At 39.0% G+C, this 51,770-nt stretch overlaps 1 protein-coding gene across 1 annotated transcript; it reads left to right on the top strand.

Moving 5' to 3' along the window:
* Positions 1–5,249: 5,249 nt before the first annotated feature.
* Positions 5,250–51,343, top strand: LOC140234045 (protein FAM135A-like). The gene is made up of 17 exons (XM_072314127.1): positions 5,250–5,390; positions 14,688–14,767; positions 29,825–29,967; positions 34,304–34,374; positions 35,174–35,347; positions 35,877–36,009; positions 37,198–37,351; positions 38,516–38,565; positions 39,612–39,767; positions 42,648–42,882; positions 43,737–45,402; positions 46,050–46,323; positions 46,750–46,847; positions 47,446–47,597; positions 48,293–48,403; positions 49,136–49,252; positions 51,138–51,343. The coding sequence occupies exons 1-17, from the start codon at positions 5,314–5,316 to the stop codon at positions 51,341–51,343; spliced, it is 3,897 nt and encodes a 1,298-aa protein (XP_072170228.1). The 5' UTR covers positions 5,250–5,313.
* The last annotated feature ends 427 nt before the right edge of the window (positions 51,344–51,770 follow it).

The following is a 51,770-nucleotide window of genomic DNA, read 5'->3' as shown; positions in this document are numbered from 1 at the left end:
ATAGATCGAGATGGAGTATATGTGATCGAATAATAGGAGCTGTCTCAGGGCACAAATAAGAATCAGGTTGATATCGACGGTGGAGCATGCACTACAGATAAAGATTGAGTGAAGGTGACAATACTGAATAAGAGAAAAGGTATCTAAAGCAATGGTGATGGGGTGACAAAATGAATTTTACTTAAAGGGATCGTATAGTTTTGGCCGGCACCTGGATAAGGTTTCTTACATTTTTGGTGAGATTAGAAACCTAGGCCTATATGAAATGTGAAAGAGCATGTAATTCCAAGAATGGATTCAACCTTTATTCGATGGAAATGGCTGAGATAGCGCGATCGTAATAAAAGGTGGGACCAAGACTTTTATTAGTTAGCACTTTGTTTTAGCTTGTTTTTGGATGTCTCGGCCATTCCAAAATCGATTTTCCTCAAATAAACTTCGAATTCCTCCTAGAATGATTATGCTCTGTGTTATTTCACAAGTGGTTTCTTGGTATCTCATAGTCGCACTAACGCCCAATCCTCATCTCCACCAATAATGATACCATCCCTTTAACTGAAGGCCGGTACTGAAAAGCAAACTAATGCAAGAGGTTTGGACAGATGCAACAAAAGGAGAGTACAGACAAACAAGATAATACAGCAAAGTAAACAACAACAAAATAATGGTTGTAATAAACTTTAATAATCACTGAAGTATCTACAGGGAAAATGCGCACTAGTTCACATGATTAATATTCAGGGGCTGATTCAGAAATTCCGTAAAGGGGAGGGGACAAAAATATTTCTGTGCCACAAAAGTTCCGGGTTTTAATCACCTGATAAGCAAAAAATAAAAAAATAAATGAAAATAAAACTTTGGAAAAAAAAAAAGGCTCCTGGGCCGTTTTTTCGTGCCACTTCCGGCTTTCATTTGCTGACAAGCGCAAGCGCCCCCTATCATTTTCTTTTCTTTTTATCTATTTTGTTTTAAGAAAATTAAAGGGGGAATATACCCCCGATCCGCTACTGTTTGTGCATTTACTGTTATATATTTCTCTTTACTAATAATGATCATTTAATTCAGGTCTATTTTCTCCCCTTTTCTATAAATCTCCGACCACCAGATACCAGTGATGATGTCAACTCGTATGTGAACTCTGTTTCATATGGTTGATGATGTTTGAAAAACACACATTAGAATAATTATTAAAAAAAAAAAAAAAAAGGATATTTGCATGGAGAAAAAAAAAAGCGTGGGAATTCGACGGAATTGATTGTGGAGTGCCTCAAGGCTCAGTGTTAGGCCCACTATTATTTCTTATCTATATCAATGATATCATCAGTGCTACATCATTGTTTACTTACTCACTGTTTGCTGATGATACAAGTCTTCTGTCCTCCCACAAGGATGCGTACAGTTTAATATCTTCAGCAAATGAAGAACTTAACAAACTTTATCGTTGGTTTTGTTGTAATAAATTGTCACTTAATCTTCAGAAGACACAATGTGTTATTTTCAGAACAAGGAATAAGAGGATACCTGTAAACACCCCTTCTCTCATTATTGGTGGACATCAGGTAGCTACAAGCGAAAATGTATTATTCCTTGGTATTACTATCAATGAATTTCTGTCATGGAAGCAACACATACTAAATGTATGTTCCAAAGCTTCTCGGGGTGTTGGTGTGATGCATAAGCTAAAATTTATTGTTCCTAAAAGTGTCTTGACTACACTGTATAATAGCATCATAATGCCTCACTTGATGTATTGTAATGTTGCCTGGGGTAATACTTATAACAGCCATCTTCATAAATTGTTTATTGTACAAAAGAGAGCTATCAGGCTAATAACAAGCTCACACTTTACTAGGCCAAGTGCCCCCCAGTTCTTACAGCTGTGTTGTTTACCTCTAAACGAGTTAGTGTGTTTTAACTCATTGGCATTCATGTACAAGCTTCACATGTCCAGTTCTCCCTCCTTATTTCTAGATTTGTTCGTCAAAAACTCAGTTGTTCATTCCCATAATACACGACAGAAAAACCTTCTGCATCTACCTCGTGTAGCTACCAGTATTGCCCTAAATTCTTTTTATGTGTCTTGCATAAAAGAATGGAACATGTTGCCCTCAGATGTTAAAGATAGTACCACTTTTTCCAGATTTAAAGTGTTGGCTCGGAAGTATTTGCTTCATCGATATTCTCAGTCTCATTGATGCTGCTCCTTTTAAATTCTACATACATGACTTCATCGCATCGCTTTCCATTTGAGTAATATAGTCTAATGCCAATTATGTTTTGCTTTAAAATTCCATAGGTAGAGTGTGTGTGTGTGTGTGTGTGTGTGTGTGAGGGATTGAGGAATTCCACTAGAATTATTCTATGGCTTTAATGTTTGTATATAGTAGTGAGTTATTATATTACATGTCTTAACTTGCCTTTCCAGGGGTTCTTATTATACAAGCTTGCTTTTCTAAGACCCCTCCACTTTACATCTATATGCATCTACATGCATTGTCAATTTATATTCAATTCTGCAAATTGTTTTAATCACATATTCAACAATGTATTCCTTGTTACATATTATTGTTCTTATGTAATTTTTGTATTGTGGAAACTTTTAATAAACTTGAACTTGAACTTGAACTTGAACCGCGGAGTTGAACTGGCCAATCTTTGGGCGAAACTAGCATTGGACGAGCTAAAATCTATTGAGCTTTCTTGGCCGCACGTCCGCTTTACCGGCTGGAGAGTGCGTGTACTGGAGTATGTAGCGAGCGAACTTCAATGGATTGGTGATCGTGATTGTGATAACTGCATGCCAGCTAGCTAGCATAGCTAGCACATACGACTGTACCTGTAACGGTACAGTAGGTAGTACGTGCGTACTATGTGCATTCAATAACGTATGTATGTACATGTACTCGGATCCCGACGTGACATCGTCGATCGCATACAAGTAGGGCCTACCGGTATACCTCATCACGAGAATTGTGAGCTGCCACTAATTTGCCAGTTGATTCTACTGCTTGTTGGATTCGGAATTCGGATACATATGATGTTGGTCTTGGACCAACACACACACATGAACAATCTGCCGATATTTAGGGGCTAAACTTGTGTGCAAAATTCAATTGTTGTTCCTTCGTCGGTGATCCATGGTTTCACACTTCGGCCCGAAGTTCGGGGAAGCCTTTCCGATTACGTACAGTACCACACTGCACACAGCCTAGTATTGGTAAGTCAGTGTTTACGTTCACTCGTACCCGGCCCGGTTTGTACATTGATGCATGCACTCTAACGTTAGAGCAAGGAGGTTTAAGAGATGGAGTTCCAACTGGCTGTAATTATTCAAATAGTTGTCACTTTTCTATTGATGTACAAATTCCACAGGTGCATCTGTGCCTTTGCTTTAGTGGCGGGGTTTGATGCCGCCGTCTTGCTGAGCAATCTGAAGAGGCATAATCGTGATATAGTCCCCACCGCTGCGTGTCCGTACTAAATACAACCCTACCTAACCCTTAACCGCAGCAGCGACCCCATACGGACAGATACGTACCGTAAAGGGTACAGCGCCCCGCGACGGGGTTACCTAACCCTATTGACCGATTCTGTGACGCGCTATGTGTATTTTTGGCATGGGCAGCGCCATTACTGCGGTGTCTCAGCCGACCCCCCCCCCCCCTTCTCTCTCCCCACCCCTCTCACGCGCGCAGAATGAAAAAATGGTTGCTTTAGCCAATGGGCGTCTCGTACTGAGTGCGCGAATGCTTGCTTAGTGCGCGAACCTTTGTTACAAGTGCGCAATAAACATGTTGCCCGTGGGGTGGGGGAGAGCAGGGGGGGTCGGCTGAGACACCGCAATTTGAGCTCATGGCTGCGCCCAGTGCCATAAAATGTCTGCTGCCCTCAACGAACCCGAATCGGTCAATACCCTAACCCTAGTCCGCGGGTGCACGCGCACTGCGGTAGGGCCTATGGTGGGGACTATATCAGAGCTGTATCATGTGAAAGCGTTTAAAACTGTACCCTCCTGGAAAGCCGGTTTTATCGCTTTTCCACTTGATTCCTCCAAATAAAACTGATATGGAATAATCTTCGAGTAGGCCTATAATTATATAGTGTATTAATAGATATATCAGATTAGTGGCCGGGCACGGCCAGTCGAGTAATTTTCATTTTCATTTCGTCATTTTTTGCGCAATTTCTGTTCGCGCATCTTCGTGTCTTTACCAGTATATACCAGTATATTACCACCTATCTTTTATAAGTAGGGATGGCGAAAAGTAATTACCATCACAAAGACATATTTTCGTTAGAAAGTGGCTGATGATTATGCAATGAGACATGAGTCAATTGTCTTCCTATCTGCGCGGCAGATCCAGTTTCCCACATGCCTCAAATACTTTCGAGTGGCGGCATCAAACGTGACTTCAAAGGAAATATGACAGTTGTGACTCCATTCTCTTGAACCTCCTTGGTTAGAGCGTCTTCAAGATCCTGCTTAGCTCGGGACATCGCCTAGCCTGTGGCTGTCGTACCGCTATAGACTACGCTAGTATAAATTTATATACTGCCTCCTATGTAGGCCCTACATTATTTGTACGGAAGTCCAGTCCGTGCCTTAGTTTGAAATACAACTTACATTAATATCTACTAAGGTAGATAGTCTACAACTGTACAAGGTGAGGAAGAGGCCCGTGTCTTCTTCTTCCTTCTCCTCCTCCTCCTCCTCCTCCTCTCCCTACTCTTCCCCCTCCTCTTCCTCCTCCTCTTCCTCCTCCTCTTCCCCCTCCTCTTCCTCCTCCTCTTCCTCCTCCTCTTCCCCCTCCTCCTCCTCCTCCTCCCTCTTCCTCCTCCTCCTCCTCCCTCCTCCTCCTCCTCCTCCTCTTACTCTTCCTCTTCTTCTTCTTCCATTAAAGTATAGAAAACCCCTCTTGCTTGGCAGACAGATGAAGGCCTAACCTATGTAGATCTAGGTTTCTAGTGGTTCTAACCATTGGAGAGGTCGAGAATCTACATATTGTATTGTAGTCGTATTTTCCCTTGGCTTTGTTGGAATGTAAGGTTAAATGAAGTTGTAGGCCATAGGTAACTTATAACATAGTTAATACTGTATTCTGATATTATTAGTGGCTCTGTATCCTTTTATATTTTCTCATTCAGGAACATGGTCTTCAGTTGGCAGTGATGGCATGCTGATCGAGTACCTGCAGAAATGTGTTTTTTTGGCCAATCCCAGTGAAAAAAAAAAAAAAAATTGCAACGCAAACATGGAATAACAATCCACTAAGAGGACTTCTTCTGTAGCAGGGAAACGGCAAGAACAGCAGAATGTTGGACTTACAGGCAACCATAGAATTCTCTGTGGAACTGGAACGCTTTCACAACATAGACCTGTTCCAGAGAGGGTGAGCTATGATAAACAAACCTTCAGTTCCACATGTCCACATTCTTGTACTGGGACTAATAACTGGTTGTAGATCTACATAGTGCTGACAGTTTGAAACCTGCTCTATAACCTCTGTTTTGAAAAAAAAAAAAAAAATGTTTCATGACAGGGCTGCTGCCAACACTGGAAACTAGTTGAGAGTGAGACTCCCATAGGGCAATGCTATAATTTAGGAGTCAAAATGAGTGAGATCAATAGCAATGCATGCAAATGAAATAAAGTTTTAAGAGTGAGAAAGGACCAAAATGCGTGAGTCTCACGCTCAATGCGTGAGAGTTGGCAGCCCTGTCATGATGAATAAAGCATGAGATTCAGCCAGGAAACATCAATTGGCTATCTTATGAAAATAAAATGACAAAAGAAGCAAAAGCAACATCATGTAGACTACTACATAAAGCCATTCTCTGTTTTCAAAAGCAGTAAAACTAATGTGGACATGTTGGACTAGCATTTAATTTATCTTTCCCACTTTGTTTTCATTGTGAACAATGAAGTGCACATTTACATTGTGTAATTCAACACCTATTTCAATGGCTCTCAAGCTTTTCTTGTGTGTGAATGTCATGACAGTTATAGCTTTGTTGTTAGTCGTATAAATTTAGTTGCAACTTGTACGGTGTACAAAATAAATTCCACACAACATACCTTGTACTTTGTCTTCATGTGGCCAACTACAGTGCACTCCCATGATGATGAAGTCCTCAGGAACAGCAGTTTTCTTTCATCGTAACAAAATACAAGTAACTGAACAAATACAGCAAATAAAGAAAACACACAAACCATGCATGTATTTAGTGTATTGAATACACGACATAGAAGTCTATAATGCTGGAAAGCAATGCCAAATGGCATGCTAGTACATTGTGTAGAACATCGAATCTCACGATTTTCATCTTAATCATCAAAGAGAGAGCATACAGTGTATTAACATTAGCTGTTTGTATTTTCAGGCCTAGTTTCAAAACACATTCTATACTCTGTATAAAAAGTCATAGTTTAGGATTTAACTATAGTTTGTCATTCCGAAGGTTCCTAGGGTTATAAAAATTTCATTATTCTGAAGACTGGTTACTCTAAAGGCTCATTCAATGTACAAAGTTCAATTATACCTAGGATTCGTTAATCCAAAAGGTTTGTTGACTGAAAATGAAATGGGGATTGTTATTCCGCAGCTTTGTTCTTCCAAAAAATTCATTCCCAAAATTCATAATTCTGAAAGTTAGAAAGTTCATTGTTCCAAACGTTTGTAAGTTTGAAAATTAAAAAAAAAAAAGGTTTGTTATTCTGAAGGTTTCTAAATAATCCAATAATGAAAAAAAAAAGTTTTTTATCCCAAAGGTTCATTTATCTGAAGACGATATAAGGATTGTAATGTTCAGTTCTGTTTAGTGAACTCACCTTTTTTCATACTTTTTGTCTTTTGGATTAACAACCATTATGGTGTATCATATTACGACTATTAAAACTTCAGAATGATGATGATTCCTATCATTGTTGGAGTAGTGAACTTTCAGAAATATTGAGATGCCATGAATGTTCATAACAATGAACCTCATTTCATTATACAGTAGATTGTATCGACAAAAGTTCTCAGTAAAAGTGCATAACACAGGCAGGGGATACAAAGCAATTTCTGTATACCAGCAGCCATATGTCACTAAATGTGAAGCATTCGCCTATCATGCAGAACACTATGTTCTCCTACATTTATGTGTTTGGTTTTTTTTTTTGCAAGCAATCTGCATAATTTCATTATTTATGGAGGACATTTCTTTTGTTTTTCTTTGTCAGTGGTGCTCGGAAATGACTTCACAATAAAAAAAAATTCTCTCTAACCTTGAATATTCATTATAAAGCAAATTTTGTACCATACATGTAGACACGTGTCAGTGAAGATAATTTTGGGACCTGAATTTGTGGTTAAAACGGGAGTGCAATGTACTGTAAAAGTGGATATTTTTGTGTGACTAATTTTTCGTGCTTGGCTGGGTGAGAAGAGTTTCGCGTGTTTTTAATTCCGCGGAATCAAGACATCAACCACTAGAACATCGATGGCATGAAAAAATATTCGTGTGCTTTTATTTTCGTGCTAGTTTTTGGTTTCGCAAAATGCGTGAAAATTTTAACACCGCGAAAATGTACACTTTTTAATACAGTATTATGTTGCCTATGAGGAGGAGGTACACATTGCATTTTGATATCAAGGTGCCATCCCGAAGGGGCATTCCAGACAATTTTTTTACACATCATGTATTGGAAAGTATATAAATTGTTAGTGCCATACTGTAGTTTTGTGGAATTCATTGTGCCCCTATTAATATTAAAGCAGATTTACAAACCAATACTCTGAAAAACCCCAATTACAGTTATAGTGCACTGAACAAGGATGATGACATTACAGCACGGAGACCATGTGTACACTTGAGAGGCTTACAGTACGGTACTGTTTTGTAGCACTGTACTGGTAATCCACCTCAAGATTTTCTACTTGCTTTTGTATAATAACAAGTTCATTGTGTAGAGTTTGTATGCATGCTTTCTTCTTTAGTTCTGCTTCTGTACCCAATCATGCATAAATGTAAAGCTACATACTGCATGTCATCATCCTTGTTCATTGTGATTTGTTATCAGTTTAGAAAACATTCTTACAAATTGTATTCCTCATCCCAAGCACTTTAAATCCTGAATGTCTGTACAAGTATACCAGGGATATCCAATGTATACACTCATTAAATTCAAATTAAAAAATCTAAAAGTCATCTGGCATGTTAGCTATTCAACACTACACAGTAAAAGTAGGGTACATAACCTTGGTACTGAGTACCGGTACCATCAAGTGTAATTACAGGTGTACGTAAAATACAAGCCTGTGTGGGTGTCTTGCAATACACTGTAGATAAATTCCTGATGCTACCAAAGTGTTTTAAAAGTTCTTGCTCCTGTATAAAGAAAACAGACAAAAAAAAAAAGCAATCAAATGAATTTAACCATCTATCAGATTTGAGTCTGAAGTCCTAAAGAAATCAATGCATACCATCCTGCCAATATGTTGTCTATGCACGTACAAGTAGTAGACTGTGAGATAAATCAATTAATGAAATACATTGTAGATAGATGGATATAAATAGAAAGTGGATAGAATGATTGATTGCTCGATAAATTGATTTGGATATATGCTACCCACTGAGTGGGAATTGGATTTCCTCTATTGCCACGGTAACCCTGAAACAGCCAAAAGATTCTGTTGTGGTTGGGGAAAAGGAGAGATTTTAAGGGGAAGCAACTTATTTGTTGAAGAGGTGATCCTAAGGGACACTTCAGCCTTTTTTTTTTTCATTCATTTCAGCTTGACTTCTTGGTAGAGAAAACTGTGACACAGATTGTACAACACTACTTTCTGTTCAGTTTAGAGTTCATCTTTATTTTATTTGCTGTACATTGTTTGTCACTGCAGCCAGTAAGAAAAAAGATTCTAAGATACTGTACATGTAAACAAACTGAAGTTTGGTTGTAAGATCTGCTACCTAAGTTGTTACTTTATACATGGTGAAGCTATGGCAAATTGTTGTTGAAAATTGATGCTGGATATTATTTATTATAAAATGCATCAAAAAGCCTAAATGTTTTGATGCCCAGTATACATCTTCAGTATTGCTCATAAACAGTAGTGTTGGAATGTGGGTCCCACTGGGTAGGGACCTAAGTGTAAATCATTCAGTTCGGCATTTATGAGCACAGTGATGCAGTGTAGTTGTTCATAACATCATGTACTATATTGACAGCATACATGACAAACTTTTCTGTTCTAAAGTTTTTGTAATGCATTTGAACACTTCACATATCATATGTAGCTCAGTGAGCAAAGATAACAATTTTTTGATATTTTAATACAATGTATTCCCCACAATTTTTAAGTTGTATCTTTTTAAAACATGGACTTTTGTCAGCTGAAACGTCTTTGATTAAGTTGAACAATTAATTCTTCAGCCTCTGTTGCAGATTCTTTTCTCGTGATGGCACAGAAAAATTCGACCTTTAGTAATACTTGTACAAAATGTTTGCTGACAATGATTATACTTAATGGCCCGAATTCACGAAGGTGGTATAAATGAAACCATGGTTTAAACCATGGACAAAAACCATGGAGCGCCAAGTGTCGCATGGAACATTTCGTTACGAAATCAGTCATTTCATCGATGAAATTATTATTTTGTAACGAAATGATAACATTTTGTAACTAAATGAACATTTCGTCCATGAAATGATAATTTCGTTAATGAAACGGTCATTTTGTCGACGAAATGACCAATTTCGTAACGAAATATTCCGTGCGACACTTGGCGCTCCATGGTTTTTGTCCATGGTTTAAACCATGGTTTTATTTGTACCACCTTCGTGAATTCGGGCCATTGTGTACAAATTGTATTGTGCATGCTGTGTTCCCTATCACACAGAACAATGAACCTTAATTATGATTACACTGCTGCAATTGCAGTGTATTCATTATTCCCCTGTGTAATGAGCAATACCTGTCAAAGTAGACAGTTGTTGCCATTTTCTCCATTTCATCAGCATCATTAGGCGTCTGAAACAGATGATTCTGTCCAGCCTATAGGCAGTAAATACACAGTTCCAGGAAGTACTTTTGCTTTCAACAAAGCCACACATAAAAATCAGAGCATTTGAGTGACATCAACAAATAGGGGGAAAAACAACAAAACTTACAAATCTGTTTGAATACATGCCTAAAATTCATTAAATCTGGTATTGAAAAAGTGTATTATATTATTCCTATTGAGAGAGAGGGAGAAAAAAAAAAGACTGTTGCTGGCATCACATTGTACCATGGGTACACTGTGTACATGGTGTATCGTCAAATGTATTTACTTTTTGTGTGTTTTGTTGTTGAAATGGTGGGAGTTACACTACAATGTATCTCACTATAGGGGCAAGCATCAGCTAAATATTTGTTTTCTTCTTTTTGTAAAATATATTAGTCTACCGTGAATATACAAATTGTAATCCCCACAGTTGTAGTGACCCTATGCCTGTTGTGGCCACTTTGATATCCCCACGTAAATGCATGTCACCTGTTTTTATGCAGTTCTAATACAATAAGGTGGGCAATATTTTGCTGTGATTTTTCAACAGTTGCAAACTTCAGGGTGAACTTTTCTGTTTGTATTAAAAAGTTACATGTGCACAATACTTTCTTTTGTTTCACACAACAACTTGTCTATGGGGAGGGGGGGGGGGGGATAACCAATTTGCTTCCATAGAGTAAAAGAAACTAAAAACAGTTCGTTTCTGCACTCATTCATTTCTGAGCACAACAGGTACAACTTCTGTAGTTTCTGTACAGTAAAAATGGAAATTTTCGTGGTGTAGAATTTTCATGCATTTCGCACAACCAGAAGCTGGTGCGAAAATAAAAGCACACAAATACCTTTGCATGCCAAATGTTCCACTTTTTAATGTCATGATTAGAACAGGATTAAAAACATGCGAAATTCATCTTACCCGGCCAAGCACGAAAAATTACTCGTGTAAAAATATCCACTTTTATAGTAAATTCTGAATCTTCTGCTGTGTTTGAATGGAAGATATGCATGCATGTTTGTAATGTGTTATAGACTTGATGAAATTAGATTAAACATAAATCAGCTACAGTAGTCAATAGTGATCATATGTCTTTAAAGGCAACAACATCAGTTGATATTCATACAATGCCTTTTCCACTTTGAAAACACAAAGTGCATTTTATGTTTTCCTTGAGTGGTCACTATGTGCAGGTTTGGCTGACTGATGTTATACAGCATGCAGAGATGTCATGAACTGTTTACTTTTTTTGCAGCATTTTGTACCTTTGCTTTTTTTTCTTTTCTCTTCTTTTTTTTTTCGGGGGGGGGGGGGCGAGGGGGCAAGGGTGCCAAAAATACTGCAGGTTTAGTTGAAAGTACTGTTTTCCTAAATTGTACTACATTGTTGTATGCATGTATAATGCTTGAAAGGTAAAATCACTGGTTTTCTGCCAAACATGCCTTTTGCAGCCCTAAAAAGAACATACCACACTACTGTTATGATGCAAGGTTGGCATCCCCTAACATGCCCACCCTTTGCTGTATAGGGAAATTGATGCCTTTACAGACATTTCTAAAAAGAAAAATCATATTTTTTTCTTTGCATCAAATGGAATATCGTTGAAAATTGACTTCTGCACAGACAATCCAGGCATATAAATAGCAAGATACATTTGTACCCCTGATAGGATTTGTATAGTCAAGGTCACAATCTGTGGGCTGCCACAGTAGTTGTTTTCATCTTTATTACAAACTATGCAAATGTGCTCTATTTACTCCTGATGAAGTACAAGTGTAGCATGTACAAGTACTGTACAATAAATGTCGGCTACATGGTTTTGACAACCGGCATCACTTGAACCTGTATGTATTCCAAGCATTGAGACATTCACATTATTATGTTTGATTGTCTGTTTACAGTTAGTAGCTCATGTTTACTTGTTACATTTGTTTGCCACTTCATATGTATACAAGTTTGGCTACATTTGTCCGCAATTTAAAGACTAAATTACGGTTGAGTTCCAATGAGGGTTGCTACTGCTACTTATTGTACAAAGTGTACACTGTATATTTGGATGGCATTCCTCCCAGTGGTACCAGAGGCCAAGCAGATTTATGATATGAACTACAATGTAGCAGCCTGATCATACTGTTGATCTGTCTAGAGTGGGTTCTTCAGTTATGTAGATGGAGTGGACGAACCTTGGACGTGAAAAGAATTCGAGGGGGGGGGGGAGCGGGGTTGTTACAGCATTATCAGTGATACCCAGTGACTCATACAGCCAATACACGCACCACCATGTGTGTCGCAGATGATATCTCATACACATGGTGTATCAAAGTCCTACTGTTGTTCTACGACTGGATCTGTTGATGTGGCCCCAGTAGTGCGTGGCGTTTAAGACACCATATAATTTCATGTGATGGGACACGCCAATTCCCCTCCCCTCCCATCCCATCCCCCCAAAGAAGCAAATATATTCTGGGCATGACTCAGGGATCGTATTACCCTGCCCAGTGTCATTCCCAGTTTGCAGTAGTCTAGTGTGCTCCTTTAAAGGGAAAGTTTCCCCAAACACTCGCATACATTCCGACCTTGGTTATCAGGTCATCTCTTTTCTCGATCACTCTCTTATCCAGACATGGAGTGGCTCTTGATTATCTGTACATTTTCAGTGCAAAATATTAAATACAATCATTTCATTTCATTTCATAAATGCATTGTAGTAGCCGGACTGATGTGCACAATTTTGCTCTTCTAGAGCTCAGGGTCTTACATACGGTACTCAGGTTCTACAACTTCTAAAAAAGTTTAATGCCTTTAACCTATTAAGACCTTTAAATCATTCAATGACTTCATGTCATTACTTTAATTCTAAATGTGCACACCACTTAGAATTTGATCCAGTTTGCTGTCAAAATTTAAAACGTCGCTTTATTTTGCTGCTGCTAAATGCCTATATTGAATTGGATGTATAGTATTGAAGTAATCTTTACGAAAAACAGTACAAGTTTGGTTTTCAGCAGGTTACTTTATAGTTTCTTTGAGATACCATAGTTGACTCCTGACATCATAATAGTCTTATGATTTTCTTATTTGCTCAAACTGTTGCTGCACCACTTTTATCTGATTAAAGAAGACTTGTACTCAAGATGAATTCTCCTTTGAGAGAATTAAGGATGCCTTTTTGGAATGAGTATTACAAATGTAAATTGTCTCAATACATTCACTATGTTTCAATCCATTCTATGTAGCCACCTGCACATTGGTATTGGCCTTGAGGTAACATCTCAGATGCCACAACCATCGTATCGCCATGAAAGGTTCCATAGTTTAATGAGAGCGCCCGGGGCAATATTCTATAATTGATGCAAATATTGCATTTCCATCATATGATTCATCAGACTGAGTCTGCATTTCCAGTTTGATGAGCTTGACCTTGAACTATAGATGGCTTATGAAAGTAAGCATTGGTAATCTCAGTAAACTACATTCTTGAAAGTTGTATGCTTTACAGGATTAAAGCTTAGCTTCACGATGTTTCTCCAAACTAGTTTCCCAAATGTAATATCCACTCTGATACCAGGGTATTAATACTCTGACCTATTTGATTATTTCAGGTGCTTTATACAGTATGGAACTTGACCTTCTTTTATTTGTGTCCACCACACAAGTGTATTTATAATTTTATGTAGGTAGTGAAACAAATCTAAATATGCATGTGTGTGTGTTTGTCTGTTTGTCTGTGTTCCTGTTTTATGTGTACGTGTAAATGTGTACAAATGTGTATTGTTCATACACAGACACTTATAATACAGGTTGATGTTTACACACAAAATAACCTGTATGTGTCATGCATGCCTGGTCGAGTGTGATAAAGTACATGTACATTGTACAGTGTACAAGCAGGGAGGTGCACCTCCCTGGTACAAGTATGGTATGCACTAGCAATAGCAAGTACTGGTATACTTGTACAACCAACGTGAAATTATAAGATAAAATCTGTTAGACTAATTAAAATTCTAGGCTACCTAAGCGGCATGGCTGAGATTGCTGAGAGTAAATTCCAGGCCATTACACACATCGGTTGGAAAAATGTGTGCCTAATTCAGCTTTGACGTATGTGCTGATGGTGTTTTAAATCAAATTATTCCTATAAAGAAAAAAGTCCACTCTAGTGGCAAATCATGTTTGAATAAAAGTACAATACAGGGAATATAAAGTTTTGTTTGATATCATTTTTTTTTCAAAGCAATAATCAGTTGCAATCACTTTCCATATAGGCCTGCAATGTATGTGTCACAGTGAGTTTTAACAGATCAGGTTATACATTTAATAGCGTTGTTGCCTTACAACTCAGGCATCATTTCTGTCTTTTTTGGTAAAAATATTTCAGCAATCATTTTTGTGTTCAGTGGTTTTTGCAGACTGTAGCTCCTTCATTCATTTCAACTCGAGAGAAATGTGATGAAAAGAAATGCATTTCTTCCCTACGAGACCATTTCTAAAATGGGAATTTGTAAAAGATTTTTCTGCAAGCCAGTGAAGGAAATGTGACATGATAAATGTTGAGTTTACTCCACAAGTGCATTCAAGATCCAGAACACTAAGTGCATTCACTATTAATACCATTTTCACTTTTGACCTTTTTGGTCTCTGGTTGTCCCTCATGCAGATTCTACAACTTGCAGACGTACATCAAGGTTCCGCCAAAAGCACCGCTAAGATGTGAGGTCTCGCTGCCACGGCAACCAGGTGAGGCTATCAAAATGAAGATGAGAATCTTGAAAAAAGATGTGGGGAGGTGTTTGTTGTACAGAGCTAGTCTTGTCTGCATGCTCATCTAGTATTTATGAGCATGAAATGAAGCCATGCAGTAATTGGGGGCAATGGAATAGAATGTGAAATGTCAAATGAGATTTTCACGGGGGAAAAAAGACTTAGTGTGGCATTTCGTATGATTAATTACAATGTACTTTAGAATTAACATGGTATTGGGGTCACCATTCTCATTGAAATACCAGGGTAAGACTTGGTATTTCTCTTGGTGCTGTTCTCATTCATGTACGTACATATGTATGCTGTGATATTTCTGGTAATATTTCTGGCATTGCGTGCATTTATATCTTCAACAAGTGTAGACATAAAGTTTTAGGTCACCTGAGAGCTACACTGTTATAGTGTCTGTCTTTCATGACATAATTCACACTTCAAATCTCCTTCAAATCTCACAAGCATATTGTATTTCATTGGAAGTTTGAATTTACCCCCCTTGGGTACTGTACAGTGCACTCCCTTTATAACAAACACGGTATACTATAGTGACAAATTTTTTACTATGAAGTCAGATTCAGGTTCTGAAATTGTTTATCTTATACTCTGCCGTGCAGCTGTAATGATATTTATATTTAAATGATAAACGAAACTGCCACTCCTGAAGACTTTGTTGAAACAGGAGTCATCTGTATTTCACAATGTATTTCATGATGTATATTTTCATTCACATTGTAGGGTAAAAAATACTACGCAAATTACCTCAGTTACACCATCAGTGTGAATGTACCTTGAGAGTGAGGTACAATTGTACATGTATACTGCAAGTAAAAGCGATATTATGGTCATGTGACCAGTATGTACATCGAGATGTCTGTGCAACACTGACAGTGTGAACTGAGTTTTGATAGCTGACTTCCAAACTTGTAAAATATGTTGATAATTATATAATCCTTAGAGTTTGACTTGGAGACTTCCCCCTTGTGCTGCATTATATGTACGTAAATACTGCCTCCCTGATTTTGCAGTTTGCTGGGTTACCGGTACATACATGTACCAAACACTTTCCATAAATTTGCCCTGATGGTAATTAGGGCAAGATCCCTGTTAGCCGTTGTCAAAGGTTGTCCCACTACAGTGAGCGCAAGTGGAGCAAGCAGAAGGTGGTTACGCAAAACTAGTCAAGCCACCGGCCAGAGATAACTGTACATCGAAATTTCTACACTACTGAATTTAAATTATTACTAAATTTGCTACCGGCATTGGATATAAACAAAAACCACAGTCAATCAACAGAGTGCCATCTAAAAAAAGTTCATTCATAATACATATTTTGTGCCCAGGGTCGATGGTCGCAGATCTAGTAATTTTATTAGTCAAAGTGACTAAGTTATTTTTTCAGGAGGAGTGGTGCATACAGTCTGTCCATATAATTAGGTTATACGCTATCAGCGTATCACCTATTGTGATTGTCAAAATCTCTCTTTATTTTTTTTTATTCTTCTTTCTTTCTGGACAATTTTGTGTCGTCAATATCTCAAGAATGACATTACGAAATAACATGACATTTTCAGTCAACATGTCTCATGACAAAATCTAGCCACAATAAGGTTTTCATGACAGTTACATATCTATGACGTCATCTAGGTGCCATTTTGTGATTTTCGGACCTTGTCACATGATCGATCATAACTTCATAACTAGATGTAATTTCTGTATCATTTTCGGTGGACATGAAGTTCAGGTCACGCTCTATCTTACTTTTTAACGCTAGTTACACAGGTCATCATTACGTTTGCGTAAGCGCGCGTCAAAATTTTAAAAGGCTCAAAACGACTTCCCAATGGGAAATCTCGAAGTTTCAGACAATTTTAAGCGTTTCAAACATTTTCTCGCGTGCGCGTCCGTCCGCGCAATTTCGCGCGCAGAGCCCGTAAGCAACATGAAAATGCAATTTTTTTGACTGATTTGGATTCCTGATACTTTGAGTAATAATATCCATTGATTTCCGATCGATTACGACCTATAACAAAGGAATGCACTGGCGTCAAAGTTGAAATTCCGCGTGCGCGTCTTTCTGCAAATATAGTGAAAAAACATGTCTTTGTTTATTTCGCCATAGCTCTTTAAATCGTCCGTTGACCCTATATTTCTATTGCATATTTCAAAAGTATATGAATTGTAAGTAACATTCCAAGTATCAGTATTGCCAGGAATACGCGATGACGTCATCATATCGTCATTTTAAATCAAAAAAGTGGAATTGATTTTTTTGAGGTACTGTTTCTGACATTCATTTGCTCGTATCTCTGTTGTTTAAGCTCAATATTACCCCAAATTCAGATATGTTGCACTTTGAACATTTGCCTTTCAAGGCCATGTGATGGTTTTGAAATATGATGACGTCATCATACTAGAAATTGTGATTAAAGGTAAAGACTCAAAATCAGACAAGTTTACGTGTTATGTCTATGGGAGGTGATTTTTTTTTAAACCATGCATTGACTTGACAACGTTTAAGCACCTTTACCTCATCTGATTTTACTCCATTTCCTCTGAAACATATGTTGTAGCTGAGACAACAAGCTTAGTAATCATGCATTTTATGTTTTCAAATCTCCTCATCAGGTTGACAATTTTGCAATTTAAAACTGAAAATGAGAATGCAATCTGTACGGAACGATTCCCAATTTTTCTTTGCAACTGTATATTGATCGAATCCACGCTGCCACTTGTGGGAAGTTGAATAGCGCCATCACAAGTCAACACTGTCACGATAGTATTTAGATTTAAGTTTCGCACTCGATCTTCAGGACAGCCATGTTGCATAATCGGTTAGCGCGCTGGTTGTTCATAACGCCATACCGGAAGGCGAGAGGTTCGACTCCCACAGGACTTTTATCCGTTCTTTCTTTTTTTTCTCTTTTTTTTTCGGCAGTTCAGCTTTACTCCGATGTCATTTATCGTATTACTTTATCAAGTGTACGTAACCCGTGAACACGGCTGCTCTATTTCCCTTGTTTTGTATTGGAGTTTGGAGATTGGGTTTGCTTCATTAATTTTGTCACACTTAATGTTGTAAATTGCCCCTTGTTACAGTGTCCCGCTTGCCACCTTTCGTTTGCTCTTTCCTTTTCTCTTCATTGGTTATTGTTATACTGTAACAGGATAGGTAGGAACATGTATGTTTAAATAACTTGCAGGAATGGGAGCTGAATTGATTAACTCTAGTCCAGGTGTATGGCGTCTCGCTCATCTCTTTGAAATTCCAGGTTGTTATTGTTTGACCCAATAACGAAGTTGTAGACAGGTTATATGTTGTTATAGAGGTATCTTGTGCCACATGAATGGAAAGCATCACTGTTTAGTAGTAGTAATGAACTTTTTCATGTTGTATATGGTATAAATATTTAAGATAAATATATATATATATATATATATATATATATATATATATATATATATATATAAAAAGATTAAAGATAAATTTCACATCCAATCTTCGGTACAGCCGTGTGGCTTTATAGTCACTTAGCGCGCTGCATGGTCATTATGCACTACCTTAGGACGAGATGTTCGAGACCCGCAGGACGCTATCATTTTTTTCTCTCTCTTTCTTTGTGTTTCTTTTGGCAGTTCAGCTTTATTCCGATCGATGTCATTTATCGTATTATCTTATCAATTATACTACCCCACGACACACAGTCGCTCAAGTTCCTCTTTTTTTTTTTGTCGGAGGCTCTAGGTTGGATTTGCTTCATTTATCATACGTATTGTTTAAATTGCCCTTGGTACAGTGCCCCGCTTGCCACCTTTCCTTTTCCCTTTCCTTTTCTCTACGTTTGTTCCTGTTATATTGTCACAAGACAGGTCGGAAAATAATTTGCATAACTCAACTGGAGCAGGAATGGCAACTGAATGAATTAACTCTAGGCCAGGTGTATGGCGTCTCGCTCATCTCTTTGAAATTCCAGGATGTTATTGTTTGACGCAATAACGGAGTTGTAGACAGGTTTTATGTTGCTATAGAGGTATCTTGTGCCACATGAGTAGAAGGCATCACTGTTCAGTAGTAGTAATGAACTTTTTCATGTCCCTCCATGTCAATTATAGTGTGGTTTAAAGGGGTTGTGTGTCTATCTGCCAAAGAAAAGGAATAACTTATTTTCGTCATGGCTGTTTCTCTATACGTAGCCGTAGGTAATGAGTGTTGTTGGTATCTGAGCAGTGAAGAACAGAGCATCAGGCTAAAATCCCCCTTAGTTATACGCGCTAAGCGTTCAATTTGATATATCTTTCTTTATGAAGTCAATCCCTGCTAATGGAGTTACAGAATTATGTTATGACACGTTTCACTGAAAGTTTGTAAAGCAAAGTTTATGGACAAGGCAAGCAATTGTACATGAATATACCTACCATTGATTTCAGAGGGAAATTATGGTATGCATAAATGTAAGGGTATCATTGCTTTGGAATTGCTGAGACAATATGCTTGGCACGAGGGCTTCCACTTCTAATAACTGATCCCTTTGAAGATGTGTCGGTCACGGGTGATCGTCATGATTCATCTTTCACGTAGAAGCTTGCGTTCCACACTCTTGGTTCAAGAAGACTTACCATCATACTTCAAATTGTTATTAAAGGTAAAGACTCAAAATCAGACAAGTTTACGTGTTATCTCTATGGGAGGTGATTTTTTTTTTTATGTGCATTAACTTGACAACGTTTAAGCACCTTTATCTCAGATGATTTTGCTCCATTTCCTCTGTAACTTAAGTGTGTGGTAACTGAGACAATAAGCTGCAGTAATCATGCATGTTATTCTTTGAAATCTCCTTATTAGTTTGACAATTTTGCAGTTTAAAACTGAAAATGAGAATGGAATGTGGACAAAACGATTCCTGATTCATCTTTCACATACATAAGTTTACGTTCCTCTTTTTTTTCTCGTCGAGACGTATGGCCGAGTGGTTAAAGGCGACGTCTCAGAGACGTGAGGTTGCACACGTGCGGGTTCAAACCCCACAAGATCACGAAACAAATTACTTAGCTATTTTACTTTTTTTTTCTTCAATTTTGTATTACATATATCGTCCATGTAGAAATCACATTCATATATAAACGCACCTATACACACACACAGACACACACACACACCATATCCCTCTTTTTGTGTTGGAGACCATATTGCTTCGACTGCTGCAAAATTTTGCAGGCTGACTTTGTCAAACTGATCATAATATGTAATGACGACGACGAAGGTGTTGTACTTTGAACAATTGTCTTTCAAGACCACATCATTGTTTTGTACTTTGATGACGTCATCACACTGAAAATTGTGATTAAAGGCAAGGTATCAAAACCAGCCGATTATAGGTTTTATGTTTACGACACGTATTTTTCCCAAGTTGCCAGAAATGGCATAGCGACATCAGTAGTTACAAGGCCGCATTTCCGTCTAGCAATGCAATACATGTTCACGCGGCCACGTTGGTTGAGTGGGCATTGACTTTTCTCCCTGTAATATCTATACATTTCTTTTTTGCCTTACCATTTCCGTGGATGTCCCGTGGCCGAGAGGTTAGGGAAACGGTTTTGCATGCAAACTCAATTATAACTTCAAGGTGTCTATATCACATTCTTTTCTTTGTCGATCACAGATGACCGACATCTGATAACCCCAAGCGTATCACCTAACTCGTCAGTCTGACGAGTTTCATATCTCGTGAATAATATTAATAATCATAATCACAGCTCTCAAAAGGCCCTTGCACCAGTTAACGCTCGGCTCTCTAGCTTTCTTCTCACAACTGTCAGTACTGTCAACATAGCAGAGTGAGCGCCTTTGTAACTATTGCTATTTTAAACTGCTTTTTAAATTTTAATCTTCGTAAAAACCCCAGACGGACTTTCACCAAACTTGACAGGTAGCATCCCTAGGGAGATGGGATCTTGATTTGGTCAAGTGGGCACAATGCCCCCACTCCCCCCCCCCCCCCCAATTGAGGAATTTATTTAAAAATCTTCTTCTCTAGAACCAGAACAAGATCAAAGTTGATACTATGGGTAAGTGCACTGATGACTGTAGTTTCAAGTTTGTTCATGGCAGATACAGGGGGGAGGGTCCGAGTTGGACCCTAAATTTTACATACATTCATCTTCTTGAAAACCCCATGACAGATTTTCACCAAACTTGACAGACCTAGCATCTCTAGGGGGATAGGATCTCAATTTGTTCAAATGGGCAGCATGCTCCCCATGGGCACCCAAACCCCTCAAAATTATGGAATCTTTTATCATCTATAGAAACAGAAGTGATCTATAGAGTAAAGTTAATACTATCATATACACTTTACACTGTAGTTTAAGAGTTTGTAAACATGTGTAGAAGGTGAGCTTGCACTACTCAGGTGAGCACAAGACCCCTGGATCTCTTGTTTAATTTCTTTTTAGGGCAAGTCCAAGATAATGTCCCCTCAGATGCTCAAAATTCATCTTGATTTTATCAAAAAGTTATTGATATCATCTTGTAGCCAAAGAGTTAAATCATATGTTTCCAGCAAAGAAAATATTGAATTATGCAAATTTATGCAAGAAATATGGCCTTGATTTGCATAAATCAAAAACAAACCTTACGTATGGGACAAATTATAAATATTCATCTAAAATCAGTTGAATTTGTCCTTGACCTAGTTCCTTTATGGACATGACCCCTGTATGAGTTAGTATAATCTGCAATTGGTAAGACAAGGTCAGCACATTAATTATGCAAATTATGCACTTTCCCAGAACATAGTGTCCCATACGTAAGGATTTGAGTATGTTTTTTTAAGTTTTTTCTGAAGATTTGTAACATTGACCAATCATACTTTAGGAAGTTCTAATTTATTCATTTCAACTCCAGATTAGCAAAACTAAATGAGGAAATTTAATTAGTCCTTCATCTTATAACTAATTAAAGTTTGCTTACGTATGGGACAAATGCCTTACGTATGGGACATTACATGCAAAGTGAATGGGAAAACCGCCTTTTGACATGGATGCTATATGTCCTTACATTTGTTTGGTTAATGGTTATCTTTGCACCTACTCTGAAGAATATGTCTATATATCTGCCTCTCCTACTCAGATGACCTCAGGGAGAGTGTAAGGACAGCATTATTGAGTCATTCTATGATTAAGAAAGGAAAATAAAGAATATTCATTTATACTTGTAATTTCTTATTTTCATTACAGGCTGTGCAGCTGGTCTTGAATTAACATTCCCCGTTAACATTTTGATATTGGACATTTTCTTAATTCAGTTATCATTTTCAACTTTACCTCTCTACAAAATGACTTTGTCCAAGAATGGGATTCTCTGAGTGTCATTTTAGGTGCAGTACACTGTTCAGCATGTACCACAGGTTGTACAGCCTCAAAAGCGAAATCAAAACAATTGTGCTTATGGCGCGCATCAATGACAACATTATAGGTCTTACTGAAAAGAAAAATCACTTAAGGTGTGAGCAGGTAACTTTGTCATTACTTGAGTTGATAGCAAAGGAAAAACCCTATGAGAGTACACTTGTACTTTTTATTTTGATATGATTGTTAATATTTCAACTGTTCACCCTCAGAATATGTCATGACTTATCAAGGTCATGAACATGATTTCTGAAAATCCTGTAAAATGAAGACTATAGTTTACATTTGCTATAAACCACAATATCAATACTGGTTCTGTGGTTGCATGAATGTGGAAATTCAATTTTCTTTTCTATTTTGTGTTTGAAGAGACAGATGTGCTCTGAGACACCTTCATCAACTCATACTTACTTTGTACCCCACATCTACACAATTATCAACATACACTGCAATCTGGTAGTGTATGATCAAATGAGGTTATTAGAATTTATTCAAAATTGTAATTTGCAGATCAGTGAGTTACTTAAGTGTTTCAAATCTAGATTTGAATGTGCAAATGATAATCTTTCCTGTATCACTACACAAGCATGTATGTATGTACAAAGTAGCACAAATTTTGTCGTCTTTGGTTTCATAGACACGAAGCCAAGCAATTTGAAAAAAAAAAAAAAAAACAGAAACAGCATTGGTACATACATTCTTCTATCTCCTTAAAATCTAAAACTTTCATTAAAATTTGATTGATTTTGCAGTTCAGCTAAAATTCACATGGCAAAACATGATGATTACAGAGCAAAATGAAGTACTCTTGTTGTTGTGTTTTGTGCTCCATTTCAAACAATTATAAAGCTTTATAAAAACTTAGACAACTTGCAAGGTAAGCCTAGAGCTACTGAAAGTACCCACTTCAAACTGTATCTGCAAATACATTGTACATGACATTTGATTCTAAAGTTGAAATTATCAAGACTACAAATTAGTTATTGTACATGTACATGTATGCTATATCAAGGTCACAAGCTAGAATTTGCTCATTTTTTTTTTCATTTGATGAAAAAATATTGACTAGAGTAATTACAAATGGGCTAGAAATAGAGTGTCAGTATACTATTATCTGCATGTGTAGACATCATGAGGACAGTGTTAATGCATGACGGAATCCAAACTAAGACATTTAATTGTAAATTGGTAATTACTTTTATTTGTTTTATTTTAGCTTTTGCTGGGTACCTGAACCGGGAAAGTACCCACTTAGAAGTCTATTTCATTTGTTACATGTTGTAGCATGATTTGTGGAACTGAATATGACACTATGGGGAAATTTAAAGTCATTCCCATGAATGCATTTGTGCACTAAAGACAAATGTCCCATACGTAAGTTGAGCCATGTCCCATACGTAAGGTGTACTTTCGTTAATTAAACCAACTTCATGAAAATATGCTTTATTCTTTTGCAGTGAAACTTTGCTGAAAGATACTTCAGTATTGTACCTTTCTTCACTTCCAAACAGAACTTGATCAGTAAGGTACTTTCAGAGAATTTTCAGTTCAAACTTTATTTTGAAAAATCCAGTTTTTCTCTGGTCCCATACGTAAGTTGGCATATTTTTCTTAATAAAATAATCAACCCAAGGTCAAATGACACCAAACTTAAACACAATATTCTTCTCAAGAGTACCAGTCCTCCTGATGATAAACAATAAAATCCAAGTGCTCCTTCATTACTTTTCAGAGGTTTGAAATCTCTGAATGTCCCATACGTAAGGTGCGCGATATCTTGGACTTGCCCTTTAGCTCTCCTGAGCCAAGTGACTCAAGTGAGCTATAGTATGTATTGCAATCATTTGCTACAATAGCTGGCGTCTGGCATCTATCATGCAGTGTGCATCATCTTCTTTTTGAAAACAAGCTTCTCGAATTTGATCAAACTTAGCAGGAATTATCCATGGGGGAGAAGATCATAATTTGTACAAATGATGGTGATGTTTCCCTAGGGGGCTGTTAGGGCTAGGCCAAAATACCACCCAAAACAAATTTGATAATTTGTCACATTTTCACTGTCTTCGTGATAAAAAAAGAGAAGAATGAATTTTGCCCAAACTTTGAATAGCAGAAATCATCACTGGAGGAAGGGAATTATACAGTAGTTTGTACAAGTAGTGTTGCTTGCCAATGGGGCTGGCTGGGGTTTGGGGAGGGAGTTGAGGGCTAGGCCCACATACCCCGCGTTCACATTGGTCCCCCGCAACGCGGGGACAGCCACAAGAGATCTTATCTTTTTTACAACTGACCGTTCACATTGGTATCTCATCTGTCCCTGAGCTGTGGGGGCATTTTGGGGCTTGGAGCGAGCTCTGCCGCTTGAATCCAGGCATAGCGTATGCGCACATTTGATGACCACAGCTGGACGCTATCAATTGCGCCCCAAGGTCACTCTCCCCTCCAAATCTTGTCCCCGTACCCGACTTGCTTCGCGGGGACGAGAGGACAAGTCCCAGCGAGCGTTCACATTATGGTTTTTGAGGAGAAAGTCCCACAGCTCGGGACTTTCCCCGCGTCGCGGGGACCAATGTGAACGCGGGGATAATCCACATTAGGAGGGAGTTGCCCAAGGGGCCTGAAGCAACCCCAAAACCTCACCCAACCTGATGAACATATATACAGCAATAAGCTAAAATCCATGCAACTATTTACTGTAAGTTTTCATCAACCTTTTCATTGCATTATATACGTACATGTGTACAAAACTGTACGTATCCCCATGCAAAGTAATATTTAGATACTGCTACATGTACACATAACATATCTAGGACATTTTCTTTAAAAAACTGTTCCTTTCTTGATCAGACTAGTGTAACAATATTAGAAAATCCTCTTTTGCACATTGTATTAAACACAGTCACAGGTCAATTGATTTAGCAATTTCTGAAATTGCCAGAGTTGATTGTCATATAATTATCTGTCTTTCTGTCACAGAAAATTTGATGACCCAAATACATCAGAATCATTGATATTCTATTTTCCCAGTTGGTATTATGTGGTACAGTACCACCCCGCCAATTTCTGTCTATTCATGACTACCAAGAAATCAGCATTTCATTCATCTCAAAAATAGGTCAAACCAATCAGCTTTTACTGGGGCAGTACAGATGAAAGTAATATAATATAATTTTCATATATGTGCCAATGCCCGAAGTTGGCCATAAAGATATTCATATTAGATTTTAAGTTCCCAACACCTACATGTATATCTCTCTATTTAAGTACATGTATGTCAGTATATGATATTAAAACTAAGTTGTAAAAGGGAGGTGAGAAGAAAACTTTCCTTCTCTCCTCCCTGGTTGGAATGTAGCCTTTGTGTCTTACTTTCTTTCAGTCCATCTACACGTACTGTGTATCTTCAACCTTTGTTCCATTTACTTTGTAGCTCTCCTTCGATCCATCTACTTTTTCGTTTAATCCATGTACTTTATATCTTCTAATACCAGTCCATCTACTTTTGTATCTTTCCTTTAATCAATTTGCTTTGTGTCTTTCCATCTGTCAATCCATTAGAACTTTCCTTCAGTCAGTCTTTTGTATTACATAAACTTTCCTTCACTCTATCCAACTGTATCTTTCCAGTGGCAGATCTCTCAACCATTCTGAAACTGGAAGAAAGAATTTCAATTTCTTTTTACGGTTCCCACTTCTTGTTTTGATAGGACTTCACAAGTTTTCTTGTTAAATTTACTAACACACTCTTTGAATGGGGACTGCCCTTTCTTTCCTATTTTTTGAACCAAACCATCCCTGTTTTTCATTCATAAAGGTTGGGAGGTCTGCATTGGTCCATGTAAGTTCCTTTCTTTCCATCTACTATGCATCTACTGTAAAAGTGGATATTTTCGCGCGACTAATTTTTCGCGCTAGGCCGGGTCAGAAGAGTTTCGCGTGTTTTTAATTCCGCGGAATCAAGACATCACGCACAGGAATGTATGGCAAGCAAAAATATTCGCGTGTTTTTATTTTTGCGCTGGTTTCTGGTTGCGCAAAATGCGCGAAAATTTCAACACCGCGAAAATTTCCACTTTTACAGTAGTTATTTTAGTCTATTTACTCCAGATGTACAGCTGTATCTTTCCTCCACATACAAAGAAGCATTTCCTTTCTTTCATTTGTTGTAATACATGTATTCATTTAGTTTATTTAAATTCTTTAGCAAAATACTTGTATAGTCTATTGTTTGGTCATAATATAGATATTCTGCCAGCACTTTCAATTTTAGAAATGATGTGAACAATACACAACATATACCTGTATTATTCTTGAAAGTGTAATTACCAAATATAATTGTTAAATGCGATATTTTCGCGAATTGGGGCCGACTGCCTTTTTCGCGGCATGAAATTTTCGTGAGTTGCCATTGACATTCAGTGCGTATAGTGTAGACAAGAACTTTCACATCGCATTTTAATTTTGTGAATCTTGGCTCTCAGGAAATTCGCGAAATTAAAATGCATGCGAACATTCCTCGTTTTACAGTAAGTTTTAGGATGTGATCAACAAAAGTCTTACACATATTTTCACAAGTAAATCATAAAAGATACTACAATGTACAATGTAGTAGGACATGTACAAGAAATGAAAAGGATTAACTAATGATTTCCTTAATAGGGCAAATGTTTTAAATTCATTTATGGTAAGAAAAAGGGTCGAATAACAATAACTCTAGAGCCAGTTATCCTTCATAAAAGTGGTACTCATGTCAAAGCATTTCATTCTGTAGGTCGGTTCACCAGCCTGAGGGTAATATTGCCAGTTTACGCTGTATATAATACAGAAGTGATATGCTATGGAAATTATTAAATGTCCAAAGGGATATCTTCCGACCCTCTGTTGGAGCGAATTTTCATTTGTATGTATATAGGATGCCATTCTTTGCAAATTGCACTATCACTCTGGCTGACATGGCTTGCATCGTGTCACTGTCAAGTACGCACTGGTCTCTTTTTATCTGACCCAGCTCAGTGAATCTCATTTACTCTTGATGTAATATACTCGGTATTCAAAAAAAAAAGAAGAAAAAAAAGTGTGAATGCATCAAGGATTGTGGGAGAGAGCTCTCAGAGAATCTGTGCTACCGCTTCGACAAGCTCTTCTCTCCCGGATGGGCTATATTTGGCTCACTCACAGATAAAATAGACCTTTCTGTCTTCTCTACCCCTCTCCCTTTTGGTCCACCTCCATTTGTAATCCTTCTCTCGCACATTACATTACATGTACACATATATTTCAACTGTAAAAAACATGGCGCGCTGATTTTATAGTATGTTGCATGCTCTTTCTTGGTATTCTCTGTCTTTCTCTCTCTCCTTTCTCTCACTTTCTTTCTTTCTTTCTTTCTTTCTTTCTTTCTTTCTTTCTTTCTTTCCGCTTTCATACAAATCCACTATTCCGTTTTCATCTCTGCTCATGGGCAGAAAATGCTTATTTCTATTTTTTTTCTTCATCCACCTCTGATAAGAAATTTCTCTCTTTCCCTGTGTAAGCCCCCTCCCCCCACCTCTCCCCCCCCCATCTCCCCCCCCCCCCCCAGTCACATACATGTATCTATCTCCTTTATACTGAGTATTGTACAATGCCAAATATTTCATGAGGTTTTTATTTTCGTGAATCAGATGATACTCGCAAATTTAAAAACACAAAAATATTAACCTCTCCTCCCAACATGTGACAGGCCTGCGCAGTTTTCTACGTTCAGTGCAGTACTGTACTCCACAATTGCAAATTTAACCACCTGCAAAATTACAGCGAATTCCCAATTCGTGAAACATTGGACTCGCTACTTTGAATATATGGCGTATGCAGTATTTATCTAGCTGTAGAGAACCTACATGTATTATGTTCTCATACCTTCTTCACATCTGCTCTGTTCCCCATACCATTGAGGACAAGCTGATTTTACTATTGTAATACAGTTGAACCTCTATTATCCGGCCTCCCTTTATCCGGATCTCTCTATTATCCGGACGCAATCTCGCCGTGATTTTTTTATCTTTTTTTAATAATTACGGGAGGAAACACACATGAATTACATGTATACTTGATACATTTCTTAATAATTATTTAGGTAAGTCATCCCAAGAATTTATAAAAGAAAATGATTTCCGCTTGCAAACACGAACCTCTATTTTGGGGTCTGTTACTGAGTGTAACAATGAAAAGGTCGCAGTATACACATTACTACATGTGGTACTACAATGGGCTACATCAGTACATGTGTATGTGTATGTACCATAGAGCTCTATTATACGGTATGTACATGTATAAAGCATTGAGTCTCCAGTATCCGGCCAAATCCCTTATCCGGATGAGCCCCGGTCCCGACTTGTCCGGATACGAGAGGTTCAACTGTACACATTTGCAATAGACATATCTTCCGAGTATATACACAAGACTAGTTTTCAGTGCCTTATATCTGTTTGTGTCTCATTCCTTTCCGGTCTCTCTTTCTTTTTCTGCTCCATCTCTCGTGGGAAATTCAGTACTGTGAATTCATGGGGGATTTTTTTTTTTTTCACTGTGACTTTGATTACAAACTTTTGTATGTTGACAAGATGTTTTTGAAACTGCCCCAGGCCAGGATTTTGCACTATTATTTTTTCCTTCTGGGAAGGGAAATGTAGTTGTTGTTTTTTTTTTCATTGGTGATTAAATTGTGTTTATGTTTGGGTTTTCTACTGACAAAAGCAATCAGAGTATAAAAGCTTTTTGCAGTTAGCTTTGATAAGTTCATAAAAAATTCAGGTTGAATGGCACAAGTACAGAGTGTATCATGATAACCCATCAAACATTCATGCTATACTCATGCAGTAGTGAATGACCGATTGTAGTATAGAATTGCCACCAATACACTGCATAGTGTCTGAGTCAGGAAGAATCAATGGATTGATAATCTATATAATGGGTTTCATTGCTGTGTATCCTTCTTGTCTTCACTTTTTAATCTGTGTATATATGTGTTTGTGTGTATGTTTCCAACCACTAGTGAAGCCAGTCTATTTCATGAATTAGACCCATGCTTCTCAACCTTTTTTCAGCCCAAGGCCCACATTGGCTCCTACAAATTACCGGTATTTGGATGCCCACAGTGTAGTAGATCAAATATGAATTATATTTAGTTCATTTTTTTTATTGACAGTGTAGCTATCTTAAGAGCTTTGCAGCCCACTGGTTGAGAAGTAGGGCATTAGACTGTATGATACATGTATACATGTACAACTTGCATGATTGCCCTAGTACTGGGAATAGTTTGAGTTGAAGTGTTTCAATATTTACAGTGCTAGTATTTTACTTTATGTTTTCAATTAATTGTCAAATGAGGAACTTTTTTACAGCATCATCTTAGCCACAGTTATGACATGTGTGAGGATAACTTGGACAGGGTAATCTGAATTTCTAACCAATAATCTTGATATTTTGTAAGTTATAACTGCACAATAATCGTGATATGTGCACACAGCACAATTGGAGGCTGTGTGAAATTTTTCTATGTCAGGATCATGTGCCAGTGTCCACCACAAAGTTTATAAATTCATGTCACTTTTTGTACCCCTCTTCCTCCACCTCCTCCTCCTCCCATCTTAGCCGTGGAGCTGGTGGCCCCGCCCTGCATCGCCCAGGACAACACGGCCGTCTCCACCACCTTCCAGATCCTGTACAAGAAGGAGGAGGTGCAGCTTGACGACCTCATTCTCTTCAAGGTGTCCCTCCTAGTCGACAGCACCAAGGTATGTGGGTGAATTCTGTTGGGCGGTGCTGGCCTGTATAGAGGGGGAGGTGCTGTATGTTTTCCCCTGTCCTAAAGAGACAAAAAAAAAAAAAAAAATACTTTCTTCCTTGGAAAGAAGCAAGTAGGTCTCTTGAACCCTGTTTTGAGTCCCCTTTACCCAGAGAACCTCTGGAGGGCATGCCAGATGTAAACGAGTGGTAGAACTGGGGTAACCCAGCGGGGGTTAAGAGCGACCCCCTTCTATAGTTCTTGGTTATCTAGCATGAAGTCAGAATGTATGGCAATGCTTTTCTATGGAAATCAGTGGCCATGCGTGTCTCCTTGATAGAGGTGGGCAGTTTTAGTGCACATGTGTACAAATGCATACTAGTGCAATGGACAACACAGGTCACTGTATCTGTGAGCCGTGTTTACCCCACGACAGTATGAGTTCCCTTGTCTGTAGGTGACCGCTTACCTCAGGCTTGTATTAGGACGTCTAGCGTGACATTTACCTCAGACTCGTGCTTTTTTCTTTTGTACTGTGTCCGTTTGGAATCCTGGGCATCTGTGGTAAACACAGCAACGACCTTCAGAAGTTGCAAAGAAGAATGATGCGTCTCGCACGTTGTGATGAATTACTAGATCATGTGCAGCAGTGCATCCCAATCTTGAGCAACTTGAGTCCCACATGAAAACTCACTCATTTTTTTTTTGTAAAGATCAGTATTTCTATTAAAGAAAAGCTTGGTCAGTTGTGTCCCTCTTGGGGGTTAGTTTCTTTAATCATTCTCTATTCCATTTGTTTTCAGGCAGGGAGAGGTTTCATGGTAATTTGTGCTACAAATTGAAATAAAACAATTTTTATTATGTCCAGGTGCCCATGTTCTTAAACAAGGGCATAGATTGATTCAGCATGATCAATCTTTAATCCAGTCATTCCCAAAGGTAAATCAGTCAAATTATAATTTATGCCAGGGTCTCCGTCACCATCCACTTTTCACAGCACTGGCATCATGCAACGTCCGATGGTAAAGCTCGGCTTGACATGGCCTGTGTACGGGCAAGTTTAATTACCATTAAATGCTTTTCGGTCGGAGGTGCAATTTGTGATGAGAACACATCATTCTCTGCTTCTTCTCGTATTGATGAAAGATGAAGCCAGTGTTGAAGATAGGAAAGAGAGAAATATAACAACAACAAGAGAGTAATTACCATCAACGGCTGGAGGCCAAATGTACTCCTGGGTGATGGGTGTGTGTGAGGATATGACTCATGTTTTCTTTATTATATGCTTACAGCCATAGCAGCCTTTGCTCCAGTAGGGAGAGTTGTGTAACTCAAAGGTTTAGTCTTCATTCAGGCTTTCCCTGCATGATGTGAGCAGAGTGATCATTTCCACCAGCTGAGAACAAGTCTTGGTTGTCCCCGTTCGTGATTTGCACCTCGCTGGGGATCTGTTGTGATGGGGCAGTTGATGTTGTGGGTACTTTCATCCATCAGTCAATTTTTCTTTGCAGTGATTTGGTATAGAGTATGAGATTGTGGGTCTGTATTCACAGACTAGTACATGCTCATCATCCAAAGCTCATTGCCTTGATCTTGATTGGCTGTGGTCCTCAATGTCCCATCTGTGGCCCCACCCCCAATTTATTCGATCTTCACCATTGCTCATTTTCTCCATTTCTGGTACTGGGATATGGTGGCCCCCAGCTTGATTTGGAGGGGTTACGGAGCAAACTTTTTTTTTCCCTCCCATTTAAGTAAGGCTCCTGCTGAAACAGTGCAAACCATGGGATGTGGGGAAGGCAACTCTCCACACTGGCACTGAAGCCTGATGGCACTTGATATGACCGCCAGCACAACGTCACCCTGTCTGTTGTGTAGTCCCACAAATTACTGGTAATCGGCAGAGTCTATCAGGGATTGGTTAGAAAAGAACATTTATTGCAAGGAAAGGAAATCACTGTAATTATTCCTCTGGATTTTTAGTTATCATGTTTTCAGACATTACTGAGGGACATTGGAAGCATTTCAACCACTATATGTCCCAATTTACTGTATACGCCATATATTTTGCGAGTCTAACTTTTCGCGAATCAGGAATTCCCGACGATTTCGCAAGTGGTTAAATTCGCAATCGTGGAGTCCTGTACTGAACAAAGAATGATGTACACGCGTATGTAACATTCACATCGGGATCAGAGTTGATATTTTCACGTGTCTTTAATTTAGCAAATAGCACCCGACTTGCAAAATTTGCAAAAATAAAAACCTCACGCAATATTTAGCGTATACAGTAATGGGTTTTGGTTCAGACTAAGTAGTGAAATAAATCATAAAAACCTTGATGCTGCCGTTGTAGCCATACCCAAGTATTGGCTGAGCATAGAACATGAAATTTTCATGAATTTCGCGAGAAGCCAAGATTCGCGAAATTAAAATGCACACAAAAGTTCTTGCGTGTACACCTATGTATTGAATGCCAGTGTCAACTTGCTAGAATTTCATGCTGGAAAAAAAAAAAAAAACAAAAGAAGAAGAAGAAAAAAAAAACATTAGCTCCAATTCTCACAAATTTCATACTGATAATATTTCTGGTTTTAATAGTAGATAATTCTAGGCATGGCAGGGAACATATAGAAAAAATTAATCAGTCCAAAGAATATGAAATGCTACCAAGGGGCTCATAAATCTCCTTCCATAAAAGCATACGTATCCAATGACTGATGAACCCATAAAATATTGTATTTATAATTGTGTCTGCTAAGATATCTGCATCTGTAATATCTGTAATGCAATTTTACTGATTGTTGAAGGGCAAGTCCAAGCTATTTGATCACACAAGACTGAAAATTCAAAATGGGTCAATCTACATAAACTTGGTATCATTTTAAAGCTAAGAAGTTAAAATACATGAATTTCAAGAAGAAAAAGTAAAAATCCTTCCGCATAACCAGCAATAAATTAATTAATCTGCATAAATTAAAATTTAGAGTAACGCGTGGGACATTCAAAAATTCTGCATTTTAAAATATATCTTTTAATTTTTACAAGTTTTTACGAAAATAAGTATGGTGACCTTAAGTCTGACTAACAAGTTATCATGACTGTGATTTTCAGTTTCTCAACTGATTAAATATGCAAATGAGGGATGGGCCAAAATTAGCATGTCCCACGCGTTACTTTTTTAGGTCATTATTTCTCATTTGCATAAAAGTTAATGATTTAATTGACCTGAAACTTTCAAAAGACCAAATTCACAATGGACCTAATCATATCCAAGAGATAAAAAGTTAGTCTGATAAATCTCATACTTGCAATTTTCAATTAGATTTAGTAACGCGTGGGACGATTTGTGTACAAGTCAATGGAAGTGTACTAAATCTTAGTCTTCTATGGGAAATGTGTACATTATTGAGGGATTTTTTGTAATTTTCTGAATTCTGACTTGAAATTTGGTGAAAAACTCCACTTTGGATAAATAATTCACAAAAGATCATTACATGCTATTTTCAAGGTCACATTCAAAGTCAAATGTTAAAAAATAAAGGATAACACGGGCATTTCATATTTTTTATTATATCTATTGTTTTGGTGGGTCTAAATCATTTGAATTTGCAAGAATTTATTAGAAATACATCTATTTAGATAATTAGTACCCCATATTAAAGTTTCTCTGAGCAAATGTGCAATTCACATCACAATATTCATAGTGACAAAAATGTCCCACGCGTTACTTGTCCCACGCGTTACTATACCTATCTTTCTATAATTGACCTTGAGAGAAAACAGTTTCATGATTTTTTCTGAAATGTTTTGTTTCAGGTACAGTAATTGTTGTACGAAAAGATGTTTGTAATGATTTTATAGTATACCAAGTATTTTCACAATAATTGAGATAAAAGTAAAAGAAGAAAAAAAGGACAATTTTTGTGGTCCCATGCGTTACTGGAGAATAAATTTGCATAAATTAAATACTGAACGCGTGATTCTCATTATTTCTATTGTTTTGAATGAAGATACCTACTAGCTATCAAAAGCAACCCAACATATGAAGTTTCAATCTTAACAGTGCAATATAGGGCTAAATCTTCTTGTGATGTCCCACGCGTTACTGATGCAAAATAGCTTGGACTTGCCCTTAAATTGTTGAAAGAAGATGTGTAACCAGATTGGTTTGTACATACAGAGTGATGGAATAAGAATGGAAATGAATAGTATGATGAAGCAGAAATGTTTACTAATAGTGTCTTAGAAGATGCTCTCTGATACATAGTGCTGGTTTATACAGTTGTACATGTAGTTCTCGATTTGTATTCTCTTTACCTTTGGCCATCTTTTGGATGTTTCAGATTGAGGACTGCATAAGAAATGCCAACATACAGCTGGGCATAGAACTCCACTATGGGACCAGCGAACAGCCGTGAGTAGAGTCACTGAACAAAGTGTTTGTATGGATACCGTGTTGTGGATTGGTGCTATGAATAAAGAAAATCGGTTCGTGCAAGATACTGACTAGATTTGCCAGAGAATGGGTCTGCAAGAAATGTCTTTCAAATGAGACAATAATACTCCCCCACACACACTTACACCACACCCTCACGCATTTATACATGTATGTCAAGACCTTAGTGTATTCACTGTACAATTACATGCAGACATGTGTTAACATGGATTTGTAGGCAAGGTACACCCTAATGCACATGTGTAGTTAACTGTTTTCACTTCTGACTGTCAACCAAAATGCAAGAAATCTACAGTTGTGCCAAACCAAATGCCCAATTTACAATTAATGCCATGATTTACTTACTCTGGATGTGCAGTGTTAATACAGTAGGCAGCTTTAGAAGTTTTTTTTCCATACTCTATTGGAATTCATATGCAATACAATAATAGGAAGTGTCTGCAGACCATTCTTTGACCAAGGGCATTTTCAGTTGATTCTTATATAGCAGGTGTATCCCGCTGTTGTCCATTTTCTCAGTACCCCCCCCAAAAAAAAAATATATATACAATGTATAAATAAAGGTTAAATCCAAGTATGTTAAATGGTGATGAAATTATGTGTCCTGTACGTGTTAAAGCTATAATCTGTTCCAAATAGCTGTTAATTGTGTTTTCTGTAAACACATACATTGTAGTATGTGTTTTTTGTAAACACATAATATGTAAGTTCTTGAAAAAGGCAAGAAGTCTGAAATGATCATTTCTTCATTGCCTAGGCCCGTGGTTCCCGCAGCCTTGGAACTTGTCAGTAGCCGGACACTGCAGCTGCATCTGAGCCTGCCCACCGGTCTCCACAGCCACATCCCAGTCCTCTTCGACTACTTCCACCTCTCCGCTGTTTCCATGACGATACATGGCACCATCACAAGTCTACATCAAGCCACATTTAGGTGATGCTCAAAGCCAGTCTTTGTGTATTTTTTTTTTTGCTTGTCTTTGTTTTGTCTGTAATGCCTGTAACTCATTACATAGTAGAAGCAATATGGGACACTTTGCTAATTAATACTGCTCTACATGTAATTACAGAATGGTATCTTACGTAGCCATATTCAGTGACATTGTGATGTTGACCAAAACAACTTACACGTAATTACAACCGTGTATCATTGTAGAGTTCAGCATCTATGTATTTTTTATCTATCTGTTGTATCTATCATTTACATCTATTTGTCTTCTCCTGTGTGCCAATTTACTTTATATATGTCTCTTATTTCATCCATCTATAAACTTACATGTACTTGTCCGTCTATCTGTCAAACTGAAGACATTCTAATTGAGCTCTCTTTCTTCTTTCTCTCAGAATTTGTTTCCCTATTTATCTCTCATCTATCTAGCCATCTATCTTGCTGTTTATCACATTCAGTTTGAAAAGATCTTGTTAAAAAGATCCAAGATGCTATTTTTTAATTTTTCATGCAGTGTACCAAGAGCACCCAAAGCTGGATGGTTAAACAAAATTTCAGGGAGCAACTCTCCAGCCCGCCAGGCCCCCATCCCAACCCTGGAATGTGTGCTGTTCGGAAACCAGACTCGTCCACCTGTCAGCGCCAATGTGAGTCTCAAGTTACGTTCACACGCAGTTGCCAAACTTGAAGTTTAGGTCGAAAACTTAACTGTCAATGATTAACTCCACTTGTGAATTCATAACGTGGGTCCACATGCACACCTAATTTTAAGATACAACTTACGAGCGAATCCCGCTCAATGATTATACCATAAGTGCAGAGTCTTCGCTATGACCTTATGCCCATACAAAAAAAAAAAAAGCACATCTGGAGGTTGACCCGGAAGCGAACGAGAAGGGAGGGGCGCACTCACTCACAAGTTTGTTGATTATTGTGTCCACATGGAACGAAACTACAAATGGGGACCCCCTGTGGCTCGCAGATAGAGCATAAACCGTAAGGTGTCTCGTGGTTGTAATCATTGACTGAACGTTAAGATTGCTAACTCATGAGTGTGTCCACATGGCGCTAAACTACAAGCTAATCATTGAGAGTTAAGTTTTCGACCTAAACTTAAAGTTAAGGAACAGCGTGTGAACCTACCTTCAGTTTGCAGGCTTTGGATCACACACAAGTACCTGCACACACTGATCCTTGTACAAATATTTGCATTGTTATCACCAGGGAAAATTATCACATGGTTATTTAGCCACCTGTTCTTGTCTTATACCAGTAGTCTGTAGATGGACTGGTATAATTGATGCTTTCCTCACAAGATTCTGAAATTCTCATTTATTTTCTGCATGCCCACCAGCTTGTTTCAGGCAGTGTTAAAGTCAACAATGCCTATCATACTGTATCCTCTGTATAAGCAAGATACTACCTACTACGTGCTTGCCTGATTGCCCAGGGCAAGTGGAAATCAAAACCAGGCAAGCATTTTGGAACAGTGAAAAAAAAAAAATGTTTTCCCGTATTAAGCAAGCAAATAGTTTTAGAGCCACCTTTTTTCACTTGTCCCCATTCAAACCCACTAAGCCAACCATACAGAAACCCAGAGATGACTGTTCAATGATGCAACAAACATGTATTTTATTTCAACAACTTTCCAACCCTTGCATGGAGAAGCCCCAGTGCAATTCAACAACAAAACTTTAGGCCATATCTTTGCAAGTTGTTCATTTTGCGAAGAACAGTCAATGTGCAAAATTCACCCCAAAAGAAGTGCTGCATGCACCCTATTCATACTTTGAAGCAGGAACAGACTTGCAAGTCTTTTCTCTCCTTATGCCCAGGTCGAAAAGTATACTGTGGCAGCCAGCATACTTGCCCATGCCTACCACATATACCGCAGCATCTGCACAACGTTGCTGCGGCTTCGGACAGGCCTCTGTCACAGCTTCAATGAGTTCATCGCACTACTGCCACCGAATCAACAATTCTGTATGGGTGAGTTTAGCATCAAGGACCTTTCGTGTTCCTGCCTTTCTCATCTTAACCCGTTGAAGACTATTCCCGAGTAAACTCGGGCAGGTGTCAATAGGAAATACTTGTTATAGTAAAATCAGCTTGTCCTCAATGGGTTAACCAATGTGTTCTCTTCCCTCATCTCTTTTTCCTCTTCTTCCTCTACCTATGCCGCTCACAAGTCTTCCTTTTACTCCTCGTCCTTGTCCTCCACCTCCAAGTCTTTTTTTTTTCATGTTCTCCTCCCCCATCCAGTTTCTCCTCTTCCCCTTCCTTCCTTCTCCCTTCTTCCTCCTTTACCATACCCCCTCTCCCTGTCATCTACCTCCAAGTTGTTGTATTTTTAATCTCCTCCTCCTCCTCTGCCTTTTCTAAAGCTTTCTTTTCCCCCACTATCTTTGTCTTTATCTTCTTGTTTCCTGTTGTCACCTTCTCATATTTGTCCGTCTCTTCCTTCAGTCCTCATCATATTCCTCCTCATCTTCTTCCTCATGTCCTTGATCTTCTTCAACCTTCGTATCTCTCTCTTTACCGTACTTTTCTTTTTCATCCAGTCTTCTTCAGTGCCAAGCTTTTAAGGTGTCTTTCTGAGGGTTAGTATTGAGGAATTTCATTGTCAGTTTTTTTTAGTTTGTTTGTTTTTTGTTTTTTTGTGTTTTTGTTGTTTTTTTTTTTCGGGGGGGGGGGGGGGGCAGCTTCATGGCTCCAGCCCTTGCGAACAAGACTATCATTATTTATTATAAATTAATTTTTTTGGCATATAGTGAGACATGCCAGTGTTTCTTTCCTTGCACTCATGTCAGACCATAGCCATTTTTCAGTGTCAACCTGTTGACCAAAGTCGATTTAATATGATACAGATCTGTTGTCAAAACCAAAGTGTCTTCGGTCTTCTCAGATTGTTGGAAAAAAGAAATGAGATTAGTAACCTGTCTTGTTCATACATTGTGTATGCATTTTACATCAGAGCTTTAGTGCTGGACATCTTGGGCCAGTAAACTCCATTCTTCAGATGGGACGATGGTTTAAAATAAGAAATCAGGTTTTTCTTCTGTGTATTTCAGGTTTTGTTGAAATCTTATAGCATGGGCAGTATTTGTTCTACCTTTGCTTTATACTGATATACGATTTCATGTTTTGTTTCAGAGCCCTTCAATGACAAGGAGAGGTTAGAGGTCATGTGTGAGGTCATAAGAGTAAGTTCCAGTTCAGTGCTCTTTTCAAATACCACTTGATTGTTGTAGTTGTTGTATGTGGTGGGGAAATAATATGTGAAAATTTAAAAAGAAAGAAAGCAGAAATAACCATGGGAGAAAGTTTGTTGCACTGCCACTCTGACAGAGGTCATTCGGTCAAAGGTAATTTCCCAAAGGTCATTATAGAGTTGGAAATGACCTATGGTCACATTTTAAATGCTGCAAAGGTTTGTAAGCAATGAAGCTTGCATGAAACTACTGTAAAAGTATAAATGGTTGCAGCGGGGAGATTGTCACACATTTTGTGCAACATGAAACTATTGCAAAAATAAGATTGGGAATTTATTATGGAATTAAAACCATGTGAAACTCATTTTATCCGACTGAGTTCAGTTCTGAGTTCAGAAAATTCCTTCCGAAAATTTCCACCTTTATACAAGTAGTTAATGGATATTTTAGTGTAAAATATGACAGTATTCTATTGCACTCCCTCTGTGACGCTGATGCAGTCTTTACACAGGGGATGTGTAATGCTGCCTGGATACCTGTCTCATGATCTAAGTGTTTTTTCATATGCTAAATTTTTGGTAAGTATGAAAGTGAAAGCTTCCGTAATCATAAATAAGTGTAGAAGCTTGCTTTGATGAAATAGGTGCTATGTTCAAAAACGTTGTGTATACCTCCAAATGTCATTATGACTGTGCTTAGTGTGACAGATAGCATACAATGGAAATGGATCAAGTTTTGAGCCACATGAACAATGTCCTGTTCAGAGTGAAATTATGTATTCCAGTGGCTGTCAGACAAATTTTGTTTATTTGGGAAAAGAGAGCGGTCAAAAATGGGCAATTTTAACTTGACAGACTAACTTTTAGGCTACATTGTAACCTGTATTGTAGCTTCCTTTCTGTGACCTATGCGTAAATAACATATTTTCATGATGAGGAACCTTTAAACTGTGTTGTATTTTTTTTGGATAACGATGTGAAAGGGGTCTCGTCGTTCATGTGTAATGTTTATGTGTCTGGGTCTGAACGGGGGGACAGAACCTGAACAGTGAGGAGGAAATCGTGGAGGCAGTGAACACTTCCCTCGCCCAGCTCTCCGGGGAGATCTGTCTGGTCTGGACCCAGTACATGGAGGTCATCGTGGGCCAGGAGAGGGTGAGGACGCACCTCCGCGACAAGTACCACCAAGCAAGGGTGAGCAGCAAGTTGGCCTGGTTTCTCGTAAACCTTGCTCCCCCACTCCCACTTTTCCTTCTAGTTAGAAAAGAAGAAAAGTGATGTATTGGAGATTAGATATCCTGTCATGAGGCCCTGTTGATTCTGTAGTGTGCTTTGAGTAAGGAGTCGGGGGTTCTGACCTCACAATGATACATTCGTTCATGAGCAAATCACTTTAAATGTGATAATGTACAATCCCCCTCTTTACTCAAGTGTAGAAATTAATGGGTGCCTAGTAAAAAGTTGGATGTTGGACATTGATATTGTCCTGTAAAGTAGCATTCTTGGCATATAAATTTCTCCAAAAAAGCAATCTTGGCATATAAATTTCTCCACTTCTTGAGTTCTGTAGTGTAATGGAAAGATACTCTATATGTGTGTGTGTGTACATACAGTATGTATATCTTGTTAAGTGACCTTTATTGACAGGGGGCCATTACTCACAGGTTCCACAGTGCATGGACTGCTCAGACTGGAAGCAGAGATTTTGGTTGTTAAGGATGATTATCTGGATTTCTTTGTGAATGTCATGATCTATTCATGGGATATCATGTGATTGTGTGAACATCGAGAAGAATTAGCCCTGGGAAAGAGTAATTATGGATGAAAGTCTGAAAAATGATAATGATGATGAAACTGAGATATCTGCAATAGTAAGCCAAGTACTGAAAAAGACTGTAGACCACCTAAATGTCAATCATTCAATAACCTTGCCATCTTGATAGAACTCTTCAGTGAAACTCTCCTTTGCTAACAGAGCTGTCCTTTTCTAATACATGAAATGTCATTTAAGTAAAAGTGTTTCAAACATAGATGTTGACATTGCTTTATATGATATATATGCAGGCTTACTGTTTTTTCATATGACACACACAAAAAAAGAAGGAAAGTGTAGTTCTCTGAGCAAACTTTGGGAACTTATTTGCACAAATGAGAAGTTCTTTAATGAAAACATGATGGACAAAACCCCTGTTAGATTTCCCAGTGACAATGATTATTGGAAAAGAAGGATGAAAAGTACTGTGAATTCCCTATAACTTCTCCACACTTCATGCTAGTTTGTCCTGCACAGTAGTTCAGACACATTTATAAGCAGATTTGGTGTGAGACTGTCTGATGGGCTGGTTTTTGTTGTACGTCATTGAGAGTGAAACCAAGTGATTGTAGAACAAAAGAGAGAGAGGGGGAAAAAAAAGGAAGAGAGAGAGAGAGTTTACTAGAAAGGAAGAATTCAATTGTGTGTGTATGTGTATACATTCACACATTCACAATTGTGTGTGTACGTGTATACATTCACACATCGAGGAGAAATACACACCTACATTGTAATTCTCGTCTAGAAAGTGAGAGGGATAATGAGAGATAGAGAGATTTACCTACAGCCATCATGTCATCCCTTTGTTCCTGTGTGTCGCCATGGCAACCGCAAACAGGGATTAGTGCTGGAGACGCTAAACCACAACAGTCCCCCTAGCGCTCCCAGTGGTCCGCTAATCCGTGGTAGAAGGCAGATTGACAATGGACTTCCTGCTACAGAATGACTTCATTTAACCCGTAGATCCCCAGGAGTAATTTTGCTGCAGAATTATCATCTTGTCCTCATAGAGTTGTGAACTTGGATTTGTTCCCACATGTCAAAAATATTTCTACTGGGGGTAGACACAGCCAACATTTCATGACATGGAGTAACCGAAAGGTTATGTGGAACTTGACTAATGCTTTGAGTCTGCCAAACTTTGAAAAGAGAAGTGGCAATTTAGAATGGAAACTTTGATCAACCAAAAGGTGTTGCCAAAGGAGGGGATCTCTTTAATATGAAAGTAGAGATTTAGTGGCTTTTGATATTTCTGAAATAAAGTAGTACATGAGCAAAATAGGACTCAAATGAAGTAGAGGCTACATTTTGTGGCATAAAATATCAATAATGAACAGAAATGATCGTGATAAAAATGCATGCAGCACTAAACCACAGAAACCTGGATTCAAGGACTAGAAGGTTAGAGAGAGTCGACCCATTATAAATGGTTCATATCATTCATATATTACCTTAATGCGTCCATGTTAAGAACTACATAGAAAATTAGCTTCCGCTGGCTAAAAAAAAAAAAAAAAAAATGGTAATGATGATTATTCATGATAAATTTCATGCAAGAACATTTCAAATAAGGACTCAGAGGTTTACGAAAGAAGAGATAGTGTGCATGTATTACAAAGATACATGTTTCATACATTAAAAGTTAAATAAAAATAAGAAAGAATTGCCAACTTCTTGAACACTAAGTTGCAGTCAGTATGAGAAGCTAGAATCACAAATAAATTAGGAAGTAGGAAACTAGAAAAGAATAGGGCATGTAATACAGGACATTCAAGAGAGGGAACTCGGAAACCAAATGAGACAATTGCATGTAAAGCCGTGCATGGTATGGTATGTTTGTGTAGATCGACTGAGGAAGGTCACTCTTGGAAGGAGAAAACTAGTTATCCTATGACATTGTTATTGATGTGGTGAATTGAATTGGGAACAAAAGAGAACCTGAAGCAATTTGCTTGTGGGCTTTAGAACACAGAGGATAGCACCTGAGCAATTGTTGATGAGTGCACTGAGAAGAAACATATTGATAGAAACTGTGAGAAAATAGTTTAGTTCTGCAACCTGTTGCATAGAACTTTTTACCAGAGAAAAACTCACATTTTTTCCCGTGCTAAAGTCAAAAGCAGCATCATACTAACTTGAGTTCTCAGTTCCTACCTGAGTTTTTCTCAAGTTAAATGTGTTTCGCAACAGGCCCATGTAGTTCATTTGTCATCGTTTTTCCCATTCTCTCACCATAGTCCCATCCATTATTTTTGGTGCAGGTCCAGAGATTCTCTGAGTCGTTCTTCACCCTGGACCACCCCAAGTCTGACTGCCTGGCCTTCTCTGAGCTCAGCTGCTCAGGCTATCCGTCCATCGTCCAGACCCTGCGTGGGTCGGCGTACGGTTCCACCCTACCCCCGCTGGCCATCGAGTGTTCTGAGCTGGATGGTGATGCCAACTCGGTGCCGGTGGTCTTTGAAGATCGCTATCTGGCAGAGGTCACAAAGAGTCCTGGTAAACTAAATCACCACTTCCCTTGAGGACCAAGAAATATCAGATTTTTCTTTCTTATCAGGACAATTTATATTTCAATGGACGTCTTGATGTCAGTGTCTCTCTCAAAGATGATTTCACTTGTGTGGGATTCCATTCATAGGAATGTTGTACTTGACAGAAGTAGTTCCTTGTGAAAGTTAGTGCTTATTTCAGCCAGCCTAAGTGTCCAAATTTGTCAAATGTAACCTACGGAATCCAAACTTGTTTTGACTGTCTCATAGTTTAGCAAAATACAATGAAAAATCTCAAACAGTACCAGTGTTCATGAATATTCCGTTTATTTTCATGAAAAATAGCAAGCTGTAAAGTACAGTTTTATAAATGATGGAATGGGGGATACTGGAGAGTTTGTGTACCGTGTGTTTCATTAATATTGGGAGCTTAAAGGGTGTGTACAGTTCTGGTCGAGTCGAGGATTTAGCTTTTAACGTTTTGCGAGATATTCAGAAACCACTCTATGAGATGTCAAAGAGCATGCAATTCTAAGGGGTATCAAAAGTTTATTTGATGAAAATCGGTTTTGAAATGGCTGAGATATCCAAAAGTAAGGTGAAACAAAGAGATCCTAATAAAAGGCGTGGCCTGTCGCCTTTTATTATTATCACTTTTTTGGATATCTCAGCCATTTGAAAACCAATTTTCATCAAATAAACGTTGAATCCTTCTTAAAATTACGTGCTCTTTCATATTTCATAAGAGGTTTCTCATTATCTCACTTAGGAATGCTCAAAACATCAATCCCCACCTCAACCAGTACTGTACAGTCCCTTTAAAAAGTTCAGACACAAATCATTTGTACTTTTTGTCCCCAGGACGGAAGCTAAACTTGGAGGAGGTGACACTGAGCCTCAAGAATCTAACCAAGCCCTCGTCTCCTTTCAAGAGCATCAAGAGTAGATCTCCGTTTGTGGAGAGAAGGACTCACAGAGATTTAGTGGCCGATGGCAGAGGTGGAGAGAAGAGTCCAACAGTGAAGAGTAAAGCCAAGAGAGGGATGGTGAAATCCATCAGACACATAAAGCCCGAGTTCTTGCGCAAGACTCTTGGCTCGCCGTCGTCACGCGGAGGTGCCATACCTCGGGATGTGAAGTGTTACGAGATCAATGAGGGGACTTGTTCTGGTCTGCAGAAGCGATCATCCTTGAAGGAGGGCGGTAAGGCCACGTCTCCTATGCTGTCAGGAGCCGTCCCCAACTCCATATCAATGCCAATCCTGTCTCCAAGTGTGGGATCTGCTGCTGCAGATCTTGATCTCTTGGCTGAGGGCAGTCTCTATGACAACGTGGCGAACGGGTGCTCCGTGAGACCAGTACGGAATGCCATGTCCGCAGAGGACATCCTCAATGGGAAATTGGGTGAGCAGAGCAATGGAACCAGTTTAAGCAGTATTACGGGTGATGTTCAGGAGGAAGGCAACCCACTCCTGGACGCTGTCCTGAATCCTGATGGCCCACTGGACGCGCTTACCAGCGAGAGCATTGCCATGCTCGAGGCCGATGACATTGACATCAGTCTCCTGGACCACACGGGGCTGTCGGACGGCAGCGATCAGCGGAGGAGCGTCCGTCTGAGCTTCCTGCAGAGCGGTGACCCCAGCGAGGACCAGATCCTCAACAGCCTCTCCAAGTACCTCCAGAAGCAGATGACCATGTCGGAGGCAAACCTGCAACAGGCTGATGCAGCGGCACGACAGAGGGAGAATGAGAATGCTGACTCCTCCAAGCATCAGCAGGAGGAACAAGGTGTGTCCCGTAGCCATGGTGAAATGGAAAATGGTATTGAAACGCCAGAGAAGGAGGATGAGGAGTTCGATGACTTAGCGGTGAATGGTATGACGCTTGACAGTGAGGAAGAGGAAAATGCTGCAATAGGCGCGAGTGGAAATGTGCAATTGACAAATGCAATCACAAATGGGGTGCATTCTAACAGAAATAATATGCATATAGGAGGTGTGGGTGAGGAAAGGACTGATGATAGTGATGACAGAACTAAAGATCGATTAGAGGAGGACGTTGGCTCTTGGCCCGCACCCACCTCATCAATGGAAGGAGCTGCGGAACTGACTTTGGATATCGACGTGATCCGTACTAACCCGCCCGCAGACGCCACTTCCGAGGGTGAACTCATAGTCAGGCAGCCGAGCCGAGAAAGCGTGGAAGCCCCGGCGGTCATCACGGACATCGAGCCCAGCGCCAAGTCCAAGAAGCCAAAGGGCCAGAAGAGCAAGAAACACGAGCACAAGCCCTCGGGCGGGGTCGGCAACTGCGCCGGCTGCTTCTCCTTCATCCATTCCTCGGCGTCGCCGTCAAACTCCTTCACCGAGCCGTGCCTGGTGAAGCCAGTCCTGCCCCTGGAGTCATCCACCAGTACCTCATCCTCCAGCGTGAATGCCATAGGCCAGAGCAACGGTGCGTCCAGTTCGGGCTCCCAAGACGGCGGCACGGAGGGGGACAACCCCAAACCAACCGACGGACAGAGGTACATGTAGCCTTCATTAACCCCACACACTATTGATCACATTCATTTTTAGCTGATTGTAGCGTAAGAAGTGTGGTAAACTTCATTAATCCCACACACTAGTGATTACATTCCTTTCAGCTGATTGTAGTGTATGAAATGTATCTCCCTCCACAGACTGCATGTATTGTTTGGTTTTAGGAATTGCATGTATCTTCATTGTGGAGAAGTGGCCTTCTTCCAACCTACCAATTCCATGTTTTTCTTTGGAAGCAGGCAGTCTCCCATAAGATTGTATGTTAGAGAATTTTGATGGGTCCTAATAAAAGATGGGACCCACCTTTTATTAGGACCACTTTGTTTTGGTTGGTTGTTGTTGTTTTGTTTTTTTTTGGATATCTCAGCCATTTCAAAACCAATTTTCATGAAAATCAGAAATTAATGTTTAATTCCTCTTAGAATTGTATGCTGTAATATTTCACGTAAGTGTTTTCAAATTATCTCGCAAAAAATTAAGATCTGGATCCCCATCTCAACCAAAACACTGCCATCCCTTTCGCTGAAAGAAATATTACTGAAGCTCTTGAGATCATGTGCCTATCTTGCCCAAATGGTGTGTATTTCACTACTGTATCTCCCTCTTTTCAATTGTTATCAATGAACAACAGCTATGTGCATGCCAGAAACGTGTTCAAGCAGAAGCTGCACTATCCCGGCCGCATGTACTGCGACCTGCCACAGAGGGCGTCCCAGGTGCCCTACTTCAGCGTGCCACCTTTGACCCCTCACCCGGAGGACGAGGAGCAGGGCATCGAGGTCCACCTGGTCATCTGTGTCCACGGCCTGGACGGTAACCGGGCCGACCTCCGGCTACTAAGGACGTACCTGGAACTCGGCCTGCCGGGAGAGAAACTGGACTTCCTCATGTCGGAGAGCAACCAGGTCAGGCACCTTTGACCTTTGATAACCCGAGTATACTTGGGACTAGTCTTCAAAGGGTGATGGTCAAATAGGTAATATGTGTCACTGTAAAAGAGCTGCTGAAGGCCTTATTTCTTTTAAGCTTGTGGACAAAACAAATATCCATAATATGGACAATAAATGATTGAAATAAAATGAAATATAATGAATAATTACAAAACTTAGATATTTTTCCATTTCTTCTGTCCTTGCCAATCAAATCCATGGTTTGATGTCAGTAGTGGAAAGTGGGAGGATTTACATTTGTAGTCAGTTTGGATATCATAGATCGTATCATGATGGAGAATAAGGGTTTCTTTCTTAGGAAGTTTGAGACTTTCCAGTGCAAAGAGAAGAAAAGGAGTTGTTAATACAAGTCTCATACTAATATTTTTTGGTCCGATCCAGGGCGACACATTTGCTAACTTTGAGACGATGACAGACCGTCTGGTCCGTGAGATTGTGTACTACACTGAAGTCTTTCGCATCAAACCCAACAGAGTCAGGTAAGTTCTCCACTCCTGTGTCTATTGCCTTTACATTCTCTCTACTATGTCCAAAGCAATGGTCAATAAAAGTAATAAGTGAATTGTATAGAATGCCTGCAGTTTGATTTTGGCTTTATGTACATGTATGCAGATTGTGGAAATGTTTGAAGGCATCATGGCTCAGTGGATTAGAGAAGGGACTCTCAATTGTGAGGTCCCAAGTTCAAGTCCCCCTGACAGCAGTGGTTGTACCCCTATCTAAGGCACCTCATTATCATTGCATAGTCCATCAGAGTGGACCATACAAAAGGTCGTATAGTCACATGTCCATAAACATCCTATCACAGATAAATCCCCCATTAAAATTTGGTTGCTGTGACTGTAGACTTTACCTTGTTATAACCCATACCTTGGTGTAAACACAATAAAAAATGAGACCAGCTAAATACACTGATGGAAAATCAAGAACAGCTGAATTGCCTCATTAAAAGGGGTACCTCATTGTAAGCAAGCTCATAATAGAAGGGTTTCCCTGCACTTCCTTATTGGCCACTATATGAGTCCAAACACGCAATCTGGCCATCGATTATAGTCTAGTTTTCTTTTTCCCTCGTAGCTTCATCGGTCACTCTCTGGGTAACATCATCATCCGGTCAGCCCTGACCAGGCCGGAGCTGCAGCCATTCCAGGACAAGCTGCATACATTTCTCTCCCTGTCTGGCCCCCATCTGGGTCAGCTCTACAACAGCAGTACCATCGTGAATACAGGTGAGACAGTCTGCTCCAGTCAAATTCCATGTTGTATATGCAGCATAATTACATGTATATCTGCCTAGGAAGGAGGAGGTTAACGGGGTGGTATATTTTTGATTGAGATGAGGAATTCTGCTTTAAATTTTTTGCGAAATACTTAGAAACCACTATATGAAATATTAAAGAGCCTACAATTCTATGAGGAATTTGAATTATTTATGATGAGAATTGGTATTGAAATGCCTAAGATATCCAAAAACAAAGTAAAACAAAGCTATCCTAATAAAAGGTTGGTCTCACCTGTTATTGGGATCACTTCATTTTGGATATCTCAGCCATTTCAAAACCAGTTTTCATCAAATTCTTCTTATTATATGCCCTTTCATATTGCATAAGAGGTTTCTCATCTCAAAAAAATAAATCATGAAAAAACATTGAAAAGTCTCATCCCTTTCAGTAATCATCAGCGTTGATTTTATCTGTTTGCAAAATAACTCAAAAAGTTGTGACCGAATTTGAACGAAACCTGCAGGAAAGTTTGATAATGACACAAGGAAGAGGTGATTAAATTTTTGCAGTGATCTGGGAATTTTTATGAATTTTTAAAGGATTCTCTTGATCTTATGGCAGATAGGGTAAATGAACTTGGAAATTCAAGCTGCGTATATTTGAGGTTTGCATTATGTGTACTCAATTTGTTTTGACTCCAGGCATGTGGCTGATGCAGAAGTGGAAGAAGTCCAACTCTCTCCTCCAGCTGGCACTGAGGGACCACACTGACCTCCGACAAACATTCCTCTACAAACTCAGCAAGGCCCCCGGTGAGTATAACACACCCTCTTCCTTCTCGCACGTCTCCCTCACATCCGAAAAGCTGCACCTGCTCACGACTGTTTCTCGGACCACTCATGAGAGTGACAGTGTCCGAAACTTAGATGTCCTCTAAACACCTGTTTGTGAGACCGCTCATGAAAGTAGCAATGTCCAAAACTAAGATGTCCGCTAAACGCCCATCTGCAAGACCGCTCACAAAAGTGACAGTGTCCGAAACATAGATCTCCTTTCAGCTTAGGAAAGTAATGATGTCTGAAACTTACGAGATGCTGACCCCTTGTGGTTTGCCCCAGGTGACTAGCAATTATAGTCAGCAAATGGTATCAGCCAGACACATAGTGCCATTATATTATGCATGATTGAATTAATGAATGTCCATTTGCATAAAACCAGAGAAAAAATGCATTTTTACCAATTTCTGTGTGAAAGGCAACATCAGAAAGTTCCCTTGTTGAACTACCATGATGGTTTTAGAAAAGTCATTGTGTCTCATATTTCATGTAGCTATATGGCAAAGTTTAGTATGGGACCAATTCTTCATCTCTGTTCTTGCTGCGTAATTTCTTTGAAATTTTTTTTTCATTGGTGGTGACTTGTTTTTGTTTGTTTATACCAAATACCTTGATGGATTCAATGTATTGCAATTTTAGCAAAGAATATTGCTCACATCTGTTACAAGAGCTGTTGATGATTAACACAGTCTTTAACTTTCTTTGCAGGCCTCACCAACTTCAAACATGTGGTTTTAGTAGGGTCACTTCAGGACCGATACGTTCCCATCCACTCGGCACGAATAGAACTCTGCCGAGCAGCCCTGAAGGACCGGTCACTCTATGGTGAGTTCATCCTCAGGGCATCGTCCCGGTCAAATGTGTGGGTATTGATGTAGTAGCATATATTGCATGTATTGGATCTGACTCTCTCTCTTTTTTTGAGAGAGAGAGAGATAGAGAGAGAAAGAGAAAGAACGACATAGAGAGGCTAGTGAGAGAGATTTTCTTTGTGTGTGTCTGTGGCTATGTGTCAGACTCATTTTGTGCCCACACAGTGTATATGTTTGATGAATTGCCCACGGTTGTTGAGCTTCATACAAAAAATAAATTAATTAATTTAAAAAAAAAAAAATTGTCAAATGGAGCACCCTGTCCAGGCAAGTCATTACTCCCATATGTGATTTCTCTTACAGCTTGCAACCACATTCTTTAAAAGGCCTTGTCATCCTCTGAAGAATGATCACTGGAGAATTAATGAACAGGGATAGAGAGAGAGCAAAGATAGATACCAGAAATTAGAAAAAAAAAAAAAAAAAAAACGAATAGATATGATTAACGTAATATGCAAATAATGCACAAGTGAGAGGGCGTTGCAGCACTTTTGAGGGTATTTACAGTGGTGTAACATGCACGAGGCGCAGCCAAGTGCATGTTGCAAAACATTATGAATACCCAAGAGTGACAAGCATCTCCACTAACATCCCGAACTCAAACCTGCCCGTTATTTGCTTCATCAAATGTGACCGTGCATCACAAAACGAACAAAGAGTTCCACCCCTTGACTTTACGTGAGGACTCAAAAAAAGGTGAAATGGGTCAGCCGAGTCAATCTTGAATTTTTCATATTTTCTGAAAGAGCTTTCCTTCTTCATTATTCTTTAGTTTGGGATCATAACATGAATGGGAAAGTGTATTTTCAGCAGTTTTTCTACAACTCTTTTTGGGGGGAGAATAGAATGATCAGGTGTGTTTCAGAGTCCCCTTTTCATTTCTTGAAATCCTTTACACACTCTTCACTTTCAAGTCCAATTATAACTTTTGAAAGGATAACTCTACTGCTTTGAAATTTGGCATTAATCATGGACAGAATGTCTTGATAGAACACCCTCAATTTCAGCCTAATCTGATAATCCCTTTATTGTTGTTGCTCAGATGTTTTACATCCTGTGTATTGTCCCTTTCATTGCATGGCTAGCATGGCTTGGTAAAGATTAAGAGCTTGAATAGACCCTGTACTTTAGAGCCTCTTCTCTCAGTTCACTCTTTTCTAGAGTGTGTGCTTTCTTTCTAGTGTTTAGATAGGTTAGGGGGGTCCATTTGAATTGAGTTACACATCATTTTAAAGCTTAGAGTCTGCTCTTTTATGATATTCCCTTAACTAAAAACCCTTGTCTGGCGACTTTTTGTTGGTTTTGTGATGCGGGGTCACAAACAGTTTTAAGAACTATTTTTCATTTACCTTTACAGGTAGATTCCAATCAGCTACATGTTGAACTCATTTTGAAAAGGCCAAGATGTCTGAAGAAATGTTCCAAACACACTGGTACTGAACACAATCTTGTTTGCAGTAAATAGGTGATTGAGCACACACTTGTAACTGACTGAGTGCGCATTTCTGAAGTATGCCATTGTGATGTCATTGAACGTGATTCTGGTAAGCCACAGTTACACGCTTATCTCTGAGCAGTCACTAGTACGCAATCAGTGGTAAAAACCTATGCCCGCTGGGCATGTTAGGCCAACTCAAAGACTGGTCACATGATTGCTATCAGCGAATCATTTCATTAGGATCCATATCACCATTTTATAATAGCAGATACATGTATCTCACCTTTTCCTACTGCAGTGACTTGAAATCTGTTGCAGTAATAACTGTAACATTTAGGTACCTATCATTTTAAGGAGGGAGGTTATTACTCTTCTCTTCCCCGCTATTCTCCTGTGGCAGGTTCCGTTTACACAGAGATGCTGCACAACATCCTACATCCCCTGGTCATCAACCCGGACGTTTCCGTCGTGCGCTACGACGTCCACCACACCCTCCAGACGTCGGCGAACTCCATCATCGGTCGCGCCGCCCACATAGCCGTGCTCGACTCGGAGCTCTTCATTGAGAAGTTCATGATGGTTGCGGGACTGACCTTCTTCAAATAAATAGACACTTTCCACATCACTTTCTGAAATGGTACTCCCAAAGTTACTGTGGAAGTATCTTGATAGATGAATAAATGATTTTTGAAATACTCTTTAGGATATTTATATTCTTGACTCTGAGGTGGAGATCTTACTAACTAAAATGGGACTATATTTTGGTGACTATATTTTGGTGTTGGGACCAGTCTGTATGTGAAGGGGGAATGTGTGTTTGTTTTTGTTTTTTTACTGCTATAAACCTTCCCAAGATGTCACAAGGAATATCACACTAAGTAAAGGTGACTCCTGTTACAGTCAAACCTGCCATAGCGACCACCTGTACATAGCGGCCACCTGCCGCATACCGCTACTAAACATAATTCCCCCCAAGAGAAAAGTCATGTTAAAGACCCGTCTATAGCAGCCACTTGTCTACAACAGCCGCTTT

Source organism: Diadema setosum, chromosome 10 (assembly GCF_964275005.1).
Source record: "Diadema setosum chromosome 10, eeDiaSeto1, whole genome shotgun sequence".
In the NCBI taxonomy this organism is placed as follows: Eukaryota; Metazoa; Echinodermata; class Echinoidea; order Diadematoida; family Diadematidae; genus Diadema; species Diadema setosum.
Note: the sequence above shows the minus strand (reverse complement) of the source record. Positions and strands in the feature narration are given on the sequence as shown.

Coding starts and splice junctions, on each gene's coding strand:
- LOC140234045 (XM_072314127.1), top strand. CDS start 5,314: ATGTTGGACTTACAGGCAACCATAGAATTCTCTGTGGAACTGGAACGC. Junction 14,768..29,824: donor CTCGCTGCCACGGCAACCAG/GTGAGGCTATCA, acceptor CTCCCATCTTAG/CCGTGGAGCTGGTGGCCCCG. Junction 37,352..38,515: donor GAATCAACAATTCTGTATGG/GTGAGTTTAGCA, acceptor GTTTTGTTTCAG/AGCCCTTCAATGACAAGGAG.